Below are 70,273 nucleotides of genomic sequence, written 5' to 3'. Positions count from 1 at the left end.
GCACTGCTTAGGTCAACAAGGAGCAGTACTTAATGTGGGATCCATTATCTTTTAAATCCCACAGTGTGCCATAATACCATACATAATGTGCCAATGCAGCACAAGGGGACACATTCTGTCGACCTATTACATTTGGTTATAAGGCAGATCAAAAGTGCCGCTGGAGTTAGAGCTGTGAGAGAATAATTTAATTTGTGTCTTTGTTAAGGGTGGTGAGAACTAACTAGTAATAGCAGGGAATAAAGCGCTCTTTAATTAATCGCAGAGCAAAATTCGCCCTCGAGCAGTAAACTTGCTCCTGTTTTAGAAAGACCTTGAGAATATTGCCGCAGGCAGAAGTACTTGCTCTCTGCTGCAAGCATTTCAAGTTCCAATTAGATCTATTTAAGCAACAGTATCATTACAATGAAAGTCAGAGTGACTCCTTAGTCACCTGCCTATGGGTTAGTGTTTTTGCAATGTACATGTAAGACTTCAAACCCATTTTATGTCACATGTAGTGTTCTGTTAGGCGTTTCATTTGGGTCAGAAAAGCTTATATTGGCAAGAGACACAGAATATTTGAAGAAAGAAAGAAAAAAAGAAAGATGAATTTTCCAGCCTATTTCTACTGAAATACATGCATTAGGTTCTGAAGATTAATATTCATCTAATAGCTTGTCCTAGATTTACGCAGCTGCAGTGCCCTTATTTTTCACTGTAGTGTATAATCTACCGTCTCGCTTCCACCTAGAGCAACACAAAACAACATCTCCTAGTGTTACTAGTCAGCCAGCTGATCTGTTGAGACCCAACTTCATAACAATGTAAGTAACACAAATGTCATGACATCCATTCAAGGGAAAGGATCATACCAAATAGATAGCAGACACTCACCTCTTGCCTCCAAGCACTCTGCTGATTTATAATGCAATGTATTTCATAATCAAAATGACGTCTTATATTATTCATTATTCATTGAATGTAGTATACCAGAAAGCTCGTTACAGAGCCACTGAATTGTAAAAAGAGCTGCATAAGTAAACTGGAGTGATATATGGTGATTTTGCTTTTGATATATTCCACCAAAACAAATGTGCCAGATTAAAAAAGATAGATAGAAAGATCTGTGAGCTGATTAACAGCCACTTTCATAATGTCACAACCAGCTGTGCAACCTGCATCTGTTGGAATGCAGAATCTCTTGGTCACAGAGTGCCCTCCTCCTGTTTCCTGCCACCAGCTTTGGTGAACATATGGCAGCAATGGAAAAAAGGAGGATTGTTTAATGAGAATTTTATTTTTTATTTTATTTTACGCCGATACTTTCCTTCTTAATCACCAGTTCTTGCCACACTTATGCCAAATAATGTAACTCTTGTATTCTGTACACATAGACTTTACATCCTCTTATGTTGGGGACCCACATGTTTGAAACTAATAATAATAATTGCAAAATCAAATGTTTCCATTCACAGAAAATGTTTTTCCTTGACATCAATATTTCATTTATGTTAGTAAAACATCACATTTATCATCAATACCATTGCTTCATAGTTATGCTGAAGAGAGAATGTATACACACACACAAACACACACACTCTATGAGCATACCAAATGGGCTGCATAGCCACAGGCAGCCAGATCAAGCAGAATTAAACAACATACATCCCAGTGTTGAACAGTGGGGGGTTCACAGGTGATAGTGAAGCACTGTCGGCGTAAATAACACATTTGTTGAACATTGCACGGATCAATAAGGACATTGCTCATTTGATCAACAGCAGTTACACGTACATCTATGTGTCACTGTCTCTGACACACACACACACACACACACACACACACACACACACACACACACACACACACACACACACACACACACACACACACACACACACACACACACACACACACACACAGCAACTAACTCTGATATCATTGCTCTGTCGAGAGACATTGTAAGATTGTGTCATATATGGTCAGCATATTATGTACGATGTATTATTTTAGCTCCCCACAAATGGAACAAACTTCCAGAATACCTGAGGTCTTCACCAACGCTGAGTTCTTTTAAGTCGCGGCTATAAAAACACTTTTTTCATCTGCTTACCCATAAGTATTTTAACTTGTTTTAGCACCTACCGTATTTACAATGTTGTTTTTAAACTATTCTGTATCTCTTTAATGCATGGTTTTTATGAATCTGTTATTCCATTATGTGTATTTATTGTGTTCCTTTCTGTTGTATTCTTGTCAAGTGTTAATGATGATGTACTGTAAAGCACTTTGAATTGCCTGTGTCTGAAAATGTGCTATATAAATAAACGTACCTTACCTTACGAGTTAGATGATAAAAAATAACAGCCTCATTCGGTGAAAATGATCAAGACCGAATGCAAACCTGCAAACATCACACACACACACACACACACACACACGCACGCACGCACGCGCGCACGCGCACACACACACACACACACACACACCATGTCATCTCCAAATGTCTCTTTAAGGTATAAAACATTCAACCCCTGCAGATATGAAAAATAAGTTTGCTTCATCACTGAGGAAAAATAGACTTCAGCCCGGAGATAAGGCTGAATCAGTTTATCTTTATTTCCACAGCTAACCCAGCTTCTATCACAGCTCCTGAGTCCTATTTACATTACCAGCGTGTTTGCCCAATTTATAGTCATACACATGCCTGATGCCCTGAAAATTGATAATGGAGTAATCCTGCAGAGTGAGTGATGGTGTTGCATAGACAAGAAGGCAAATTACAAGGACACTATGTGTTTAGAGACTGGAGCTTTACAATCCTATCCAGGCTCAGTCCCCTGTCTTGATCCATTCTTTATTGATGTACACAGAACAAATATCCTGAGGGTAGATGAGTAGGAAAAGGGATCTTAGTTGTGTTTGAGGTATTGCGCAGCTACTGTATGCCTAACAAGCAGATCATTTTAAAGACATTGCCTCTAAAGACTGCCCTGTGAGAATTGGGCGAAGGCCTTGCCTCCTTACCACTGCCCTGATGTCTCATTTTGTCTCACAACAGTATTGATCTGAGCTTCCTGTTATGGGGTTTAAGAAAAGATTCCACTGAATATCGCTGATAGGACGTTTCTTTGGAAACACCTCTGCTGCGGGAGGTGATCAATGCTAGAGATTATAGCAGTGGGAGAATCCTATGCTTGTTTGACGAATTAGAGCCAGTTGTTTATTCGGGAAGATGTAACCAAATTGCAAAAAGTCATTTCTGTTGTGATTTATTTGATATTTGAACAAAAAATGTGTTTCATCAATCAATATTGATTCCTCTGCAATGAGCTTGAGTTGAAAATCTACTCAAGTTTTTACAGAATTGTCATTGATAACTATTTATTTCTGCAAAGTACACAATATCTGAGAGGTGAAATGTGGCACATCACCACAGTATGTCTCTGCAGGCTCGCAGCCGACTGTAACTACACTTTGTGTGAAAAAATATGTTATGAGCCTGACATATGTGTTAGAGAAGCAGAGAAACACAGACTGCTGTCCTGTCTTCCCCATGGAAGCACATGGTGCGCTGCTGTGACAGTCAGCATTGAACATGTCTTTGGGGACGCTCCATTATTTACACCGTGCCTTCCTGTGGCCCCGATGAGACATGGCAGGAGCCACAGGAAGCTCATGAATTAAACAGAGGGGCCTAAAAGCACACGGGGCGGGTACAGGGTGATGGGGAGGCCTGGGGAGACAGCAGAGCACTGGGGCTGCAGATTGCAACGCACATGTTGCGGCCCGGGGGGGAGAGGGAGGTAAAGCAGGGAGGAGAGGACACGCAGGGACAGATAGAGAAGAGTGAGAGATGAGGAACAATGACTTTGTTGAGGAACAAGTAGAAAGAGACAGAGGAAAGAGTCAAAATCACCAAACGGGAAAATAGGAGGTTGTAATGATTCAGACAGAGAGGTGGGAAAGGGCTAAAGTCAGCTGTCTTCATTTAGCCAGAGAGACATTAATACTGATGCAAATACAATTCCTGAGTGAAGATGATGTCATGCATTCAATGGGCAGTTAGTGAGGTGTGTGATGTCTCAGCTGTTGCTCATTGAGCAGCTTGGTCAGTCTGCATGTCTAGATGGATGCGATGACCTCATTTGGGCTGTGACTCATCACCTGATGCAGCAAACCAATACACTGTGGGCAATAAAAGACTCAGGCAATACCCTTCCTGTTTCAGTAAAGAGATCACATTTGACTAATGGGTATTGAGGTCACAGACATGGATTTTACATTTTTTACTGACAATCTATTTCCCGCATCTATATATACACAGGGTTTGAGTGTTTTATGCACATTGCATGTTCATAATCATACATTTGTCTCAGGATAAACCCATGATGTGTATAAGCACTTGTTTGTGTTATGTCTCAAATTCTATAAATATTTGCTGGATTAGCCTAGGCTTTTATCCCTCCTCTCTAACACACACACACACACACACACACACACACACACACACACACACACACACACACACACACACACACACACACACACACACACACACACACACACACACACACACACCCTGACACTCACTTACGTGTTTTATGAGTATGATATTTGTAAGTAACTTTTTACAGAAAGTGCCACAATAATAACCCATTTTATTGGCCCTCGGGGAGCTGCTGTCCATCTCTCATAGCAACCCTGGACGGGAAAAGGAACCGCCCAGACCAATAGTGCCAGAGTGATATCATCTGATCATCAACCTCAAACATGGGCGCGGAGCCACACAGTGCATTTTCATATTGTGGAAGGTCTTCATCCTTCACTACCCCCTTTTATATGCAGGGCCTTTTTTCCTGCAATCATTAATCCTGCAGAACAAGTCAAATTGGCTTGTCATATTAAATGGGAAGTTGTGAGCTTTATACAACTGAATGGGTGCCAAGTAAATTAAGCTTATTACAACTTGAATCTGTAAAATCGGTTTTATTTATTTTTTAACCTCAAGCTGAATGTAGATCCCCTATTGATGCAGTCCATTAGTTGTAATAGAAGTCTGTCTGTGGAGTATCAGTTGTCATTCTTCTTGAGCTTGAGTGCTCTTAATTCCCTCAAGAGCCCATCTGGACCAGCATATTTTCAAACAATATGACAAGACACTACAATGTAAAATGTAGGGTTAGGCATCACACACATTTCCATTGTGCCTGAATGTATATGTAGAGTCGGAAAAAAATGAAGTATAGTAAAGCAATGGCATAAAAGTGCATAAACAATTTGAATGTAGACCAAGCGTTATGAAATAATCAGGTCTTAATCACAAAATGACACAGATGAGTTGCAATAGCTGTGAGTGTAAGTAAATATGAGATTACAATTACTAAAGTGCAATAGCATCAGTGAATGTTTTCCAGAAATGATGCTGCACCGGAGTTTAGATCATGTTCACGTATACAAACAAGGTGTTTATCACATTGCATATTCAAATTGTACTACTCTTTCTCTTTTGTCAAAGTTGTGCATAGCTGCCCATTTTCTACCACCATCCCTCTCTAAAAGTGTGACTGAGGGGGCCATGTGCTCTCCTTCCCCCCACCCCCACTGCTCTGCCCATATGTGCATTTGAGTGGCAGCTGCAAACTCCCCCGCTTGCCCTCTGAAAAAAAAAAAATGAAAATCAGCCCGCTGCACAACAGTGAAAGTAGGAGAGCTTTTCTGGTCAGAGCGTGTCTGGCTGCCACTGTGAGTGTCAGGAAGAAACAAAAAGAAAATTGTAGGGGCTGCTGGGGTCTATTGTTGTAGGAAACAGTAAACCAGTCATTTGTAAGGTACATTTGTCGTCTGCAGTGTTCATTTATAAAAGAGAAACAGCCTCTCTTTTGTGTACTTTCATACTGTCTTGTGATTAGGTCCATGCATTAATTGTGGACACACACCCCACACACACACATCCTGCGGTCATCCACTAATAAAGCACGACAGTAGCCTCCCCACCTGCCTCCTCCAACTCCCTTTGGGGACCGCAGGAGGTGTAGAACAGCAGACTGTGCCATAGTCTGCTCAACACATTAGTAACTCACTGACACACAGGGGCCAGGCGGGCACATATTGAGGCAACGCCAACGGAAGTCTCACCCAGCACCAATTAGAATATTACAAGACAAGTGTGCAGGCAGAGAAACAAATGCAAGGGTGTGCTGCACATGCAGACACAAATATGGAACAGGCCTTATACTTGTGTCTCTTTAACGTCCTGTTTTACATATACCACAACACTCAATGAAATGTCAACTCACACACACACACACATATCAGATCTGCTGCCGCCTACGGCATAATACCCATCTTGTGCAAAGGAGGAACTGAAGCCATGTGAATAAAAAGTAAACTAAACAGATCAGAAAGTCACATACTCACTGCCACAACCCATCAGAGACTGCACTGACCTCACCACCTTCAAAAAACTTACAAAAACTCACCTCTTCAATCTGGCTTTTAATGTGTGATTGTTTTTGTATTATTTGACTTTAACTTTAACTATATATTTATTTGTTGTTCCTTTATTTTATTTTATCTTCACTATATATGTAAAGCGTCTTTGAGCACCTGTAAAAGCGCTAACAAATTAAATCTATTATTATTATTATAAGAAAAAGTACAAAACTGTAACTACAGAAACTGCCAAAGTATCATGGGGCCTGGGTAACATGAAACTCAAATGCCATGGGCAAAACATATTCCAAAAGACAATTTATTAGATTATTTAAAAAAGATTTAAATGTAAGATATATAGCAAACACCGTTATACATTCTGGCACAATCTGAGGCATATTTTCAGAAACATGCTTGATGGAGTTATATTTTCAGATGGCAACTTATCATGTTCCATCTTGAAATTCACATTGGTAATTCACATGGCATTAAACTTTAAGCACCTGGTTGACATCATGGCATGGGAAGGCTTCAAATCTCCCAAGAAAGTAATGTTGGAAAATATAAGCCCACTACTCCAGAGGACCTTTGCTCACGCTATCCATCCACACATTCCCTTTTTTTAAATGTGATGTTAATCCAGTGATTTATTCACAGGAGTCCTGAAGTGCATCCTCTTGAGTTGAGGAGGCAAGCATGCTTTTGCACTGACCCTGGAACTTGGAACATGTGTGTTAATGTGCGTACTTAACATCAGACACTCAGCACTTCATCACTACAGGAAACTCAGGGTCTTGTTGGGTGGACACAGCAGGACATTTGGATTTAAAAAAAAAAAAGCTGTGTGTGTGTGTTTCAGAAAGACGACTGAGAAGGAAGGAAAGTCTCTGTGCCTGTTTAGCCTTTCACACTCACTGCTGGTGATATCTAATGTATGACTTTACCTTACACACCACACAGGATGAAAGACGATTGACACACACTTGAGCCGTGGTTGCTGTAACAGTCTGCCCACTTCATTCTGTCATAAGCAGCATTGAGAATAGAATATATATATATCATGTGTCTGAAACAAACACACTCAATAACCAATGACCATTTGCTACAGCTATATCATTCACATTAACCAATATAAGCAAGCTTTAAATTAAAAGGCATAATGCTACCGCCTCACATCACAAGCAACATGTCAGTACATGCAAAAACACGTCATTGTCTTCAAAGGCGTAGGAGGGTCGACATCTTCCCATGTGCTGCCTTTGAGGGCAATGAAGCATTATGATAATATGACGGATGAGGGCCCTGTCAGGCTCCTGTGGTACTCAAATCAGTGCCCATGCTCAAACCTGACAACGCATTTATGGTGAAACAGAGCAGAACAGCCAGGCTGGCCTGCCGTTCTCCTTCACACACTCCTTCTACCCTTGGCAGACTGTCAGCGCCGGCCCCCTCCCACAACACAAGAGATACAGTGATGAAGACAAAGACATGAAGGTGTCAGAATACATGTGTTGAAAATCCCGGGGTTAGGTTTTGGACCTGTTTTTTGAAATCTCTACAGATATGAGATATATTTTTTCACACTTATTTACATCACGGTCAGTGATGAAACAAAGTCAAACAAAGTGGAGGACGGATACTCCTACTCTCTGCAGATGGCTGGCCCTTTCAAATAGTCAGTCTGCCAGGGAAAGGCATATCTTTTCTACATTATCATTACTCTGAGTCTGGTAGAATCTACTGCCACACAGAGAGAGATGATGATTCTCTGGAATTACACCTGCATATAAAGCCAAATGAGGACTGGGGACTTCTTGTTTGAGCAGCTATGAACCCTAATGCATGGCCGTAGAGTAGATGCAGCAGGGTCAATGATGAGTTGAGATCAGGCTGTAGTGTCACTTCAAGAGCCCTCTCCCACTGGAGTGCCCTATACGTGCTTAATGAGCATGCTTGAGAGTATGACTACATCTAGAAGTGCATGTTTGATCAAGTGTTTACAACTGAGTATTTGTGCCTTTCAACTGGAGAAGCTTTTATGGATATGTCAAGTCAATGTTAGCCTTTAGTTTCACAGTTCACTGCCCTTCTGTGTCACAGGACTTCAGGGAAGCCTGTGCTGTAGCGGAGAACATAGGCATTAGCTTCCAGAGGGACCCACGGGAATGCAAGGTGGGCTTTGGATTGAGTGGCAGTTTTTGACAACCTGGCCCGTTCACCTCTGTCAGAGCGCATGCAGGAGCCATTCGTCACGAGAGCCTTAAAATCCCCATCCATCCATATATCTTTCTTATAAATGATTGTGGAATCACAGCACAAAAAAGAGAGAGAACAGAATATAGAGACTAAAAACACAGCAAGCGAAGAGAAAGTGGAAGGGATATCCAGATAGATCCATGTTTTATACTTTTACAGTGCCAGTTGCCGTAAAACGGATCAGTGTGGAGGTGAAATGGTGATGGCAGCTGCACCAAGGACATGTTTTGAGATGGCGAATTTAGGTGGCCTACTCATTCAATCTTGTAGCTGAAGGATAATTGATGCCGTCGCTGCTCAGTACTAAGTAAGCTCTACTAAGGCAATTTAACCCCATGTCTGACTTACTGGAGCTCTCAAAAGTGCCTCCCAGCTTGCAAACATCATTTGAATGTTTTAACAGATATGTATTTGATTTACCCAGATCATATTTTACATTAAAAAGCAACCTCACTGTGCACTGTCTCGATAGCTTTAATTGACAAAATAAAATATCTGCGATTTTATTGTTACCCCATATCCCAAACTGGCGCACAAAAAGAGAAAAATGATGCTGAGTCATCATACGTTGAGTAAAGAATTCATAACATTCAAAGATTACACGTTTTATACACCCTAGCCCTAAAGCATGCAATCGACTGCACATGGAACCCTAACAATTACAAATAAATGTTGTACTCACAGGCACATATTTGACAGTCCTGAATATGACGCATCAGTCTGGCATTTGACCACATTGATTGGCCTATTTCCGGCCACCAGACACCTGCCATTTTCTCTTTGATACAGAAGGTCATCAATTATCCTCCAGCTACAACAAGGAAGGCCAAGCTTGAATGAGTAGGCCACCTAAATTGATATGCACAGCAGAAACACATTTGCTGGATTTAGTTTACAGGCTTGAGTTTGACACAGCCATGTCAATTATTGTTTTCTGTTCAAGATATACCCATTGGAAAAGCAAGTAGGCTACTCCAAGTTTTGACAAACATCTGGGATCTCTGCTTTTTACCATAGCTGCTGAAAAGAAAAAACATTATGAATGTATATTTTAAGCAATGGGAACAATATGACGTGTTATCTAATTAGGATACAAGTCCCATTTATCAGAGCCCTGATTGAAGATGTCATGGATTGAGCCGGTGCCGCTCTGTGTTCACTTGGCTGAGTCTGCTCGCTCACTGGAGAGGAGTGGGAGAGGGAGGGGAGAAAAAAGAGTAGCGCAGCAGCGGGCAAGCCACCAGCTCTGAAACCCAGAAATAAAGGCGAACTTAGCTTATATACGCAAGAATTATTCACTTTGGTTAACGACATGATAGTTCGCAGAAAACAACATACTGTTCCGGGGATTTAGGCGGTGCGAACGTGTTGTTTGTGGACTCTACTCGAGACGGCTGGAAACTGAGAAGGAAAGAAAACAACAACACTGGAAAAAGACGGAGGTTACACACAACAGTAACAATAAAACAACACTCCCCGACAAGTGGTCTGCCCGGTGCCGAGGGGGAAGTCCGACCAAAAAAAACTGGATATATTGGTGAATTTATACTCTATTTGTATTATTGTGAATGTTTATTTCAAGATAGCGTTTCTGGGGGAACTTTTTTCTCAGGAAACAATGAAGACATAGCAAGCAGGAACTCATCAAGTGTCTCGAAGCGGCTAGCCTCACAGCTAGCCTTAGCTCGGCTATCTCGCAGCGAGCGAATGCCAGGCGAAGCTAACGCCCGCTAGTGCGGCCAAGTGAGCTAGCTAAGTTAGCTTGTCGGCTAACGTTAGCTGGCTAGCAAAACGCGTTTTTGAGAAACTTTTGGTGGTGTTTCCCCAGAGCCAAAACACTGAAGGAGTGTTGTGAGAACAGAGGGGAAGGGCAGGTTCCCTTTTGGACTTTTTCCCCTCTACATATTGTCCTAATATGATGGCTACGGAGGTCAGCAGTGAGGAGACGGTCACGACAGGGACAGGGGTGGCGGGCGGAGGAGGCCCGGATACGGCCACTTTCCCCTACTATCCCAAGCCGAGCAGAGTGCGAGTCACTGATTTGGGACAAGGACCAGCACCTACCCTCCAGCAACATTCTAACACATATCCGGACTCACTTCCCGACACGAGTATGACCTATCCCATGTCTAGTGGGGATATAACCGCACCAGTGCTTTCCGCAGAAGGGAGTGGCGGAGCAGGAGGTGGACATGCAGTTTTCCAAGGAACAAGCTCAGTGACCGGGGGCAGCCTTTGCAGCTCTCCTACATCGGAGGGTCCAGCTAGTCTGGTTTCACCCACATCAACAGGCCCGGATGGGACCAGTGACTTCCCCCCACTGCCACCACCTCCTCCTCCCCCTCTAGGCAGTGTGGTGCTCGGTGGCACTATGGATGAAAACGACCTGCAGGATGGACCTGAATACGAGGAAGAAGAAGTCGTGTTCCCCCTCTCTGCACCCCCCACGAACCAGTAAGTTACTCCTGCATACAATTTAGTAATCAAACATCCTGTACTTTTGTTTGGTACACTTCCTTCATGCTGTCATACTCTCGAGGTCTGCATTTTACTTAGTTTTACTCCTGCAGGTTCAATAGTGACCTGGGCTATTCACAGTTATGTTATATATTTACATAGCGCAATCATTTCTCACAGTAACCCACCATGGCTTTCTAACTCTACTATGAAGTTATCCTTATCTAACACGACTGGTTACCTTCTGTGTATGTTTCCTCATTTGCAAACGTGTTGTTCTCTTAAGAATACTTTTCTAATTAAATGGGTTGCAGAAGTTGGACTTTGGTGACACTTTAGGTTGTGGTTTAAACAGTTAAACTAAAGTCAAATTGTTGAAGCATCGAATTGTTAGACACCCATTCAAATTAGAGCTAACAACTCAGTATTGCGTACAATCAGTCAACAAGTTATCAATTGAGATCAAGCATGCAAGATTTAAAACATTTGTATTGATTGACTATCTAAACATTATTGGTCTTCAACTGATCACATATAAAGTGTGCCCAAGTGCATCTTGTTCTTTAGGAAAACCGTTTTTTTTTAAACAACCAACATATTCACAACACAGTCCAAGTAAGTACTGGTATGTAAGTATTAAACTTAAATACATTTATCTAAGGAATCGACAATGAATAATGCATAAAGACCATCAAACAACGATTATTTGCCTGGTCTTCTAGTCATTGATTGACTAGTCCCGATTATTACGTTCATAAAAGTAAACTAAAGTTACAAGGCACTTCAAACAAAGCCAAATTCCATCTTGCATCAACCAAAAGTTATAGCATACAAATGCATACCAGCAAGAATTGGATGACAGATTTCCCGTGGATCTTACGAGTATTTGTTCAGCAATACAAGCACATCCATCTGGTAGATGGATTATTCTGTATGCCTTTACCATAACACAATCAGCTGATCTGTTTCCAACAATTAAAACAATCTACACATCAGTTTTACCATATAAGAAAAGTAAAGGAAACCGCAAAAAATGGTTTGATGAAGAGTTGGAGGTGATGAGCGCTTACTGTCTTACAGTCTGTATTGATGTAAAACTGTATCAAATGCCTAATTTAAATAATTGATTAGAAATGACTCTTTTAACTTTGTAATTTCAGGTTAAGTATCTTACCGCTCCATAAACTCCATTAGTTGGTATATTACTGCAATAGTAGCATAATTATTTGCATCTAAGTGTTGTGCTCTTTTATGCTACATGGGAAATAAACACGAGTTTTAGTAAAACATTTTGACTGTGATACATATATTATTTGGTTGGTCATTACAGTGAAACAAGCATACAGGACAGTATATGTTAACCTTTTTGGATTGCATCTTTAAACATGCATTCTATGAATTGTAAATCCAATCATAGGCCTTTTTTAGGAATTTATCAGGCATACACAAAAGCATATTTCCAAATGTGTCTGTGTGTTTGTGCTGGTCTTGTAATAACCTAAATACAGCCCTCCCATTTGTTACAGTCTCATTAGAGAACTGCTGAGCTTTGTCATTTCTGGTCCTCATACTGTAAGATATGGAAGTGACTGGGCCTGAGTGTGGATTCAGCTCTTATTTTAGGAGCCTCCCTATATCTCCCTGTCAGAATACAGAGGAAAGGGAAGGCCAGCTTTTCACCAGTCTTTCCGGTACTGGTAATGAACAACCCTAAATGGAATGAACTGCAGTTGAATTCAATTTCTTCAAAGTTTCACTGTGGAAGTAGTAGTTTTTGTCAAGGAAATACAGACTTCTTCCTGTGTTTGCACTTGGATCCAGTTTATCAACTTGCAGGATTTCCAGTAACGCAGTGGAACAGTTTTAACGTGTGCATGAATGGGATATATTTTGTTTTGTTATTGCTTTAACTTTGAGATTATTGTAATCAAATGTTCATTTCCCACATTCAGTAACACCATATACTGACACACATAAGTGTACATGCTGGTCAGTCATATTGAGTCTACTCACTTACTACTACTCTAAGGGGTGTAACGGTTCACAGAATTCACGGTTCGGTACGTACCTCGGTTTGGCAAGTTTCAGTATACAAATAAGGAACTCTAACATTTTGAATAATTAACTGTATTACAAAGTTAAAAACAAACCACAAACAGTACCACACACACTCAGGTGGCCATATTATCTATAATGGCTGATGTCAAACAAAAAGGTGTCATCAAGCTGTAAAACTAAAAAGAATGTCTTGAAAATATTACATAATAAATGATAAAGTGTTTCAAGAACGCATAGCCATTGAAATATATATGCCAAAAGCTTCCGTTATTTCTTTTGGACTCGGCTTTCATGTCTATTGGCTTCTTAAAAACAGCGTGGATAAGCTGTTGAACTGCAAATCTGGGTGGTGCCTTCTGATATGATTTAGCATGTTTGGCGTGTGTTACCATTAGCATACCGCACTGCTGTCGAGCAACGGCGACACACCGTCCTCGTCCGATGCACCACTCGCACTCCATCGTTGTTGTACTCCACAGGGAACCCGAAATGTTCCCACACAGCTGAGTGTTTGTACGGTTTGTACTCCTCGTGATAACACCAGTGATACAAGCAAGGCCAGACACAAGCCCTCCTAAGGGCTCGTCATATAGCCTTCATTCATACTCTACTTTGGCAGTGAATGCTTTTCAAGAACAGACAAGTTATAAGGTGATTCCATCCCTTTGTAATGATGACCCAGTTAAAGCAAGGGTCTTTCTCTCCTTCAGGATGTGCCACTTATCCACAGCGATAGACAAGGCTGATATGCAGACCCTCTGTGAGGTTACTGTCTCATTCAGTAGTTCTGTCCTGTAGATGATGCCTAATCTAACAAACAGGGTTGAAGGCAAACGCGTAACTATCATGGACATAGTTCAATCTTTAGCCGGGGGGCAATATATTGAAACCAGCGTTTCCGCCAGGGGGGGGGTCTTGAATATTAATAATTCGAGAGAAGATCAAGAGTTTTTATCACTTGAAATTACAAAAAGGACAAGGACATCCCTCTGTTGGAGGGGCAAAGGAGTCTGGTGGGATTATGTATGTGGGAGTATTGAAGATCGTTTCCCCGACATCGGCGGTGCCTGCTACAGGACAACACGGTACGTGCGCAATTTGGACGCGATGAGCGGTGCTAGTTGAGCACGCGAGCACCAGAGCCTCGCAGCAGCGAAACTGGGGCTCCGTGGTAAACTGTGGTAACATGAAGAGCCCTTTGGGAGCCGAAACAGCCGGCGCTTTAAGAGAGCCGAGCCAAATGATCCGGCTCACTAACGGAAAAATACAGTATCTATAAGGGACGGCTCGAGTCCAAATTCAAGTACTGATTGAAACTCATGGTCACATAATACGACATGAAATTGTATGATGTGTCACATTATGTTTGTGAACATCCAATCTATGTGTAATACATGCCATGCGTGCATACATTTGTTTTTTCGCAATGGGCTTTTTTTCATTGTGCCTATAATAGCAAATACCAGTGGCAAATCTACCATTAGTAGTCATGGGTGGTACATTCCCAGCTGACTGCCTTGAATGATTCTGCATTTCACTCTGTCACTTAAGCTGTGTCACTACCTGTGTATGCTTCTGTAATCGGTCTTCAAGATTGATCTGTATGCCTTTGAGTTATGTTAGCAGTCAGCAAAGTGCATGTTATGAGAGTGATGGTGGAACACACCATTGGTCCCACTGCGTGTTGCACAGTGTAAAGGCTAAACTTGGCACATTCGCTGAGTAAAAATGTTCGAGAGTGAGAGAGGCAAACGGCAGTCACATTCATTTACACAACAGTGTGTCATTCATAAATAATTGCAATGAGGTAAGAATGTAACACTGATGATGGCTTAACAAAGACGCGATAGTAAAGATGTCAGGTGGCCCTAACAACGCACTTCCTGCTGCCATTACAAACCTCCGGCACAGTGCATGAGCTTAAACAAACAGCATGTTGAGAAATTAGTCGTTGATTTTGAGTTTCCACGGAGATTATCAAGGATTTGGAATCGTGAAGGGTTTCTTCGAAAAGGTGGTAGTAAGCGGAAGGAGAAAAGGGGGTAAGAAAGGTTGGATTTAAAGATCAGCGATGGTGTGAATGAGTTAAACAGTTGACGGAGAACATCGCTCTATAATAATATAATAATGTGATTGTTTTTGTATTATTTGACTTTAACTTTAACTATATATTTATTTGTTGTTCCTTCCTTTTCTTTTCTCTTCACTATATCTGTAAAGCATCTTTGAGCACCTGTAAAAGCTCTAACAAATTAAATCTATTATTATTATTATTTTAACTGCAGGGTTAATTGAGTACCTACACCACTTAATGGCCCTTTGTGTGGGGAGGGAGAGACAATGGAATATTTCTGAAATGGCACAAGCGTCATGTCGCATATCGTAACACTTTTATTACCTGATAGAGATTGGGTCTATTGGTGTTCAAATGACAACACTTTTATAACAAAGCATGGTGTTGATAATGGGATTGAATCAGTCATTTGACAGTTTTAGTGACTGATGAGCCTCGCAGTTAAACTTCTAATTTCCTTAATCTTAATAAAGTACGTCAATTCCCGCTACTAGGTGGAACGTTTGTAAACTACTGCAGTTTTTATGAAACTTAGTTTTTATCTTGTTGCACAGCTGCTCCCTCAGTAGTTCAACCCTTATAGCAAATGGTGCGCATTTCGTGTTGGTTAACTAGACCCATTGATTAGAATACCAGTCCCACATTCAGCAGGGTAAGTTCCTTTCAGTGCATTGATAAGGCAAAGCATCCCTGCATTTTCAACGTGTTACACAACGTCCTGTCATGCCCTTCTAATACCCACACTGCCCTGCCTTTTCTCTCCTACATCCTGTTTTCAAGACTGAGCCGCTCATTGTGGCCCCAACAGGATCCTCAGAAGCATTTCAGTTGTGTTTGACAATACCCAGGATTTTAGATTTGAATGACTTTCTACATAGTTAGGTGTGCTTAATAATACGTTGGGTACATTGCATAGAAATTGTTACAGTGCAAGGTTAATCTCTACTAACACAACAGACATGAATGCTTTTATTTCAACAGTTTTGTTAATGCATTTGTACCTATACAAAAGAACAGCCACATAACTGAAAGCAAGTTTGTGCTAGTGCTGCACTTTTCATCTTGATTGACATTCATTGTCTCTTTTGTGTAAGTTATAATATTTGAATAAGTTACTGCACATTCAGTTTGACAAAAATCAATGGCGGGACGAGCATCTTAACTGGTGGCCCTCAAAAACGCAGGAGGATTGTAGGGGCAGATGACAGTGTAGATATCACTGATGTAATGATGTTATTTCAGGGAGGCTGATTCACAGCAGAAAAACCGTCAGCTTTGGTCCCTGTGTGTCTGGCGTGGCATTACGATGATGACGGTTTGTTAGCAATCAGACTGAGCTAGCCTGAAGTAGGGCTGCTCGATTATGGCAAAAATCATAATCACAATTATTTTGGTCAATAATTGATATCACGATTATTAAATACGATTATTCATTGACTTTTAAACAAATACAAATAATAATTTGAACAGTATATCTTTAACTGTTGATTACCCTGAACATATAATTCAACTGAAAAACCAATACTAAAATAAATGATACATTTATATCTACATTTAAATAAATAATATCAAAAATAATAAATACCAATAAACAAGATCAACAAATATTCTGGAGCGCACTTCCACAAGCCACTAAAGTGACTAAACATATATAAATATGATAAATAAAAATAAATTAGACTAAAATAAATTAGATCAAATATGTTGCAGTGCACACAACCTAGCAAAGCAAAATAATCGTTTTTCTTTATCGTTGTTTTCGTAATTGTGGCAGGCCAAAATCGTAACTGCGATTAAAATACGATTTAATTGCACAGCCCTAGCCTGAAGATGCATAGATGGGCCTTTCCATTGTCTCCGGTCTCTCAATCTGTTTGGCCTGAATGACGTATCAAGCTGTGGTAATCCAACATGTTTAACGCAAAAGAAAAACAATGCAGCACTACGGTCAGGCTTCCGCAGCTCTCCACCTTTTTCCATTTTGGAAAAAGTCAATGGTTAAGGGATCACAATTTGCATAATAGTGGTTTGGTTGGTTTGTACATAAACCCATTCTGTGTTTACATTAGAAGTTCTGGTGTTTGTTCATTTACTAAAAGATTGCAAGGTGAGTGAGGTTTGTGTCATAGTGTGTTTAGTATTTAAGCGCGGTTTAAGCCATGTGTATATAAAGTAATCTCTAAGGCCAGTTAAGGTTGCAAGGCTGTGTGATTTGTTTCCACGGATGCAGGTCTGTGTATTTGAACGTTTATGAGGAGCACATTCAGATAGCGATATGCCACTCCCTACCCTTTCTGTCCCACTGCTTCAAAAACCAATTGGCTTCATGCTCATGATGCGTGGCTTTATGAGAGAGAAAGAGGGGAGAGAAAGAGAAAGTCAGAGCAGGATGGAGTTAGAGCAAAGAGGACAGGACTAGATTTCCTCCGTTTCTGAAAGACCAACTTAATCAGAACAGCGTCTTAAGGATAACGGAAGCGAGTCCTTCCATTTTCCTTTTAATTAGTCAGCATAACTAAACGCATGTGGGGCTTCAGTCTGCATCTCTGTGTCCCTCTGTTCGTCGCACTTCCATGGATGTTGCTCATTGACATTAGTGACGGGAAATGACTGTATCAGGGCAGCAGCAGGGTCCTATCATCATGCCTTGTATGGATTTAAAGCTGCCTTTGCTCTGCTTTCGGCGTTGGAGCCCACAGTTATTGCCTGGCCAGCAGCAGTATTATCACTTGAGAGAGTGCACCTTGTGAGACCACGGGACACGGGAGGGAGATGCAGCAGAGGGCGAACTCGGCGTAAGTGGGGCATCAAATCGCCCCGCAACTCTAACTTGGAAACAGCTGACAACTCCTATGTGTCAACTGTTTTTATTTTTAGGATTCCTAATTCACGTAGTTGATGAAACAAAAACGTGTTGTTCTAAAGGAATATCTGTGATTATGTCTGTGTGTGTGCAGATGATGTATTAATATTATCATCTGATTTGTCAGTTGTTATATCACAGGAAATCGATCATGTATATGTTTGTGTTCTTATGTGTTTTGCTTGGAAAAGTGGTGTCTGGATAGTCGAACCGTTATAATGGTATAATTTGGCTTTTTGATAATGGCCACATTTGTCCTATCTAATATTTTTGATACATGAAACAAGGGAGTCAGAAAAAGACATGGTGATGTGTGAGATCAAGGCAACGTAATGGAGTGTATGTATAATAAGCTCTATTTAAAAAATGTAGCGCAACGATTAGCCTACTGGGAATTGTAATTTGTTTGAAGAAAACACTTTGTTCTCAGAACGCTCTCATAGAAAGCTGGCAAGCTCCGCTGAGGTGCATTGCTAATGTACAATAATGCAATGTTTCATTCATTTTGATACTCATGAGGGCTGACAGTACGCCTGTGGAGATTTTGGAGTACAGCTGCATCCATCAAGTCAGAAGAAGATGAAGAAGAGAGACATGAGCTAGAGCCAAAGAGCTTAATAAGACACAGACAGAATGTCAAGGTCCAACTCAATCAAATCACAGAAGTCTGTGTCTGTCCTGTCTCATTTCCCCTGGAGACTAGGGTTCTTTTTGGCATCTGGTAACAATAAGCTGTACATTAATAGGATGGCTATGGGACACAGATAGTAGAACAGCTTACCTGAAATCTAACAAGGGATATCATTTTAGAATTTTTACAGCAGTTAAATAAATGAAATGCACAACAGAAAAAAAAAATCATTTACCAAGGCTGCTTGAATGGTTACCCGAGTACAAGTACACAGATATCTAAACACTTGGTGTCTTTAGCCTGCCATTGTACTACTCTGTACTACTTTGAGCAATGATGACGCACTACGCCCCAGAGAACTTGAATATCTTTTTGTTTACTCAGATCAGTCTATTGATGTTATTCTCATTTCCCTTTATGATTTATAGATGATTGCTTAATTCCCAGAGACTGTTTATGGTAATTCGTCTTCTGGGCAGTATACAAAAGGTGTATGAGGTAATTGTGTCTTTTGGCGCATTTCCACTGCAGGGCCTCGCACGGCTTAGTAGTACGGTATAGTTAGGCCTTGGTCGGCCAGGCTCACTTTATGCTGCGTTTCCATTACAGTTTAGGAACTGGGGCAGGAACTATAGTAACGCAGTGTAGGCGTGACGTCATCTTCAATGCGAAACACAAAACCAACATCAGCCGTTAGCTGTTAGCACTCAGAGCTCACAGCTCCTCATATCTGTTCAGAAACTAGACAAAAGTTAACCGTTGTTGTGAGTGTGGACAGTCGGAGCATATACAATGTTAGCTTAGCTGATCTCCATTCAGAAAACATGCATTTTAAAAGGTTTTTCGCCTGCCGTCTTGTCTGCAGACTTGTCAAAGCATTCATTCATGGTTTTTACTAACCAGTATCAGTATGTTGTTACTTTGGCATCATTTTGAAACGTGTATTACAATTAAATCACGGTAAAATATGTTCATTTTGTTGTAGTTGTAGCCCCTTGCCAGCGATTCTCTCACTAGTTTAGCATATTCAGCCCGGTTGTTGCCCGGAAAGAACCTGGATTTTTGGATAGCCAGAAAAACTGAATCAGTACCCGTTAGCCGGAACTACCCCTAGTGGAAACGCAACAAAAAACGGGCCAGGTTTGGCACGGCACGCTTAAACCGTGCTACGCGCTGCAGTTGAAATGCGCTGCAGTTGAAATGTGCCATTTCATTGCCGTCTAAAACTCACATCACATACATCAGGGAAACAAGAATTGCTGTCTAATGCTATTTCTCCTGGAATTTATGTGTAATGCCAAATGTATATTACTCAATGAAACTTGTTTGTTTCTTAATTAACATCAATTGCGTACATGCACGATATGCCTTCCCATGTTATTCTCCTCTGCTGATACAGCACAAACTAGAAGGGGCACACAGAGAGCCTGGAATAAAACAACTTCATTTAAGAGTTGTAGAATTAAAGAAATGTATATTTAATATTGATCTGAGTAAAGTATTTTTATAATGCACAAAACTAAACTGGTCAACCTGTAAAGTTGTCTTTGGCTTCATGGTGCCACAGGTTGTTCTTCCCAAAGCTATAAAACGTAAGATAACCACAGTGAGGGTTTACAGGCTCAACACTACAGGCATAATCTACAAACAGTATGTCACTTCTGTCTCGTCAGAGCTCTTGTGATGCAATATTTGTAAGATGTTCAGCCTTAAAACATAGCCAGAAGGATTGTAAACACAATGAATCATGCTACCATGCTTACTGGAGCCTAAGCCCTATATTCTTGGCATATTGCCTAAACTCACTAGGCTTGGGCATGATCAATTTCAGCAACGCACAGTATATTGTTCCTGACAGCATGACACAATTAGCCGTTCTATGCGTAGAACTTAACCTAGTCACTCATAAACTGGAGCAGCGGAAAGTTTCATGAAGGAATCAACGACCAAATGTGTGTTTGGGTTGAAAGTAAAGTTCAGGATGTGATTGTTGGAGCGGTGAATGATGACATTTTTGAAGACTCCAACTGCTTTCTCTCTTCAGCAGTTTGAAACATATGTTGTTGTGGAATCATTAACAGGTAGTTGTGATTGTGTAATTTGCCATGCTTTGAGCTCCCACAATACCATGCGCAGGATCAGTGAGTGCACACTTAATAGGTATCAAGTCGTATCAGTTGACTCTGAGGTGACTGGGTGCAGAGAGAGATTAACGCTGAGAGGAGAGATCCAGGACTTCGGAGTGCTGCTGGCTGTTCATGTTCTGACATGACGGGGCATTCTTCAAGCTGATTGAATCATTGTGTCTTATCACCACTGTCATGGCTTATGTTCAGAGCCTGTTTATCATAGCACCCTTCCTGACTAACATCCCTCATCATCATGGACAGTGGCATTTCAAAATTGCAAATTATAAACTCATACATACAACTGCAGTTAACTTGATTTAATTTGGATAGATAGATATTAGGGCTGTGCAATTTAATCGATCCTGCGATATATATATCGATATTTAGTTTTCCGAGAAAGTATCGATATTTCAGCCGCGGGTATCGATACATTAAGTCTGATAACTGTGTTCGTTATTCTCGCGTCCAGGAGAGAAGCTTTAAAAAGGAGACTAATTGAGTCTCTGAGAATGTTCAAATGTATACTTTAATTAATAAAAAGTGCGGTAATGTTACAAGCAGAAGATGGTTCAGTCAGAAAAACAGCTGTTCCCTTGCTCTCGAAGGGAAGAGAGCGAGCTCCACCTTTCCAGCTGTTAAATATCCTCTGCTGCTGACCTGTGTGCCGGTTGGCGCTGCTGGGGGCCGGCCCTCCACGTCTCCAATGTTCGTTGTTGCGCATTACAGAGGATTCAGACATTGTACATTACATATATAACTAAACACACCTTTTCTCCTCCTTATCTCTTTCATGACTTTTCATTTAATACATTTTAAACGCTGTAATCAATACTCCAAAAATACCTCACGGCTGGTGTCATTTCCGGATGTTGTCTCATGCTACCCACGTCTGTAAACAAACGTATTCAAATAAACTGTACCTTCATTTAATATTCAGCAATAATAATATCTCGACGTCTATAGTTGTAGTGTTGAAGTCAGTAGGTTTCGGTGTGCAACACTCCGTGTCATATCGCTACTAAATTCACCTCTATAGTAAATGGTATATTAGCCACATGCTAAATGCTAACCGGAGATGAAGGATTTTCAGAATAAAAGCTTAACAACTGGTTGTGTACAAGAACTTCTGGTTTTTCAGTATAAAACGGCATTTAAACTGACGGTATGTTTAAGGTACTTTATGCCATCAAAACATTGATTTTAATTTCTAACAAGTCCCATTCAAATCCCCTGTGTTCCGCCACCTGCTGCACCTTTTCATTCTCCATTGTCCATTGTGATACTGCACTTTATGTACTTACGTTTCAAAGGCTTGTAAGCTACAGTTTGCACTGTTTCAATAAATGAAACACATTTTCTCACCACATCTTTTGATTCATTTTGTCCAGCATTTGCAAGCTGTAGACTCTCTGTCAGAGCCATATATTGTAAAATTGATGCTTTCAGTTTTCAGTTGAATTAATTCAATCCAAGTCAATGGAACACTCACAAGATGTCACCAAAATCACACTGTCCCTTTAAAATCTTTCAGAATATGATATAAGTGTATCGAATTATATCGTATCGAATCGTATCGTTGGCTGAATATCGTGATATATATCGTATTGTGAGCTGAATATCGTGTATCGTATCGTGAGATTAGTGTATCGCTACAGCCCTAATAAATCGGTGATTGGTGTAATGGACAGTGCAAAGCATATACTGTTTCACAAAGTATAAAATATGTTATTATGTGTTGGATTGATGGTGAATGAAATGAACCAGGCTACATAAATAATGCAGATGTCCTCAAGGCGAAATAAAACAACAAATCCACATGGCTGAGGTTTTACTGTTACTAAAGATGGCTGTACAATTGGTGCAATGAAAAGCAACTCAAAACCAAACAACGTCTAGCATGTAAACATATGCAGAATATTGATAATCGATACTGGATTGAAATACACCTGAAAAACAACTGACTTTTTGCAGTTTTTAACATCCGCTTGGTTTACTAACAGCTAAATGAATTGCATAACGGCATTTGCATTTCACTCTCTCTGTATATCCTTAGAGTAGGAGGGGGATTTAGATGCCAACAAGCTTTTAACACTTTGGTCTAAAGCCTTAAGAGCTTTACAAGGGATACATTAAAGGTAACGGACAAATATATAGCAATTCTTATCATCTCATTTGAAAACTCACCTGTTGCTAAGCTCTGCAAAACCCCAACAGGGAAGCTCTCTTGAACCCTGCACTAGAACAAAGCACTGTTTTGTAATGACTCCTGGCTTCAAGGCATTATGCAAAACAATATCATTTTTCATCCACACATAAAGAAGTCGCTCTGAATTCCTATGGTGGCAAAGCAATCAAAATGAAAGACTTCAGCTTGAATAGTCCCTGCATTGCTCAGCAGTCTGCAATATCACATTCTGATAACTAATTACTTTATTACCCCTCAGCCATATATCAAAGGCAACATTCAGGGAAGGGTTACACACAGGGGTGGACTGGCCATTGGGAATACCGGGAGTTTCCCCGGTGGGCCGGTGCTGTGTGTGGGCCGGAGGGCCTAAATCCTACCGGCCCACATTTGTAAGTGTTCCGGCCCAGCCCAGTGGGGTGTGGCCAGGGTTGTAACGGAATCATGTAACGGTGTTACGTAATCAGAATACAAAAATCAAGTAACTGTATTCAGCTCGCGTTACATTTGAAAAAACGAGTAATCTGATTACAGTTACTTTCGTAAACCTGAAGTGAATACATTTTGGATTACTTATTGGAATTATTGGTGGAAAGATTTCCTCACAACATTTAATATTCATTACTAAAGGTACAGCCGAATCATCACAGCGCACAAAACCGCGCAGATGGACCGAAGGAGAGCGTTTGAAAAAAATGTGCAGGTCCGCTCAGTGAAACAATAACAACGTAACATGGGTCTTAATCTGTTTACAGTTCTGTTTTATATGGGTGTTGAAGAAGAAGAAGAATTGGGAGGGATGAAACCCTCTTTAATGGTCACACATGCAGAGCACACAGCACACACAGTGAAATGTGTTCTCTGCTTTTAACCCATCCTAGTACCAGGAGTCTAGTACTAGGAGCAGTGGGCAGCTATTGTACAGCGCCCGCGGACAAAATGGACCAGATTGATTCATTTAACTTGAACATTTAAAAAAAAATCTTCCCGGGGGAGCTTGCCCCCGGATCCCCCTAGAGGAGGTGAGGTCCACCACCTGCCCACACCCCCTGTTAAATTGTCTCACCCACATTGAGGATGCTTCCTACGCCCATGTTTTATTCCATGTGTCAAGTGAGGCAAATTGGGTCAAAATGTTATTGCATCAATGATCTGTTAACATTAAAATCACTAAATATATGCCGTAACTATTTTGCTCTAGGCAACTCAAGGGCTCAGGTAATGTGACTATAATGACTATATGAATAATTGTCCAAAATAACATAAAATGCATAGGGTTTTTTGTTAAGTAACATACTTTCGTCGCCGGCCGGCCGATACATGCCGCGCATTAAGTGGGCCTGTCTGTCAATTAATCCCCGGGCCACTTTTTCCCCCCAGTCCGCCCCTGGTTACACTTTAACATTTCAGATCTTTGAACCATTTAGAGATAAAAGAGAGGTAAACTTAAACAGCACGTTAGCAAAACGGTATTAATGCATTCATAGATGCTGGTTGTAAAACTATACATTGATATATTTTGGTACACCTGGCTTTAGTCCTGCTTAGGGTTGCAACATTCTGGGAATTTTCAAAGATGGAAACTTTCCATGGGAATAAACTGAGAATTTTCAAAATTGAAGGTTGGCCCTTCATAGGCAACTTAATTATAGTTGGGGCAAGTCTATTTGAGCATAATCTTGACTAAAACAAACAGATGCCATTCAAGAACACTTGAATATCCATGCTATAGCACACTGCTTACTGCATGGCTATTGAGACCACACACCCTACAGGCACTGTGCATTCCTCCATCACATGTACAGATGATGTCTTGTGGGGATCTTTGGATGGGGGGGTGCATTTTTGTTCATTTTTGAATGAGTGGGGTTAGGGGGGATGAGTAATATTTAACTCAACATTCATGTTTTTGATCTTCAATGAAACAAATGATTGTTCAATAAAATAATGAAAACTTGTTCTGTTCTACTTACAAATACATCTGTTGAAATGTCATGTTTTTTAATTGTATCATTTTGCATGGATGTCTTATGACAAAACAAAACGTTTATATTTATGCTTGGATATGATACAATTCGATTACATTACCCTCAATTCCCAGTTGGTTCCATTCATTCCCATAATTCCCCAATATGGAATATTTCCAAAATTCCCCAGCTTAACTTCCCATGGAAATGTTCCGCCCCTTTGCAACCATAGTCCTGCTAGGTAACTGCTGCTGTGCTTTGTTTTGTAGAATGACTGTCTATAGTGATTTTCTAATTTCTTTACCCTTTTCACTTATCTTGATGACCGAGCAAAGGCAGATGATCATGACTTATCATTATGCATTTTGGTGGAAATCACATTCACAGCTAAAAATGTAAATGTACAAAGTACTAAAATGTGTTGAAGCAAAAACAATGGTCTAAGATATTTCACACCTCTGCCTTAGCTGTTGTGTTTCTTCCAGTCTTGCACTTTAAACCTTCCTTTACTTAAGTTAACACACTTGGTTTGACTTACAATATGTGTGGTGGATAGCTCTTCCTGTGTGATGGTGAACGGCACACGTTATTGTTTTAATAAGGGTTTTGTCTGCACCTTTACAGCCCAAAATAGGGTAGCTGATGCCGTTGTTGTTGCCGTATGTTCCACAGCAGCAGGCTGTCTGGCAGCAGGCTGCTCCGCCGTAGGGACTTCAACATTTGCTGCATTAGCATAACTTCTATCATAAAGTGCATGACTGAAACAGAAGAAGTTTCAAGTCAGAACAGTAGAATGAGCCTTTTTTTCTGAATTGTGCTCATTTGTGTACAAACCAGTGTATCCCTTACATGTGTTGGTGTTTGTGGTTGGTAATATGTGCCTGTTTGCACAAAGAAAACGTTTGGAAAGTTTTTCTTGCCCTGTCATTTTGGTACATGCACGACAAAGATACCTATTATATTACCCACTATATTGAGTCATTTATGTGCAGCAGCTGTTGTGGTCTGGTTGGTGCAGAGTTCAGATCTGCGTATTTGCCTCGTAGGGCACATGGTGTGTTTTTTATACTGTCATTTATCACAATAATGATATAAACAAATAATAATTGTTTAGTGAAACAATGTATTGCATATAAAGGATACAACACAGCCGACACTAGCAGCTCACTCGGGTTAGTTGTTTCGAATGGCACAAAGCAATGGAAACGGAAACAGTTTTTCACATGTGTTTAATGCTGTGTTGTGGCTAGTTCTGACTGAAAAAGGTTTTTGTAGACATAGTGGTTTGAGCCTTCCTTGGTTTGTGTTTGAGGATTAGAGCCAGTAGGAGTTGTTATCCCAAATATCTAGTTTTTAGTGCTTTAAATGTCACATTACACATGGTTTTATGGGTCATATGTAATTGTGTATTTCCCCCAGCTTCCCAGTTCTTTACAGTGTAAAGAACTGCCGACTCTCCAACTGCCCTCATTCGCCCTCTTCACTTCTCTTATCACCTAAATCCCCCCTAAGCCCCTCATGGACCCTTAACTCTCCCCTCCTCTTTGGCAATCCGTCTCCAGCTCGCTCCATGATAGCAGACTTCACCACATTTTATTACAAGTAGAGACCTCTAGAACCAGATGGGAGAACTTAAGGTCTCCTGTGGTGAGAGCGACTGCAGCGCCTCATTCATCTTCTTTAACGCTGGATGTTTTTTCAGTAGCTGCCTTCCGCTTCGAGAGGCACCAGTGGCCTATATTTGGAAAAAGCGTGTTAATTTTGTACCCCAGCTGGCTGGGTCCAGTCAGGTTAACCCTCACCTGCTAAAATGTTAACCAGTGTTGCTCCTGTGGCTTCTGTTTAATTCAGGAAGTAGAAGGATTTAATGGTGTGCTAGAAACTCAAAAGTAAAAGCTTTTGGATATCAATTTTTTTAGGAATAGGCCTACATGAGAGATTCATGTCTAATATTTATTTTATTTTCCATCTATCAATGTGTTGGATTGATCATTGACTTTTTGACTTACTGCCTTGCAAAACCTTTTCTGAAAATAAAGATTCAAAAATATGCGTATATGATTTAAAGGAGAAATATATTAAGAAGAACAAAAAAACAACTGGTTGAAGATCCATGTTTGTTAATGTATTGTTTTGTGATTGCCCTCTTATACAATTAAATGTTTGGTTATTTCTGAAAACACTTCTGTGGAAAAGAATGACGTGGTTCTATATCTTTAGAAAGATGTTTGATCTATATTGTTTGTCGCCCCTCCTCTAATTCTTTCCTTCTGCTCTGTCTTAGGTGGTACCATGGCAAGCTAGACCGAAACATCGCTGAGGAGCGGCTGCGCCAGGCCCGGAGCCCCGGCAGCTACCTCATCAGGGAGAGCGACCGCCGGCCCGGTTCCTTCGTCCTGTCGTTCCTCAGCGTGACCAACGTGGTCAACCATTTCAGGTAAGGCAGCAAAAAGAACTCGGCCCTGTGTGAATCTGCAGCGAGAGCTTTCTTAAAAGCCTTAGGGAGAAGTGTATTTTTTTCCATTTACACATTCAGGTGGTGGTTGCAAATCATTTAGCATGGTGGAAGTTTTCAACAGATGTAACCTGATCTGACTTCGCCTACACAATGCTTAAAAAGTGTGTTTTTTTAATATCAATTCTTACTTTTATTTACATAACCAAAATTATAACGTCTTTGAGGTGTTTTTTTTTTTTAATACTTTATTTTGAATTACAAATAAAGCAAAGACATACACAATATACAGTAAGTAGGTACCCGAAGCCTTCACATGGCGTACAAGAGAACAAAAGAAAAAACGTTGGGTATTACATTGACAATTCCTGAGAATAGTCTAAAGCTGCCAGTCGACAGCATTGTAGACATAAACAAAAAGGCCAAGGGTAACCCACTACCAAAAAAAAAAAACTACCGAAAGGAGGAAAAGAGAAAACAAAAAATAACTGGGGATGGATTGTCAAACATCAGCAAAATTAAGAATTACGCAGTCTTTACAAAGTAAGTAAAATACAAGCATCTTTTTCCCCATTTACACATTCAGGTGGTGGTTGCAAATAATGATTCCAAACATCTTTGAGGTGTTTTTAACATAATCATTATATAGAAGCTTCATATAGTGAGTTTACCTGTCTAGCATGGTATTGCTAACACCCTGCAACTAAGAGGACTTTTTTGGGTAGAATACTTAACTGTATCTTGAATCTCTTTTCTCTATAGAGCCCTTTGAGTCGGTGACATAGAACACAATAATGCATCTCACAAAAATCAGGCAGTATGCCTCCCTCAAGTAGTGGATAAGAATAGGAGAATTACAGAAGTTGTGTATTACCTGCTAACCTATAGGGCAGAAAGCCTCAGACACTGCAGGGAAAGATCAACCTCAAAGATGAGTCGATACTGAAGTGAGAATGTTGAGGTTTGGAAAGTGGTTTCCTGTGCAATGCCATGCCATTGTTGACCACATCAGCCTATTGTATCACTGTCATTTCATACAGATGTTTTTATATTGCATATCAACTTGGTCTGCGTAAACCCATGACTCTGTTTGCTTGTGTGTGTTATGCGGAAGAATTGTGTGCGTGGGTGGACCTCAAATCAGTTTCATCTGCTGGTGGACTACCGGGGAGATTTACAGCAGGAGCACACGCTTGCTTCAGGGAGGGAGAAAAAGAGCCAGAGCGCTGCCTCTCTCCACCTCTGCTGCTAAATCCACCGCGGAGAATAAACAGAAGGGCAACCATGCATGCTCGGGAAGTCTTCTACGCTGCTTTTGGTGTATTTTGTGGCGGAAGTACAGCGCCACTTACAGGCCCGGCATATGTACTACAGCGTCTCCAGCGGGTCAAGCGGTCTCGTGTGGAAGGACACGTTTCTGGTGCCTATTGCGTGTGGATGGAAGACTTTTTTGATATCGAATTCTGTTCGTTTTCGTTTCCGTGTGGCTAGGGCCTGAATGTGATAAAGTGTACGTTTCAATAAGCAGAGAAACACATTTTGCATTTACAGGTTTCCAATGTGTGTATTTCATACTAACTGTAAGCGCTTAGGGACGTAATGCAGGCGTGTGATAGAAGATGATCTATTGGCCCATATCTGTCCAGGCCATTGTTTCAATTTTGGACATTGAAATATTTTTTTTTCAAACATACCGCCCTTCATTGTGTAAATGCATGTTTATATAGAATATGAAGGTTATTTTATTTCTAAGGCTTGTTTTCTTTATGGTAGCACTCTTTAAAGACTGTTTGTGCTTTTGAGAAATCTCTGACAATTTCTCCAAAAAAAAAAAGCACTTCTCTAATGAACTAACATCAATGACACCATCTCCTTCACTCTCATTGGTTTAGTGTTAACCCATGATGTCATTGAGGATGAGTGAGGGAGCTGTACTACTGTAAGGGGAATCATGAACATAAGGTTAATTGCGTGACATCTACACTGCAAAAGGTCGATGTCTTTAGAAGCAGCAAATGAGTAATCGCACAAGTGCATTTATTATAAACCCTCAATCAGAGATCCACTCAACTGATGAGCAGAGAATTAGGATTAGTGGCTCTGCGACAGGATGTGGTTTAGAGGAGTACTTTCATGAAACCATTGTAATCATTCCAAGTTATTTTCAGTCACAAATGACAAATAGCATTGTTGGATTAAACGGGAAAGCCTCTATCGCTCTCTTTTATCTCACTGTCTGAAATCCTCTTTAGACATATACTATCTATTTCCGGACGTTTAATGATTGTGGTACAGTTGCTGTTATATCTTTGATGTGCTATGTTGTATAGCAGTGCAGGAACAATAATGAAAAACAATTTTGACACGGCAGTCTAGAGAGATTATTTCACCGTCAAATAAATACAAGTTGAACATTTTATATTTCCCTCGCTGCTCGGTGATTAAATAACCGCTGTCTTTTATCTGTGATGTGTTTTCTCTCAACAGGATAATTGCCATGTGTGGGGACTATTACATTGGTGGGCGGCGGTTCTCTTCTCTCTCAGACCTGATTGGTTACTACAGCTATGTGTCTTGCCTGCTAAAAGGAGAGAAACTGCTATCACCAGTGGCGCCCCCAGAGGTGAGACTGACTCCATGGCTGGGCGTATTCAATAATTAAAAATACTACGTTTAATTAATTCTGGCATATTTAAAATGTTCCACCCTTCCCCTACAATATGTATACATATTTTAAATACTTGTTTGACATGACATAACTTGATTTTTGCTCTTTTTCCTCAATCTAGCTGTTTTTTAAATGAAATATTGCAATACACCCTGTTTTAAGTACTTTAAGATTAAAGTGTCTTGTGTATTTTAAATGGCATATGAAATAACTTTTTTAAGAGACAAAACTGAATTGAAATGTAAATGCTAAAAGCTGCAAAAACAGCAAGAAGTACTTTAACTGATAACATATTTCAGAGTTGAAAGACTAGTGGGGAAAAATTACCATTTTAGTTAAAGTAAAATCAACCTCAAGTCCTTTATTCAGCCACTTGCTCAATATGCAAGGGATTATCTTCCCATCTTCCATATCCCCTTCTTCTTTTGCCTTCAGGCAGTACTCGGAAGTGTTTAAAGCAAAGCACAAGCTAATGCTAATTACCTTTTTCAGCGGAGTGTGATATCTCCCTGAGGGAGTTGTAGTAGAATACTTGAATTTGTGGAATAATGATGGGGTTTAACATGGATGTGGTTTCAGAAGGTCATGGTTAGAGTGAGAGTTTTATTCTTTGTGTGCATGTTTCCACAGCCTGTAGAAGACAGGAGGAGAGTCAGGGCCATACTTCCTTACACCAAAGTGCCAGATACTGATGAGATCAGGTAATTATCTTTGTGACTATGTAACTGTACATAAGAGACCTATTGTTAAACCTATAGTAGTACAACGTTTTCTCTTCTTTTACGTAAAAGTACTCTCATAAACACGATCCATGTCTGAGGGGATTTCATGGGCTTAAAAATATATCATTTGATTGTATTATTCTCTGATTTCCTAAATATGATCAACATCTGTCTGAAGTCAACCTCAACCCTCTGTCTGCCAGCGAGGCCACTGGCTTAACCCAGTATTCAGACATGCAATATTTACCTCAAATGTTATAAGTCTGAGGAGACACCTGCTGGTAATGCTCTGGTATTACACTGGAAACTAAATAACTCGACTTGGCTGTTTCTTTCTCTCACATTATACAGATAGCAATGCTTTGAGATGAATTGAGGTTATAGTATAACAACCGATCGATTTACAGTGTGTTTCACTACTCTTTATTTTTCCTTTTTTCCTACAATCTGTCATCATGTTATCCGTTTGTCTTAATGGCCATTTTGATTCAATGATATCTTCAGCTTCCTGAAAGGGGACATGTTTATTGTTCACAATGAACTGGATGATGGCTGGATGTGGGTGACCAATGTTCGCACAGAGGAGCAGGGCCTCATCGTGGAGGATCTGGTGGAAGAGGTGGTAAGTACAGCACGAGGTTTCAAATGTATCGTAAATTAAACTCTGTGCTTCAAAAGAAACATACCAGATCATACCAGAGTGGCATTAGCAGAGCACCCATGGTAGTGCTATGTTATATGATTATACAAAATAACAGTCCATAGTCGTCACAAACAATGAAGTTATTAGTCCTTTTGATTTTGTTTCATGACAAATGTCTGTTTCTGATATTCTTCTAGGGCCGGGAGGAGGATCCACATGAGGGAAAAGCGTAAGTTATTATACTCTGATTTCACTTTTCTCAGTGCTCAATATCTGATGGTAGAACAGCAACGTGTTTTGCTATATTTATACTTTTAAATAACATATCATTACAGGATAATATCCACCATGTGAGATCAGCCTTGTTGTTTGCCTGTATTCTCCCAACATATTTTAGTTTTGTCATTAAGAATAGCATGACAGCACATTATTCACTGCGCGTTTTTATGGTTTCCTAACCAACCATGTCCTTCAGCTTTAGCAAGTCTTAAAGTTTGACAGAGTTATTGATTCAACCCTGAGAGAGGAAGGAGCTCTAGATTAAAGTCCGGCCACATCTAAGCGTTTCCTTCTTTTAACCCTTTGGACAATAGATGGGACATGAATGGGAACGCGTATGTGTGTAGAGCCTAATTCATTATGTCATTCAGATTAATGAAGTGAACATCAGATGGTCGTTTTACTTGGATGAAATCCCCCAACAGTGATGTCAGTATTTTAAGATGTGTGTTTAGAGATGGTGTTTGTGGTGCTGGAGGCTCTACTGGAAGTCTGCATTTTGTTGACTAAACTACATTTTGAATGTTATTGTATCTCTGAAACAGATGGTATCACGGAAAGATCACCAAGCAAGAGGCCTACAACCTGCTGATGACAGGTATCATTCCTCTGTCTTTCATTAGCAAACATTGTTAATCACTTGTGACAATATTGTGTTTTCTAATTGTCAGAAATGAGTTGTGAACGTCAAAGTCCACTTATCTAAATATTTAGCTGAGCAGCGGTGAAACCTTTCTCCCTCGCTCTGATCCCCCCCCCCCCTCTCATTTCATAGTTGGCCAGGTGTGCAGTTTTCTGGTCCGACCGTCAGACAACACACCTGGGGACTACTCGCTCTTTTTTCGCACCAATGAAAACATCCAAAGGTTTAAGATCTCCCCCACCCCCAACAATCAGTACATGATGGGGGGGAGGTACTACAACAGGTACGTCGAGCATTGTGCCTGCCTCCAGCGGCCTTTACAACAGAATAATATGATATGCTGACGGCTGCATTTTGACTTGTGACTGAGGGGCTGCATCATGTGTTCTGTCGCTCTCCCATTGGCAGTGTTGGTGACATTATCGAGCATTACAAGAAAGAGCAGATTGTCGAGAGCTACAACCTGAAAGAGCCCGTTTCAGTGCAGGTACGTTCAAAGATTGACATTATATGTATTCTTAATGGGGATACATTTGACAATTTAGGGATGTTATGTGCTCTTAAATGCTCCTACCTTTTCTGCCATCCAAAGTATCCAAATATTGATCTCAGCAGAGACCAGTGTGGGCAAAGAGTAAAAGTTGATCGCCACTCAACTGTAAATGTGTATTCTGAAGAACATATTGCATCAAACATGTTCATGTTCATTTTATAGCACTTAAAGAAGTTAAAGCAAGGTAAGAGTGGAAGGGAATTGATATGATGGTTGTGTGATGGCTTGATTTGTTTTGACTGTAGAACCAAGAACAAGTTCTTTCTGACACAGTGGATGGGAGAGAGATTTATAACACTATCAGACGGAAAACAAAAGATGCTTTCTACAAAAACATTGTCAAGAAAGGCTACCTCCAGTTCAACAAAGGTATTTGTAACATCTGTTTGTGTATAGCCCATCAGTAGCTGCTTGTCATATCATCAACAACATTACCCTGTCTCTCGTGGTCATGTCATTCAGGATCTACCATTATAATACACGTATCTTTGGTTCCTCTCACCTTCAGGCAAAGGCAAACGATGGAAGAACCTTTACTTCATCTTGGAGGGGAACGATGCTCAGCTCATCTACTTTGAGAGCGAGAAGAGAGCGACCAAACCAAAAGGGCTGATCGACCTGAGCGTGTGCTCCGTGTACGGTGTGCATGACAGTCTGTTTGGCAGGTGAGGTGTCAGAATACTGTGCTTGGTCTAATTCAGTGACTTTGGCAAGCTCCTTCTTAAAAATGAAACAACATACAGTACAAAGTAATTAAATATATTCTCCTCCATTCCACCTGCAGGCCACACTGTTTCCAGATTGTTGTCCAGCACTTTAGTGAAGAACAGTACATATTCTACTTTGCGGGAGATGTTCCAGAGCAGGCACAGGTAAGGAGCACTGCGCTAACATAGATAACTGTCTCCACTAACGGGGTATTTCTGTCCAAATGGTGGGTTAAAAAAGACACAAAAGAAATGTTCTGCACAAACTGCTGCTTTCTCAGATACAGGAGATGTTCAGTTGTGATCTACATGTGTGAAAGAGAACCTGTTGTTTTATTTCTCATCAAACAAACGGTGTCAACAGTTTATAAGGTTGTGAGTTCTGAAGGAGACGGAGCTTATGATCACTTTGTTTTCAAATGTTCTGACGGTGTTCTGTGTTTGCAGGATTGGATGAAATGCCTTCAAACTTTCTGCAGTAACTTGAGGAAAACCACTCAGCCGACCACCAACAAGAGGCTTAGACAGGTACACATTACATCAATGTGTTCTCATATGCATAAAGCTAAGAGGTAGATGATCAAATACAACAAGCCAGTCGGAAGGTATTCTAAATGAAGTATAAGTATGACAGAGCGTCTCTCAGGGGTGTCAAACTCAAGGCCCGGGGGCCAAATCCGGCCCGCGACTTCATTTTATGTGGCCCCGCAAGAGCTTGCAAAGATTATAATACGTTTATTATACGGTTACATGCCACTTTTCAGAAGCAGGTTGCCCATAAACTACATGTCCCACAATGCATCTCGTTTTGTGACATGCCACTGAAGACACTTGCAATTATTTGCCCTGGACTTCTGCTTTCAGACGTAGCTAATTAGGAAGTTATTACCCTATCCAATAATAATCCAATTCAGAGGCAATAATGTAATATAATACATTATTTTATATATATTATACATTTATATCTGTATATTTATATAGTTACAACCGGCCCTTTGAGTGCAACCATAATGCTAATGTGGCCCGCGATGAAGTTTGAGTTTGACACCCCTGGTCTACATGATCAGAAATACCGTAAAATTGAAAAGGCCCAGATTTGAATATCTGAAACAACTTATTGCATTTATTAAAAAGTAACTGGTTGACCATATGTGGCTTGTAACACATTGAGCAAGTTATTATAAGGAAAGTCAGTTGTGATACTGGTTAATTTCCACACTTGGCTCGACTCATTTCACTCGCATTTGCATGTTTTGTGTGCTAAATGTGGTTTCCCTCTCAGGTGAGCAGCCTGGTGCTGTACGTGGAGGAGGCCCACAAGCTGCCAGTGAAGTATTTCAACAGCCCGTACTGTAACATCTACCTGAACAGCGTCCAAGTGGCTAAAACACACCCGAGGGAGGGGCAGAACCCCGTCTTCACCGAGGAGTTCATCTTTGAGTGAGTCTGTCGAACTTGCTCGGAAGGAATCATATCTTCTCTACTAGAGATTTCTAAAATATGTGTCTTCTTGTTTCAGTGACTTGTCGAGTGAAATCAACAGATTTGAAATCAGCCTGAGCAACAAAACAAAAAAGAGCAAAGAAAGTGACATCTGTAAGGACATTTAAAAACCAATGTGATCTCTCGTAGTCTCCTCATGTTTTACATCACAACTGACATCACCCCCTCCTCTTCACGCCTCCCCCCCCCTCTCTCTCTCCCACTCAGTGTTCATGCGCTGCCAGCTGAACCGCCTGCAGAAGGGCCAGATGATCGATGAGTGGTTCCCGCTCAGCTCCCACGTGCCTCTGAAGGGCATCGAGCCTGGCTCTCTGCGGGTGCGCGCCCGCTACTCCATGGAGAAGATCATGCCTGAAGAGGAGTATGCAGAGTTTAAAGAGGTCGGTAAACGGTTCTAATTGTCTGCTGCTCTGTTAATCACTCCAAATGACAACCAAATCATTGTCCTCTGCAGATGATCTTGCAGAAAGAGTTCCACGTCATCTACGCTCTGGCCCATGTGTGTGGTCAGGACCGCACCTTATTAGCAAGCCTCCTTCTGCGGATCTTCAGACATGAGAAGGCTGAAGCCCCTCTACTCAGGACGCTCAATGACAGGGAGATCAGCATGGAGGGTAAGACAAAAACACATGTTGCATACTGTATCCAATCAGTACTTGAATATGCAATACTTCTGTTTGAAAAGGCCTCATGTTTCCCAGGGTTCGTCTTCATTGTTTTGCTTCATATGTACGTACATGTACATGAAACATGTTTTAAAGCGCTTCACAGTACTGAGTCTGCCCTTCTAAGAGTGTTCAATGACCTCCTGGTCACTACAGACTCTGCCGACTCTGCCATCCTTATGCTCTTAGACCTCACAGCTGCTTTTGATACGATTGACCACTCCATCATTATCTCTCGTCTAGAGCACTGTGTGGGTATCAGGGGCGCTGCCTTAGAGTGGTTCAGGTCCTATCTGTCCAAGAGATCTTTCTCTGTTACGCTTGGTGACTTTACATCCTCTTCTGCCCCCTTATCCTGTGGAGTTCCCCAAGGTTCTATTTTGGGGCCTATTTTATTTTCCTTATACCTTCTCCCCCTTGGACTGATTTTTAGAAAATATGGCGTCTCCTACCACCTTTATGCGGACGACTCCCAATTATATCTACCCCTAAGAAAAAACACTAGCTCTCTGATGCCCCTGGTTGACTGTCTTAATGACATAAAGGCCTGGATGGCGCTAAACTTTTTAAATATAAATGAGAGCAAAACTGAGGTAATTGTGTTTGGACCAAATGGTGATGTCCCTTCCATTGACCTGGGTTCCCTGCAACAGTATGCAAAACCCATGGTCACAAATCTGGGTGTCAAAATCGACAGTGCTTTTAAATTAGATAAACAGATAAACTCTGTGGTTAAATCCAGTTTTTATCACTTGAGGCTCTTGTCCAAAATCAAACCGGTTTTATCCTTTTTAAACTTTGAGCGTGTAATTCATGCCTTTGTTTCAACTCGTTTCGATTATTGTAATGCACTTTATGCCGGCCTAAATAAGACTTCGCTGGCCCGCCTGCAGCTTGTACAAAACGCTGCGGCGCGGCTGCTCACAGGAACCCGCAAGTTTGACCACATCACACCAGTTCTGGCTTCGCTCCACTGGCTTCCTGTCCATTTTAGAGTCCATTTTAAGATTTTATTGTTTGTTTTTAAATCTCTTAATGGGCTGGCCCCAGAGTACATCTCCGACCTCTTACAGGTGTACACCCCCTCAAGGGCTTTGAGGTCGGCTGATCAGCTGCTGCTTGTAGTCCCAAAAACAAAGAAAAAGACCAGGGGAGACCGAGCGTTCTCATCGGTAGCCCCCAGGCTCTGGAACGACCTGCCCCCTCATGTTAAATTGTCGCCCACTCTTGAAGCTTTTAAGTCCCGCCTAAAAACCCACCTATTTTCCCTCGCTTACCAGTCAGTCTGAGCTGAGCTATGTCATACCTATTTGTATGCTTTCACTGTTTGTCCATAGCCTTTATGTGCCTTGTATTTATTCTTATGTGTGCTTTTTTTTATCTATTCGTGTAATATTATATTTTATTATAATGTTATGTTCATTGTGAAGCACTTTGGCAAACCCTCCGTTTTTAAACTGTGCTATATAAATAAAGTGGATTGGATTGGATGTATTCATACACTGGTATGACCGTGTGCACTTCTTCCAGATGAAGCCACAACACTGTTCAGAGCGACCACCCTTGCCAGCACGCTGATGGAGCAGTACATGAAGGCCACAGCCACACCATTTGTTCACCACGCTCTCAAAGACACCATCCTCAAGATTATGGAGAGCAAGCAGTCCTGCGAGGTACAGACCTGATGGGGGGTTTCTTTCCTCAACACGGCAACACAAGCTGTAGGCTATTTCCCCTGCTCTTATCTGTGGCATTGGGTTCATGACATTGTGTTTATATCATATCAGTGTAGTGGCTCTGCAAGAATGCGATGTACAGTAGATATGAACAAAACAGTGACACAACATCAACATGGCTGAGGTCTCAAGGCTAGTATGCGAGTTCACATTGAAACAAAAGTCTAGTCAGTGCATGAACCATTTTTGTTCTCTTGTATTAAACAAATAAGAAATATGTGACCCGCTCTATCGGAATCAGTCGGAAGTCGCAACGGCTCATTTCAAAATAAACGTGGATTTTGCGTAAAAAAATATTTGTTCTGGGTTTGGGTGTTTTGTTTGATTTTAAATAAACAAAGTCTTGGCTTTCAGAATATGAAACTTTTATTTCCAAAATCACACGATAAATACATGTTTGAAGCTTGTAAAGGGACGAAGACGGCTCTCACGCAGTGCCGCCCCCCCCTCCCTCCAGCTGACATTATGAATGTAAGGCGTATAGTAATCAGACAACACGGCAGGGTCTGTTACAGTTTGTTTTCATCTGATTTCAAATAAACAAAGTCTTGGCTTTCAGAATATTAAACTTGTTTCGGCAAATTCAGATGATAAATACAACTTTGAAGCTTCGGAATAATTACAAGCCGAGAACGGAGTAACTTGACGTCACAGCAGGCATAACAACAGCCGGTGTTTCTCGTGAGGCTTTTCCCCGGGAAACAAACACAATACACACAAACGCAAAATTACACACACTCGCAAGCTTCCCCCAGACCAGCAATCCAAACGAAAATATCTTCCCTCCGTAGTATTTTGATCATTTGCTAATAATGAATCAGATCGATGGATTCCAGAGAAGAGAAAACTTTGAAGGCCTTTTTCTCAAAACGAGGACTCGGTGACAGTCATTATATAATGTGACATATTTTGCTTAATATTTGGAGTACAACAACAATCCTGATATCATTAGAAAGCTAGGAATCTCCTCTTTCCAACAGTGTATACAACTCAAAATGTGTCTTCGGGTCAATGCGACTGATCTCGATAGAGCAGGTCACATTTCACAAATGTATTTACTCGTGGCTGACAACATTTTTGTAATCAACATTGAATAACATGAATTGTATCTTATCTCATGGTTTACAATCATGCATTGTGAATTTGAATGTATTTATCCTAATGATCCCGTTTCTGTCTCCCTGTCTTTGCTTTTTAGCTGAACCCCTCCAAACTGGAAAAGAACGAGGACGTGAACCTGAACCTGTCTCATCTGCTGAACATCCTGTCGGAGCTGGTGGAGAAGATCTTCATGGCTGCTGAGATCTTACCACCGTAAGAACAAACCGTCATATACTCACACAGTGGTGTTGTGGCGGTGTTCAAACAGAAATACAAGGTCAAAGGTCTAATGAACACACATAATAATAAGTAATTGTCTCTCTGTGATGACCCGTCCAGGACTTTGAGGTTCATCTACGGCTGTCTGCAGAAGTCTGTGCAGCAGAAATGGCCCGCAAATACCACCATGCGGACGAGAGTTGTAAGGTGAAGAAACACGAATGCTCAATGTTGGACCCACTTCGTTTGAGAGTTAAAAGCTGTGAATGTATCTTTCATCAGTGTTTGCTGACGACTTTAAATGTATGTATGTTATTTAGTGCTTAATCTTATTCAGTCTATTTTATTTCCTCCATTCTCCTTCCAGTGGCTTTGTCTTTCTAAGACTGATCTGTCCGGCCATCCTCAACCCCAGACTGTTTAACATCATTTCTGGTGAGCATCTGCCTAAAAGCACATGGAACCCTCTGCTTGTTGTACCACATGTTACATTGTGTGTTATATACTACCCTCTCTTCTTGCAGACCCTCCATCCTCAGCAGCAGGCAGGACCCTCACACTGATAGCTAAGTCTGTTCAGAACCTGGCCAACCTGGTTGAATTTGGTGCCAAGGTGTGGATTATGTACTTAAAACAGCATGCATAAATCTATATTTAAGGCAGTAGCTATACGTCTAACAGTTATATGAAATGGTGTTTTTTATGTCTGTAAGTTATAATTGACTCGTTCTGATTCTCCTCAAACAGGAACCCTATATGGAGGGTGTGAACCCTTTCATCAAAAACAACAAGCACAGGATGATCATGTTTCTGGATGAGTTGGGGGTGAGCTTTGGGATTTAAATAATCCGAAATCTGATATTCTTCTTGAGAGCCCTGACTCACAACTTTACTTCACAAGCCTAGAACTTTGTCCATTGTATTTGTAGAACGTCCCCGACCTCCCTGAAGCCACAGAGCACTTTAAGACGGAGCTGTCCAGGGACCTGTCCCGGGACCTGGCTGCGCTGCATGAGTTGTGCGTCACACACTCAGACGAGCTGCGGACACTGAGCAACGAGAGGGGAGCGCAGCAGGTCAGATTGATGAGAGCCACACAGGATAACTCGGCAGCCATGTTTCAGAAAGATGTATCTAACTCCTGCTTCTTCTCTCCGCAGCATGTGTTGAAAAAGCTGCTGGCCATCACAGAGCTCCTCCAGCAGAAGCAGGCTCAGTATGCCATGTCCAACAGCAACAGGTAGTACAGCACTCCTCTCTCCTCCATCTCCCCATCAAGTCTCCTCCACCGGACTGCAGCGCAGAGACCTAGCATGCTCTACCCTCATCACCATGGCAACCCCTCCATCATGTCCTCCTCCAATAGTCCCGCCATCTTGTCCCGTTCACCACAAGAGAGCTATGCAACAGCAGCGGAGTACAAAGCCGATGCAGTACTTTTAAAAACAAAAACTCGCACCAGTGACCGACAGCTACATCCACAGGAATCAAACTTTTAAACGGTGTTCAAAATTCTGACTTGGGTACATTTCATTCCCTTCATCACGAGGCCCAAATAGAGATGTCCAGAGTTTCGTTGTTGCCAAAGTGTGTCCCTCTTCCTGCTCGATATGAGCTAACTGACATGAAGAAGCTAGTTCTCTCAGTCCCCCTTTCTTGTAACTGGATTATGAGCGATTATGCTTTTTATACTGTAATTGACTGATTTATTTTAAGGTTGTGACAATATCCGCTAAGTGCTGAAACTAGCATTTCTGTTTATTTTGTTCTTTTTTCTTTCTTTATTTTCTAGATTGGAAAAAAGTCTTTCAGAAAGTATTGTTATTTTATATTAAGAATAAATTCTCTTGCTGGAATCATGAGTATATAAGACAGATGAACTGAATTTTTTTTCTTCCGATTGCATCAGCTACTTTTTGGTAAGTCTTTATTGACACTTCTCAATGCCAGACAGGACACATAATCAGAGATGCCAAGTAAAATAAAAGTGTTTACAGCAGTAATTTTTTTTTGAATAGTACAGACTGTATCAGACATGCATGCACTTATTAAACAGTTTTTGTAAAGTAGATAATGGAGTCTTTCATTGTCCCCTGACCAAGGTGGAGAAACATTTGCACGCAGTATCATGTGGATTGGTTACGAACAAAGACACACAATGTTGAAAAATATCTTTATTCTTACTGCAGAACAAAGGCAAACCCAAGTTTCTACACTGTAGAAAAGTAAATATAAGATGTACACCAATGCAAACTTCATTGTGTTTTCGCTTGTTCTTCCAACCTTGACAGTTAAATACTGGAACTACTATAACAACTTTAAATCAAAAGCCATGTCGGGGTAAATGCTCATGACATGTCTTCGTCACTCATAATCTGCAATGAAAAAAAAAAAGCAATTTTAGAAGATTTACAATGAACTGTCAGAATTCTCCCTTCAATGCAGAACAGTCTCACCTCTTCCGTTAAACGTGGCTCTTTTGTTACATGGCCATCTTCTTCATATCCTCTCTTCCGTTTGCTGCAATACAAAGGTAGTTTTAATAAGAGCAGTTCAATAAGGCAGCATTTAACAGAAAGCAGGGTTACGGTTTTAAATGTCAAATCAGAAGTTATCTTTGCAAGCTGTAATTGTCGGTGAACTGTTTCTTACATTTGTGACCAACCCCTTCAAATCCATGTTCAACACCCATTTAGGTGAATAATGTAGCATGTAGTTTCCCCTTTAGCTTCATGATCATCATAAGTAGTTTCCAATGTCTCTTCATTTTCAATTCAACTTCATTTAGACTAGTAGTAGACACGCCTGGTAGCATTTCAGTACACAAGTGATTCTCCAAGCGTGTGCCTTTCACAAACGTGTCCACTTTATCTTACAGGACAGAGTGCACCATCATGTCACTGGCTGCTGCCATCCAGGTAATGTGAGTTTTACAGATTTCCACCAGAGAATCAAAGTGTGGTAGTCAGACCACACCGCCAGCCAAAGCCAGGCCTCGTCCCATGAGGTGCCCGACCGAAGACTTAAGTCAGTTTGTATTTATAAAGCATGTGGCCTAGATCCCTAGCAGTTCTAACGCAATATGGCTGTTCTCCATGGGAAGACACTTGCTGCATATCTGAATACTGTCCTTCCAAAGCCCTTCCCAAATGCTTCAGACACCGACAGTGTGTTGAACTGATTTACATTTTGACAAGAAGCCTTGTCGCATGAGACCTTTCGAAAAAGATGATTTCTGTGAAGATGGACCTGAGATACAGTCAACTGCAAAATGTGTGAACTTCTTTACTCCTGGCATGCCTGCCACTCCCTCCGTTTGACTGGTTAACATGATTGGTGATTGACATGGACACCAGACAAATGTGGCACCCTGCTCTGCCACTCCTTTTTTTTTTTTTGGAGGGAAGCTTCGAGGAAAACGGGGGAGGCAATCCAAAGCATTGAACTAGCGTTTTCTGCCGTCATCAGGGAATTCAAACACAGCACCTCTCTCCAAGACGACACACGCCTTAACTCCCTTTCTACTCACCATCTTCCCACCGTGTCACGTGATTTTATGACGAGCTCTTCCTTTATAAACGTCCAACATCTTTGTGTGAGCTACCACGCAGCACTGGAACCACTTGTTACATTTTTTTATATGCTGCTTTGTTTGTTATTGTATCCTTAGGCTTGTATAGAAGTAAATGGTGTTTGTGTATGATCTAGCTGAACAATAGTCTAGGAGATCTGTGTCCTGTCCTGTGCATGTGTTAACCCTGATGGGATCCTGCTTTAGTGTATGGGCCTACATATATGCTGCTCTAACAAACATCACCTGAATTCCCGCTAAGCCTTGGGGTGTGAACAAAAGCTTTCATGCATTTGCAGTCTTTCTCTCTCGCCATCCCCGGTGGCGTTTCAGTACACCTCTGTCTGCACCGATAGATTCATCCTGAGAAGTCATGCCATGCACAGATTTATCAAAGTCATGGAGGGTTGGCCTTGTGTGCCTCCTGATGATTCACGCAGCTGCAGAGTCTGAATCTGTGCCTGTCATAGCTAAAGAGTTTACCAAACTGTTTACTGTAGTTGCACTTAATGATACCACGGACCTCACCAAGTGTTAACAGACAGATAACTGAGCCTAAAAGTCTCCTCATCAGCGATACCAATATCAAATGTGCTACATGGTAAAGATGATGTAGTTAGGAATGTGGCGTGCTGTTGTACTTCCTTTCTGTATTTCATACAGCTGATGATGTGTTCCTTTTTATTTTTCTACCTGATACTGAACCTTGAACCTTTTGCATCTTAGATACGACAACCTGGCTAAAATAAAACTGTTACTATGTATGACAATGAGAAACTTGAGTTGTTTACTTTGGTGTGGCGGAATACAAATTACGTTGGTGTTTACAAAACAGTCCTATTTAGTACCCCTAAACTAAAAAAGGTGCCCAAATTACACTAATGTTAATATTAGGACCATATACAAAGACATTGTTTTTGAAACTCCACAATAAAATCACCTTTTCTGACTTTTAAAATGTAGCAGGGTATCGTGTGATATTAGCTAATTCTCTCTGTATTAGCAATCTCTCTAAACACGAGCAGTTGACTTCATCTACTTACTTGCTTGAAGTGGCAAATTCAGCATGAATCCTCTCCAACTTCTTTTTGCAAGTATTCACCTCCTCTGGTTTGGGAAGTTCATACTTCTTTAGGATGGTTTTCATCCCTGGATGAACACAGATTCACATTAATCTCCGCTAAAACGTGCCAGTGGCTCAACATCACCATCCTGTGGTGTCACATTGAAGGTGCGGCACACTCACGTCTCATGGATTCATACATCTTTGAGAGAGTCTCCTTGTCCTCTTTCATCCCCAAACACTCATTGAGGTAGCTGTGCATTTGGGACAACAAACAAAACAATGTTTTACCATTTAATCATTATCATTCTCGCAGAACATTTGCCTTTAATTGCTAAACAAACCTCATTATGCATTGTTCCATTGTTATGAAATGAACAAGTCCAACAACCCACCTCTCCATGCTGAGACCGGCTCTGGAGGCGCTGTTCAGAATGGCTGTTAGAGCGATCTGAGAGGGGGGGAACAGCAGTCCTGCATCTGTAATGGTCGCCTGTGTCAGAAAGTCATCCGCACTCTTCCTCAGTGACTCTGGGTTCTCTAGCGCTGGGTATCTTGTCTGGTGATGGATGAAATACATTACAACATATATTGATACAGGACACATACTCGGCTAGATTAGCACAACAAGTGTATTAGAATAACATATGATGATCTCCAAGGATCTATCTACCTTGAGGTCGATGAGCAGACCCTCCATGGGTCTGTAGGGGTTGTGGACCACCAGGTGAAACTTGAGTTGTTGGATCAGCAGAAGCTCGAACTCCAGGATCTGCTCCAGAACCCTTTCCTGCCCGGCTGGGGTCTCCTGCAGAAGGTTGCCCACAAACTGGGTGCTGGACACGTTGAACTCATCCACTTTACAGGACAGGTATGCACACGTCAGCCTGAAACAGGGAGGTGAGTTTTTAACAGGTTGTACACTGGTAATACAAAAGGCTTATTAGCAGTTTTGGTGAACTTAAACAATAGTTGGATTGCAAGTCACAAGTTATAATTTGTATACAAAACTCTTAAGAATTCCTAAACGTATAGCTAAATAAAGGAAGATGTTATACACTTGATACAACATTGATAGGAACCTAGATTGATACGTAATAATTAACTCAATAAGTAGTGTTCTGTTAAGTTCCATCTAACATTCACTCGACACATCTTAAGCAAATTATTTTCCTACTTAATTTAGACTCAAACCTCAGAAGCTATATCTTAAAAAAATGTTTTTAAATGTTGCATCAATACATACGTACTTTCCTCTCAATATTATCCAGGCCAGTTAGCCAGTCAATATGAAGACTGCACTATTGTGTTTTTAAACCAAATTTCAGATGTGGAATGGATAAACCACAGGGAACTGGCACACCAAATATACACACCCACTTAAAATGACTAATCACAACTAAAAGCACAGATACTAGGTTGCTAACATGAGATATGTTCCCAATTACATTACTTCCATAATTTAAAACACAACTGGAAGCCATGTTGTGTTGTATCCTATGCTTAACTGACAAGTAGAGGAACTAATTGGTCATGGACGATTTGGAAAGGCTTGCTTGTATAATTTTAAACATGTACTCACATTATTATCCGAGGATGGTACTCCATGATGGAGTTGAACAGGAAGAATCTCCTGAAGTACATGATGGCTGTACCCTGCACAGGTGAGAGACACACGGGTCAGATATTTACAGGTAGTATGGATATTTAAACCACAAAGATAATAAGAAAGCACACACATACCACAACAGACTTGGGCATTGCAGGCTTGAAAGCGTTGCAGAAGTCCATCATCCTCCTCTCATAGTGTCGGAATAAAACGTCCTCCTCGTGCCGCTCCATGAACGAGGACTCACTCAGACCAGGCTGATTCACAGAGGCGCGAGGAGGTTAAGTAAACTGTCACACATTGTCTTAATTTATTTTATGTATTATTTGGTGTTATGTACTTCTTACCTTCCCACTTTCCAGTATCTTGTTACGGAACTTCAGGTTGGCCTTGCATCTCTTCTGCTCAATCTCGTCTTCATTTTTCCATATCCAGTATTTTCCCTGTGAACTGTTGTGGAACATGGCTGTTTCTGCAAGAAAATTGGAAAGCAAAAATGTTCAAATAAAGGCGAAGGAAACAACAGTGATAGACATTAAAAGTTAACGTAGCTGCTCACCGTGTTACAGGTTTTCACTAACATCAATTAACTTACTTTATTTGTGTCTAGTCCATTCAAAACGGGGTAGCGTTGACGAAGACAATTATGCAGTGAGGTAGCTGTGTACAAACAGCCTCTTTAATTCTTCGTAAAACTTGAAATTCACTGTATAAAAACCACTAGCAATAATAAAACTTCTGCACGTCGCCACTCTCTTACGTCAGCGTTGTCCCTTTTTGATGACGTGCTGCTACCGTAATTTAGGATAAAAGTGCGCATATAAAATGTATTTATCAGTAGCTCGCTCTCCCTCCCTCTCTCTATTTCTCTCTCTCTCTCTCTCTCTCTCTCTCTCTCTCACACACACCCACACACACCTTAACAGTCACACATTTGTTTTCTTATTAGGCTTAAAAAGGTAGCCTTTCTCATACATCAGCTGTTTACCTATGCGTTTATAGCAGGTTTATAGTTGTGGCTAGTGTTTAGTTGGAAAACCATATTAATATAGCCTGAAAATTACTATGTATTTAAAACTTATATAACTCCCAATCTATCTTTTATCAAAAACACGATTTCTTCCATCCGGGATCAAAGGTTGAGAACGAAAGATAGACCTAAATAAATGAAAATTATCGACGGATGCAGGCCTACATTACGTTGCAGGGCTAAGTGTTATCCAACATTTCAGTTTTTCTCCAATTTGATTAAGCATTGTTGAACTTGCCTCCACTTCCTTTGTTTTCCCACCCTCATCTCACTGACTAACTAGATGAATGGAAACTGGGTGTTTCATGACCATGTTGGTCAAATTCCTGGATTTGGATCATTTTAGATGGAAGACCATAACAGAAATTGAATCAGTGTGTTTAGAAGGAGCGACTCAACCCCCACCACTGTTTCTGTATACCGTAATTTGCATAAACATGAGTAATTTATGAATAATAAATGCCCTTGCATTCAGCGGGAACCACTCATTTGCATATCACCGCAGCTACAGTTTTATTTCCTTAGTGCGGTGTTATCATGAAGCCCTTCAAGCCTGCTTAAACCAGAATCAAAGAAATAATGCTTTACAGGTATGTGCTGATGACTGTTTTATTATCTTAATCTCTTTCTCTACAGGCGGAAAATATTTTTAACGTTAATGTCTTGGCTCTGTCTATAGGCTTGTAAAACGCGGTCAATGTGTGCAGGCTTGCATCTACAGCACCCATCGCTCGGGCTTGCCCTGTACATTGCATAAACATGAAGTGCCGATGCATTATTGATGAGACCATTGCAACGTTTACTGTATGTGCGCGCACTGATAGGGCGTATAATGCTTGATTGCGTGCGTGACTGCGTGCATGTAGACTATAGGCTATACGTCTGACTTGTCAGTAACACCTTTCCTTCTGCTATTTCGCATAATCTCCCAGTGTGTCTTTTTGTTTTGTTTTAGAATATTTCAAAACATATGTATTTTTCTTCCACAAGGTGTGACATTTACTATTTATATTTCCGGCAGTAATGAGACTCAATGCCTCTTGCAGTCTATTTATTTAAGGCAAGAAATGCATTGATGTTGTTGACTCAGATGCAGCAAGTACAATTCTTTGTAAATAAGTGTGTGTGTGAGAGAGCGGTGGTTTGTTAAATAGAAACACAGTGTTAGGCGAGGTTGTGTGTCCCTGTGACTGAACGTTGTGGCTATACAACCTGACAGGCAGTGTTCAGACTTTTGTGCCATCACCAGATCAGCTGAATGATCTCTGTGCCTCCCTGATCAAGTTAGTCTCATCCAGCCAGAGTCAAGTCTGCACTCCTGTCTGTTATTTCTGAGCTGCATATGAAAAATCTTTCCAGGCTTGTTGAAATTATTACATTTCATAGACACAATGTCAGCTGCTGACCGACTAACTGATGCCGTGTGGCTTTACACACATATTTGTAAACTAAAATGTTTTGGAGGAGGAGGAGGAGGAGGAGGAGGAGGAGGAGGAGGAGGAGGAGGAGGAGGAGGAGGAGGAGGAGGAGGTTAATCCTCATCCCCGTTGCCCATGCACCTCCTCACTGTCTTGTCACTGAAGTAACTTTCCTAAATGAAAGGAAATAATTTGGGAATAACCTTGACAATAATGCAAATGATTTCTCTGACCACTGAGCTTTCTTAATCTCTTTTACGGCTTCTCTGATATTCCCCCGTTTATGCCGTAGCGTTCAATCCATGCTTCACACACCAACAAATGCAATTAAAGCCTGATTCAAACTCCCTATATGCGCTCATTAATTATTCTGCCCTCCATCCTGCACAAACGCCCTATCCCCCCCCCCCCCCCCCCCCACTGTGCTGTCGTTGCCATGGCAACCAGGGGTGGCAGTTGCTGATGTCAGAGACTCCTCCAAGGACACTCACTCATGCAGGCGCTGGGTCAGGTGATATGTACTGCTGGGCAACACACCCAAGGACAAAATGGTCGCCATGCCACTTTTCTCCGCATTGGAGAGTCTCTACACAGACGAGGAGGTGCACCTGTGCTTGCCTGATACCTTTTTTGTTTTGATGATATGTGTGATATGGCTGATGTGGGATATTGTCAGTGTGGTTGGTGTGACCGAAACGCATCACAGAGCTGAGCTGTCTGTGCCTTCAGAGATCAGCTGCCTGTCTGAAGAATTTAGAAATCTGCCTGGCTATTTAAGTGCATTCACATCTGTGGGTGCCTTTGTGTTTGGATGTGTCCGCACATTGGTTTCCTCAGGTTGGCATTAAGCAGCCAAGGTTCCCCCCCCCTCCCCCTCCTCCTCCCCCTCCCCTTCACACACTCAAAGCTCCCCCACCATCTCTCTCTCCCTCTCTGTCTCTAATTGAGCTTTGTGTCTACCTCCATCTCCATTCAAATCCAGAGTCATTTGCATACTGCCTCCGCACGGCGGACGGCTCCCCAGCTGTACAGTACAGAACTAAATGAGGAACACAGACCCACTTTACGTGATGTGAATACTAAGCAGCGAGTCATTTCCCTGTTTCCTAAAAACAGATACCTGAGAGAGGAAGGAGGATGGCTGTATCAAATCAGTGCATTCAGTGCCAGACTGCATTACCAGCCTCAAAGGACATGCTGGAGTTTATTATTTGTAATAAAAAGAGACATTGCAGAAGGCATCATATACTATCATTTGACATAAAAGGAGCCAGATCTTTTTATATAAATAGGAATATTTCTGCAAGAATGTTTTCCCATTCATAAACAGTCTGCAGGAAAATGGATTATCCAGCTGATAATTGCTCCCATTTCCCTCATATATTGGCAGGTTAAATTGTGAGCCAGCTACCCCTGGGCTTCTCTCTCGTTTCAGTCCTGCGGAGGCCTGATCCCGAGCACTCTTGCACTTCACCAGAAAGGCTTCCTCGGCGGTGAGGAATTTTAGGGACATTTTGCTTGAGTGCGCAGACACGTAATGATTTTGTATTTTCGATGCACTCCAACCACACTTAACAGAATATGCTAAGCACACCCTTAATGGGACCCTTAACACCCCAAGGCCAATTTTCATTTCCCAGCATATTGGTAAGGATTTGTGACATTTCAACTCATTTCAGGATTCAATCAAAGCCATAGCTCCAGGGACAGCAAAAATGCCATGCTCTTTGTGGCAAATCTAACTGTCCTTGGTTTGCTATATGCATACAACTTCTTCCTCCACAGTAAGACCAGTGAGAATCGAGTGCAATTAAATGATCCATTTAACTTTACCTTGAAGAAAAATGCAAACAGTGCAAAAATGCTTGAGACTCGCTCTCAGTGAGTGTAGATAGAAATGTTTTATTTAAAAACAAAGTAACTTCGAGTTCATTTGTGAATATTTGCCAGGATTTAATCACAGGGGAGTGGAAAACACACATTGTGCTCCATCATTCTGAGCACCTTAGCTTTGAGTGAAATGCAGAGAAGGGCAGATAGAAGTGATGTTAAAGTGCAGCCATTCTGGTGAAGATCCAATCCTTCACAGTATGAAGCTCCAACAAGTCCTCCAAACGACCCTTTATATCAACGCGCAATGTCCTCACCTTTCCAAATAGCCGTGCCATTTGGGTGAAATGGGTGCATGTGTACCGTAATGTAGGCACTGTCTGTGGGCACGCTTCTCTTTCTCATACCGAAGAGCTGGAACTTATTAGGGAGCATAAATGTGTGCTGTATATTTTGTGTGATAGTCTGGCAGATTTATTTTTCCTTTAGAAATATTAAATTGTATTTGCTATCATACGTGTTTAATTTGCATCAAAAGGTAAAAGAGTACAATCTAAAATCCCTGATGCCCAAAATTAAATGTCTCTTTAATGAAAAATAAAAAAGATGCTTAATACGCTTAGCAAATATTTATCGATTGTTAGAAACATTAGACATAAAATATCCTCTCAAAAATATGACCATTTTCCAGAGGAGCTACATTTTAAAATGGGTTTGTGTGTACATCATTAAAGCAAAGCTATATGTTGAGTTTGTGTGTAATTCATACATCAGTGTGGATTTGTTCGCAGTGGGGGTTTTTGCATCTTAATCTAATTAAGAACTGGATGCCTGAATATAAACGAAGAATTATGAGCTTCAAAACGGGGGAGGGGAGCCGTGTTTGATCTAGTCAGGTTGCCAAGCAACCCAAACCACTTATTTTAGACAAAAAAAAGCCTCTAAGATTTAATAATCAGCTTGTCTGCATTAAAATGCAAAGGAGGCTGTCGGGCTGCACCTGAAGGACAGCAGGAATTAGGCAGGGTCATTGCTCGACTTACAGGTGGATTGCTGACCTCCTGCAGGGAGTGCCTGTCACAATCTGCACTCAAACACTGCAAACCAGCCTAAATAAGCGTTTAAATGTAGCTTGTAAAGACTGAAGTGTAAAAAATTGAACCGGCATGTGCATACAGCATATTTTTGCCGTGTACAACTTTGTTAATTCAGCCCGCCCGAGTGAGTCTCAACGCAGTCATTATGAATTAAACGCAATGTTCATTTTTAATGTTATCCTCAGACACGTTCACAAATTGCGTGCCTCATTTAATTCAGGTATATATAATGAGAGAGAGGTATAATAACAAAGGAACAAATGCCAAAATATGTCTTTCTCACTTTTCTTTTACAACAATAACATCAATTCTGGTCAAATAATTATACACAAATACATTATTTCAATGAATAACATTTCTATTCATATTATTTTGACCATCATATTACCAGCTATAATTACAGAGTTTTTATATAAAACATTAATAACCAGAAGGTATGTTTATTTTATTTCCGTTCTCTTCCTTGTGAGTTGACAGTGTGAATGCTGGGTGTTAGCTGCTGAAGTGTTCCTACTATAATCAATGGCACCCTCCTCTCCTTTGTTTTCCTAATTGCCGCCATGCCTTTTGTTAGAGAGTATTCTTATAAGTGCATCAATCCCTGCTGCAGAGCACTGAAGGCTTCCTGTGGACTTCAACAACAAGCTTTGTCAGGTGGATGAGCCATTAGTCACCGGTCTACATTGTCTCAGACAAATCTGACGTTTAAAGTCCACGCATAATTCCAAAGCACCCTCCGTGCTCTACAAATTGCACGTGTTTTATCCTGGAAATGTCATAAACGTGGGGTTGAACTTTTTATTGAAAACAAGTTGATACAAAATGTTGATGTAAGTCTTTGCTCAGTTAGTACCATTTCATAAAATGTTTAGACAGAAAATAATCATCTAAATACATATATTAAAATGCTGATTATGATTGCTGAGTTTCTGAAATGCTACGGTTGGTAATTTATTTATTGATGTCATTTTCATTAAAAAAAAGAAACTGTCAAAATTAATATTGAACCTATATTTTTTTTAAACAGCATTTGTAGTTATTTGGAAATGTGTAATATTAACAATCAGTATAATAATTAGAGCCAATTGTTTTAATGTCTTTTGAAATGCTCCAGTTTAGTCTTTATCTGAATGAAAGCGGTATGTACTTTTAAAGATCAGTGAAATCTGTAATATATTTGACTACAAAGCACTGATTAAATAATGCCCTCTTGTGGTCTTTGTAAGAGGAATATCCAGCGGCAGCAAATATATAATTAATGAAATTACAATACGGATACATTTTTAAACATTTCTTAATTTTCCTTTATCTCCAAAATATACACCTACTCTAACATCACATTCTACATTCTGGTAAACACCTTTTCTCCGACTTTCAATTCTTTTTTGTGAGGGTCTTGATGTTTTAATTTAAGAGAAACTCCAACACACACTTGTGTGCGTGGTAGGAATGACTCTCTCTTATCACTAGATGGGGTAAGCGCATCATTTGAAAGGCTGCTCAACAGAAAGATGTTGCCCCGCTGCACATTTTTAAAAAGCAATTTATTAATGAAAATTCATCATTTGTTTTCAATATTTCTAGATGACCAGTGTCTTGGTGAGGTTTACACTCACGTCACCTTAGCAAGTTCAGTATGTGTTCAATATCTGAAGGAGGTGTATTATTGTTATGTTTAGTAGCACACTGTATGTGTATGGCTTAGATGTAAGCAGGAGCAGAAGTGCCCAAATAGAAAAAACAAATATCCACAGCAAGTGTGTGTGTGTGTGTGTGTGTGTGTGTGTGTGTGTGTGTGTGTGTGTGTGTGTGTGTGTGTGTGTGTGTGTGTGTGTGTGTGTGTGTGTGTGTGTGTGTGTGTGTGTGTGTGTGTGTGTGTGTGTGTGTGTGTGTGTGTGTGTGTGTGTGTGTGTGTGTGTGTGTGTGTGTGTGTGTGTGTGTGTGTGTTGCATTGGTATTTTTTGAAAGCAGAGCCTCCTCTGCAGTTTGAGTAGGCCTAGTGTGGGTGTTTGTATGTCACCAGTGTTTGTATATTAAACAAAAATAACCTCCAGAAAATCACATTTTCTGGCAGTACAATATTTTTGAATTGATTTAAGTTTTCATATCATTCTTTCATGCATATATTCAGACTCTCAAAATTGTGTTTGTCTGTGATTCATAAAGTTGTTCTCCTCCGTCCTCCTGGTCCTCCTACAGTACTCCCCCCCCCCCCCCCCCACCCCCCACCCCTGCTTCATACATTGATTTCCGAGTAGCATATCATTAGCTCATGGTTGTGTTATGGCCCACCGTTGTTCGTCTTGTCCCAGCTCCTCAGCGTCTGAATTAGCATGGGAAAGAGAAGAGGAAAGCTTAACGGCCAGAACTGTGAGGCTCTGTGGAGATGACAAGTAGCTCCTTGATTAACCCATAGGCTGGTTGAGCGGACACACTGTGTTCTTTATTCATCTCCCTTGTCCTTTTCTTTCAGAAAGAGACCCAATAGGGCCCAGCAGGTGAATGTAAAGAAACGCGAGAGGACTCCCCTTCGATCAACCTTTTCAGACCCAGACAATGGGTCAGCCCACCTCTTGTACAGCTGCATTACAACCCTGATTAAAGTTCTTCCTGTTAGCGATTGATTGAGGATGCTGAGCTAAAACCAACAAAAACCCCACACTGCTGAGGCCTGATAATGACCGGGCCCCACCTACAAAGCACAGGCTTCAAATGATTAGTGGGGTTTTGTTTTCTTAGTCGGCGTGTGTGTGTGTGTGTGTGTGTGTGTGTGTGTGTGTGTGTGTGTGTGTGTGTGTGTGTGTGTGTGTGTGTGTGTGTGTGTGTGTGTGTGTGTGTGTGTGTGTGTGTGTGTGTGTGTGTGTGTGTGTGTGTGTGTGTGTGTGTGTGTGTGTGTGTGTGTGTGTGTGTGTGTGTGTGTGTGTGTGTGTGTGTGTGTGTGTGTGTGTGTGTGAGGTCCTTCTAAACACAGAGGTCTTCAGACAGATCTCTAATTAAACAAGCACCTTAGAAAAACGAAATGTTTGTTTCTGCCTTTCTTTCTTTCTCTTTTCCTTAAATATAATTTGTTAAATACTAATATTTAAAATGTAAAACCATATATGTTACATTAAATCAGTGTCATATGTTTACACTATATACGATGAGGCTCTGATGATAATAATACAAATAGGAGAGGAAAAATATGAACAATAATCAAGGAAATATTGACATGCATGCGAATGAAAAAACAAACCATTATTTGTTCTGTAGTCTGAAAATCAAACACACAATGATGGGGATAGTATATCAAAATGGTCTTCCACATTACTAAGGCTCTATTAAATTGTTCACATGCTTATCATAATCATGATTTGAAGTGCGGATTTTTAAACACTATTGTTATGTAAACAGCCTTTTTTGCATGTTAATCCTTTTATTGGAGAATGTCAGAAAGGCGCATGACGACATGGGAAATGATTTGTAGAGAAGACGCTGGGAAGACTTTAACTGTGTGTGTGTGTGTGTGTGTGTGTGTGTGTGTGTGTGTGTGTGTGTGTGTGTGTGTGTGTGTGTGTGTGTGTGTGTGTGTGTGTGTGTGTGTGTGTGTGTGTGTGTGTGTGTGTGTGTGAGAGAGCGTCTTCAAGACCCCATAAATATTGCATTTCTTTGTTTGACGGATGTGTGACACATTTGCATGTTTCCTCAACAAATTCCACTGTCATGTTTTTCCTTTTGTCAGTCATCTTCCAAACACAGATCCTGACAATTATCCCAGAGAAATTCCTGATCAAAACCACCGTATTCTGTCTGCTGCTCAGCCCCATCACACACACATGGTTCTGAATATCTCCCGTCTTCCTCTCGCACCATCTTTATTCCATTCCCTCTCATGATGCACAACTCATCAGTTCAAATCCCAAAAATCACATTTACAAAGTGTTTGTGTCATCTATATTTCACACAGTTTGTAATGTCTATTGTTGCACAGTTATTGCAGTGTTGCTGCAGAGGGATTGTTGTGAGGCGTCTCTCTAATTCACAGTTTCAACAGAGGAGGGCATTGTGCGTGTTGCATTCATGTGTGCCGCTCTTAATGATCCACACGTCAGCAGATCAAGGGTAATAGTGGTTTGAAGAAGCCTTATTACAAATGTTGAGTGGAAGGAGTGTACGTTTAGTGTGAAATTGACTTAATACATTACATCGAGTCAACAAAATATCAATCATGTATTTGTTGTTTAATATCGTGAGCAATTATTAAGTAGTTGTTTTTTAGTTATTTCCTACAAAAAGAAAATACAAAATTCCCAGAATATAATCTAAAACCTTTTTATTCAGTCAATCCTGGAGTGTTTGAATAATAGCAGAGTGGAACATAGAGACAGGCAGGTAGAGGAAGGCACTGAGGAGGCCCTCAGGCTACAGTGAGGGTCTTGTGCAGATTGGCTCTGGGGCTCCACAACGATCCTCACATCCCACACATTTATCAGAATGGGGTTAGCGTTCCACACTGTGCCTACACTTACACTGTGCCCTCACGCAAACACACACACACACACACACACACACACACACACACACACACACACACACACACACACACACACACACACACACACACACACACACACACACACACACCCAGACGTCCGCCTACACCCAGTGAAAGCCTCATAGCCTTTTTAACTTCTCCTCTGTGCACCTCTTCCTCCCACTCTACTGTTAGCCTCAGACTACCTGACTCCACCTCGCGGCGTATATATGAGTCAGGACGACCTGCAGCCTCAGTTATCTTCTAGAGCATAATTGTTCCATGTGTATAATGTGTATCATAGCAGAGTCTGATAAATGGTGCGGTAGAAAGCACAGTAGTGAGAAGTTAACAAATGGTCTAAGAAATCATTAGAGATTCTTTAGGAATCATGAACAAATATCTTCAATATGGTGAATTTTTTATCTTGCAATTTAAATCATTTGCAGCTCAGCCTATTCCTTCTGATTTTTCAGTTGCATACTTTCAGGGAGTCTTATTTATTCTTACATGGTGCAAGTGTGGCCTCAGGCACATAACAAGAGGAAATTCTACTTTTGACAGAGGGTCTACCTTTCCTTCATTTGCTCGTTGTACAAATCTTTGATTCCTGGAGTCTTTGTGCTTATAGGAATGGACATTATGTATACCTGGCAGGCAGCAAGTGGGTTAAGAGCAGGGGTCTGCTGATAAATCCCGCTTGGTTCGTAGTTGGACTATAACAATGTCCAAGCCAAGCCCTCAGAGTGTACATCTGTGTAGCACTGTTCCTGTGTAGCACTCCTGCTGATTTATTATAGATAGGAAACAGCATTACAGCTGCCTGCAACTCTGCTTTTCATGTGGATTCCTAGTGGATCAGAAATTAATGACCACCAGAATCACGTGTACATGATGAGTGACATGTGGACAAGAAATGTCAATTGTGATAAGAACCTATTTAAGTTGTCTGCATTTGTAATGTGATGTTTCACATGTTTACAAATATGGATAAATGACAGCACTGTTGGGTGTTCTGAGATAAATCTACAAATACATCAAGATGGTGGAAAAACACTTTTTATGCCCTACATTAACCACGAAGACTGGCAGTCTCGACACAACCCCTGTCCTTAGCTCCAACCCCCAACCTCGTCCTTGCCCCCACCCACCCACCCTCAACAAACTGCGGTCCTCGGCTGCACACACAGCCGCACGTTGTCACACACTCAACCCTCTATGTCAGCAGCGGGTCAGGGAGGCCGACGACGGGCTGTGTGTACCATCAAACACACATGTCAATGTGAGGGACTGCCAGATTGTCAGTAACTCTTCTCACCCAACCCTAAAATATCTCAGAGTCCAACACACACACACACACACACACACACACACACACACACACACACACACACACACACACACACACACACACACACACACACACACACACACACACACACACACACACACACACACACACACACACACACACACACACACACACACACACACACACAGAGACATATCCTGATCCGCCTGACCCCGCTGGATGTGGATCAGTGAAGAAGCACCGACAACTCAGACTCTGGCATGCCAACAAGTCTGGTGTCGATGAAGTGATGCTTTGAATTAAAAGTGCGTTTGATGCTTAAGAGGAGCTAACCTGATTTGAGTGGGCTCAGACGTAGATAGAGTGCTACTGTGTGGAGAGAAATGGATCTCTGCCAGCTGGATCTGCTTATTCGCTGGATAATGGCAGAAAAGCAGCCAAATGAACCTCGAGGTTCAGCATGAAGCTAATCTGAAATGTTAACATTTGCCCTTGCTTCGTTGCTATTCAGTTTTCAATTCTATCACCATGGTTGTCTAATAGTGTGGTGATCATTGATACGCCTTATGATTATTCATTCAGTAAAAGAAAGATCTCTTGTGTAAGCACTGGATATTAACCCTCAAAATAGTCTGTATTTTCTATACTGTGGTTCATTTTGTTGTGAAAAAGCTTTTGATGAGAGAGGCTGGGCTACAGGGGTGTTTCCGGAGGAGAGAGGGTGTCAGACATGGTGCATTACAAAGTGCAGATGTGTTGATTGGACAGAGGTTGGTGGAGGAAAATATTTGAGTATTAGGGCTGCCATTTCTATTTTGTTCTATGAAATCCAGGCAGCTGGGTGTTTCTCTGACCAAACTCTTTTATTCTGTGCCATAACCGTTATGGTTTGTGTAGGAAAATGAGGAGTCTTTTGCTTAGTATGTAAAGAAAGTGTGGTGCAGTCAGAGCCGCCCCCCTGCCACCCCATCCTCAAAGAGCATTAATCATTGGTTCTCCAACACACAGTCTCTCTGAGGAGCAGTCACTCACATCAAAATGACGAGACACACATGAAAGCCAGCAAGGGGGGGTTTAAGATAAGGTATAGCACACTATCCTGTGGGGAGAGGGGAGAGGATTTCCCCTCTCATTAAAGATCAACTGCTTGGTTTTCACCCAACGACAACCCCTTCTTGGAAGCAAACACACAAACAAGCTCTCACTTTGAGGGAACCATAAAACCGAGAAGAGGCTTTCCACAATAGACGATATTGCATTTTGTCAACTCTGTACCTCCAATAAACCCTCCGGCGTCACGCTTGTCAACATCATTTGTGGATGTGCGCTGTCAATGTGGGGTCATAGGTCACAGGTGGTCTCAGGAGGGAAGCAGACCAAAGCTGGGCCGTCTTCTGCTCTTCTATGAAATGCCTTCATGATCTCCAAGCGTCATGCCTCGCCCCTGAAGACCATCCCCTGCTGGGTCTCTAATCCTGTCTAAAAGAACCAGAAAGATGGCTTCTCTGCTTCTTCTCTGGCCTATGGGTCCTCCAACAGCTCCCAGTAAATGAGGGGATTAGCAAAGCAGACCTCAAACACCCCCACTGTCTCAGTGTGGAGCTGACCCTTCAACCCATTGGCCAGGTGGAGCTCCCACGACTGAATTAGCTTCTCTCTTCCTCTCTAAATGAGGTGTCCTGAAGGGCGCCAGGTAAGACAGGTCAGGAGGGGTCAACAAACCCCTGTGGTCCGACACAAAAAGAGGCGCAGGATCACCTGCCGCTTGCCAGATCAAATAAAGGCTTAAATAGGGGGCTCCTCTCTTGTCAAATCTCTCTCCATGAATACTCAGGAGGGCCTAGACGACTGTAAAGCCTCCCCCAGTCTTGGCCTCCTGTAGACCTGAGACCCTGTTGACTGCTAACACCCCTGTACTTCAGCCCAGGTCCCCTCGCAGTAGCCATCAAGCTCTTAATTCCTACTCTCAGCCCATCACTAAGTACTGTGTGCATAATGGGCCTATAATCAACCCCTGGCCAATGGAGCCTTTTCTCTCAGCGTGTCTGCACTCATGTTGAGCTTGCATGTCGAGTTGCAATGAGATGCTAATTAGACTTCATATCTACAGGGCTAATCTGTGTGTTCACATTCAGGTGCTTTTAATCCACTCCATAGCCGAACAGTTTGCTAATTTGCAGGTAGTACCATAGTGGTCAAGGGAAAACGCTAAAATGATCTTGTAAAAAATGATGATGTAGACATGTTTGAAGGGAGCTGTTCTGATACAACACGACGCAGTAATTACCTAAGCGTCCGTACGGTGTGTGTTCTGTCGCTGTAAGGTTAATGGTCAGATCCTGTTCTCTCTACCAAATAACCTCATCAAACTGCACCGCATGACAGGCTAAGTGAGGGGTGTGGCGATCTAGGTGCCCAACACAATGCCCCTTGTCAGTCAGCCTCATTCCTGGGGGTGAAGAGGGGCGAGGGAGGGTGCGACTGAGGCAGCCACAGGCCATTGGGTCTCTGCGATTGGCCTTAATCCGCCAGCTAATAAGTTCAGAGAGGGGCCATATGCTGCAGTGCAATGTGTGGGGAGGGGAGTGTTGCCTCATGTTACTTACACCAGGCCGGCGCTTTCTCAGGTACCGCCCTCCCACGGTCTGTTCCTTTGTACTGGGGGATCAGCCCTCTCCACGCTGTGAATGGTCCGAATTGATTAAACCCCACCGTATAATTGTCAGCAAATCCCAGCGAATCATTTCCCATCCATTTGAAAAGTACAATGTGCGTTTCTATTTTTCTCCTCGCCTCCTTTCTGTTTCACCATCCCCACCCCTCAATGTCCTTCCCCTCCATGTTTTTCTCCTTTAAAAAAAAAAAAAGTCTCAGGTTTGTCCCTGCATGCCACTCCCGGTCCCCTGCATGTGAGAGAAAGCAGAGGCAGGAGGAGGAAGAGGATAAGCAGAGGCAGGGGTGAGGAGGCATAGGGTATGCTTGGCTGGACAGTTGGCCGTAGATGAAAGTGGGCAAAGGGAGACGTGTTTTAATCTGTGGCCCAGGCCAGAGCGTGGGGCGCGGATCTGAGCTGGCACCTGCCTGGGCACAGCCAGCCTGAGTCAGGTCTCAGCATTAGGTTAACTCCAGGCATTCAAGGTTCTGAGTTGAACACATATCTATGTAATACATTTTAGGTTATTTGTATGTTTAATTAAAATTCCAGTCTGTCCAACATTGAGAAAGTCAAGATCAAATGGTGCCCTAAACTACATTTCTTCCTTTTTTTTCAAACCACAACTCACACCTCTGAAACATAGCGATGCAACCCAAAGCAGGACCTTTGTTTGATTTTAATTAAGATCTTGATTAACCCAAGCCGTGGTCTTTACATAATAGTAACCAAGTGGTTTTTGTGTGTAAATCAAACCACATTTTTACCATATTGTTCTCACATCAACAAATAGTGTTGACACACTAATATGTCAATCTAGAGTGCAGCTATTGGGTGCGAATGGTGACTTTTGGACCTTTTTATTGACAAAGTATTTCAGCATTTAAACCAAAATATCCCATGCATGCTTTTATAATAAAAGATACACATTTACACTTTTCTTTGGATCAAGATAGGATGTAGAATTATTTTTAGTTGCACTGACCACACATGAAACAACCACTCTGACACTTACTTCCTCTAATCAATCCCCCATTATGAGTACACGTGTTCAACACCCTTTCATTGATCTGAGAGGTCCCTAGACAGAGGTTCAAGTCTCTCTGACCTCAGTCATTTAACCCTTGACCTCAGCTACCGGCTGAAAGCATGTTCCAGTCTAAAAATTCAGTATATTTTGGTTGGCATTCGCCTTCACAAAATAGTATCACTGTCAAATTCTGGACACACATGTTGCTCTAGATTCGTATATTTAAGACATCTTAAAGGTATTTTCTAAACAAAATAATAATAATCTCTTTGATTGACAAAATAAACTTGAGGTAGATTTACTTCTGGCATCTCAAACTACATCCCGGGTCTTCGTCTGTGAAATGTATTTGTTTGTTCAGTTGTCTGGAAAAAGCTACAATTTTGTCGTATCAAGGTCAAGTATGAACTTTATTTTAATCCACTTGATCAAAGGATCTGTTGAAAAATAATACACCAAAAGGGGCTTATACGATAAGATAAGATAAGATAAGATGAACCTTTATTAATCCCCGAGGGGAAATTCAGTTGTACAAAGCAGCAACAGGGTAAGCGTGAAAAAAAACAGTACAGCAAAGATTCACACAGATCAATAAAATCTAAAATAAATAATAAATAACATAAAATCAAGGAAATAATGATGATAATAATAATAAAAGACCATTATTTGAATGTCACATAGAGCATTATGGATTCCTTTTTGTCTGATATTGTTTGCCATCAACATCCCTTAGAGATCCTCTTTACATTTGGGGTCATATACATACAAGCAGTCCCTGTCACGCATCTCGTAGTCTGACATTGATCTTCAACTTTGACGCTTGGCTTTCATTACTGGCTGAAGGGCGTTGTTTGTGAGAGTGATCTTCATGTAAAGTGCTCATAAACGATCACAGGCCATGCGGGCAGATTTATGATCATGGAGACGTCTGACAATCTCATCTATACTCATATAAAGCACAGTCCTGTGAGTTTGGGGTTTGCATGCGGTCGTAGTAGTGATGGCGGCGATGATGATGATGATGATGATGATGAGGAGGAGATGGAGAAATATGAGGAGGCTTGGATACGGCGGTGAAGGGCAGCGAGTAAGCTGTTAAGTTGTGGTTGTGATGCCTTTGGACGGATAATAAAGCCCAACCAAGTCGGAGATAATTCATATGAAAACTACCATGCAAATTCTCATATGGATACAAAACACATATTAACATGCTAATTCTGGATGTAGCTCGTGGTCAGGAAATGCCTCACCTCTGGCCCCTTATTTCCATGCTGAATAGTTAACCCTGAGATCAACGCTCAAAAATGCAATCCTCCAAGAATGTCCCTCCAAAGACCCCATCTGGAGAGTTAATTATTATTTCCCGCCCACACTTCTGCATTGTTAATGACTTTATGTGAATATTTGTCTCCCCTTTTCGAAATCTAAAGCTTTCTATCATGAGGTTTTATCGAGGCAGGTGTTAGACTGGGAATCGAATGACTGTGTGGTATTGTTCTTCGTCTGCATTGAGACTCAATTGGTTTGCCCGATCTTTTGGTTATAATTCTGACTGCAAGGTTAGCAGCTCATCATGTCAAGGGTCATTAATCCCCCACTTGTCCGGCCTTAGTCCTTAATGATGTCCACTAACTAGCACAGGAATCCTTCAGCCAGTCTCCTGGGAATGAGGTCTTGGTGTTTGGTTCGTGAACTCTGACCTCTAGTGACCACAGTGGTTTGGCCCACACATATGCTCTCGTACCAATGAGGTCATCAATGGGACCTTGTCAAGGGCCTTGTGCAAACAGATTAAGCCCATTGTTTGGAGATAAGATGACCAGCCGCCTTAATGCTTGTCACTACAATTATATGACCCGTGAAGAAGAAAACTGACACAAGACCCGGTTTATTGGGAGCTTTAGTGGTTTTAAGTCATAAGAAGGCATCACTTGGTAAGATATGTGTATTTTTTTCTGCTATAACACCATTATTTACCAAATAATGACATGACAGCCCGTTGATAAGAAAAAAGGAGGAGATTACCGATAAGAGTTCTCTATTTTTAAAGGCCATACATAATCAGATCTTTATGATAGTTTACTGCAATTAAAACTAAATGTAATATTAACAGAAACTAGAAAAAATAGTAGCTCAAAATATTTCTTGAACTTAAAACATAGATATCACCAATCACACATTAATCCAGAAAAAAAGAGTCATGGTCAAGGAGTCCTGGAGGTTAAGTGAAAGGCTGCTTCGTGCCTATCATCAACTTGTTAACCCCCCACTCCATAACAAATTGCCCCTCCTTCCATTGCTGTGTCCACCCTAGTCCCGCAACCTCCTGGGAGGGCGCGGCGTGGCTGACCATATCCTCATTTGACCTGCATCTCCCATATGGAGAGGATTGAGAGGAGACACTGCCCCAAGGTCAGAGGTTAAATGACCAGGACTGTTTACAAGGCGATGGGGAGCTCAAACAGCAGACGCTTGGCCAGTCTTTGTCACCCCCTGTTAATGACTCCATTAAACACAGTCCGGGTAGGCAGGCACAGTATGTAAGGGCGTGTTATTCAACTGTATGAAAGTAAACTTATTTCAAGAATAGTAAAGAATAACTGATCAAAATAGTAGTTAAATATTCAGCTATCTATTTCTCTCAACTAAACAGTTTAGACATATGCAAGAGGAAAACAAAAATATATCAATCATTTCTTTAATCTAGTGGATAAGCAGCAGGCAGTCCAAACCTTAAGCTTCCACACCTTAGCTTCTATACATCTCCTCACATGGGTTATGAATCTGATTAACACAGGGTTTGCTTTTGTTTGGACACCCTGTGTTTACATAAAGAGGCCCAGTGGGACCAGCCCTGGAGGTCAGGGGGTCGAACCTTGGTTGTCAGAGAGCCTTGTGACATTTCTTTCCCACGTTTCCCTGCTCCTATTGTCCACGGTGAGGAGCCCCCGTTAACGTTTGGCCCTGGGAGGTAGTGTGGCGTGAGAGGGAGGCCTAGGGGCATTGGACCCTCAGCGGGTCCCTGGGAAACGGGCGTAACCAGGCGGGGCTGAGGCGAGCGGGGACAGCATGGGGTCATTTTCCGGCTTGCTGCCCCTCTAAAGGGCTTTGGAGCACAGTATTGGCCCCTGGAGGAGTGCTGGTGTGGGAGACAGTACAAAAGGCTTTGTGTGTGTGTGTGTGTGTGTGTGTGTGTGTGTGTGTGTGTGTGTGTGTGTGTGTGTGTGTGTGTGTGTGTGTGTGTGTGTGTGTGTGTGTGTGTGTGTGTGTGTGTGTGTGTGTGTGTGTGTGTGTGTGTGTGTGTGTGTGTGTGTGTGTGTGTGTGTGTGTGTGTGTGTGTGTGTGTGTGTGTGTGTGTGTGTGTGTGTGTGTGTGTGTGTGTCCTCACAGGTTTGAGTTCCGATGTTTACATGCTTACTATAAATCCTGGTCTGTGGTTTTATTGCTAAATAATTGTGATTGTTGTTTAATGCAAAATAAAGTCCTATCTACTTTAGCAGGGTAATAGCAGCAACCGGTGTTAAAAAATCCGCCATGGTGTGTGATCACATAATATGGGATGGTATTTATATAATGATGGCAGCTTCCATTGACGAGTATGGGGGATTACGGTTGTGACAGAAAAACCTATAGATTTCAAAAAAGTGTTTAAGTTAAATATCTTAAATAATATATTAGTTTAGTATACTATTGGTGAGAACTATTTTTAGAGGTCAAAGGATGAAATACTCACATTGTGAAAAGAATGGCAGTATTATAAATTGTATTTTTTTAAATAATCGCTCTGTGTTTCTGATTTCGATAAGAAAATGGAAACATTTTTACTGTAAATTGCTGACCCTAACCCTAGCAAAGACCAAAACCTTTTCAAATATTTTTCAATATTCTGATAGAATTTATTGGCAATGCTACTTAGTTTGTTTTCCTTACATTAAAGTGAATATTCCATATTTGTATTCATATCACAGCATGATCTTGCAATATCAACATACACATTCCTTCCTACCAACACTAAGTAGATGTGCATTTACATGTTGCCCCTTGTAGTCCTATGCCATTTGAAGCATACACTGAGCTATTGAATTATAAATAGACATCAGCAAAGTGAATAAATAAAACATATCATCCTGCCATTATCACCTTTTCTCTGTAGGCTACATGCCAGAAAAAAACAAAAACACGTTCCTACTTATAAGGTCATCCTTTTTTAATGTTAGCCTGCTTGCATCTTCAGGTTTCTGACAGCTTTTCAGGAGTGTGGTTTTGCAGAGGAATCATCGTGTACAGTAACGTGTGACTGGGGCTTTGTTGATCTGAGAGGAGTGCGTGCTTCCTAGCTTTGAGTGATGATGGTTGAGAAAGACCCCGTCAACCCCAACACACACACACACACACACACACACACACACACACACACACACACACACACACACACACACACACACACACACACACACACACACACACACACACACACACACACACACACACACATACCATGTATACATCACTTCAGGGGACATTACATTGACTTACATGCATTCCTTGGAGACTTATCCTAACCTTAACCATAACCAACACATGCCTAACCCTAACCCTAATCCTAACCAAGTCTTCACCCTAAAATTAATTATCCCCCTCATGGGGACCTCCAATTTGTCCCCATAAGGGAGGCGAGTCCCCACACGTGACTATGTAAACAGATTTAGGTCCCCACAAGTATAGTAATGCTCGACCACACATACACACACACGCACACGCACACGCACACGCGCACACACACACACACACACACACACACACACACACACACACACACACACACACACACACACACACACACACACACACACACAGATTGATAGAAGCAGCAGAGGATCTTGAGGGAGAAACGCTCTCTGGAGTACAGTGCACACTGAGAGGATCTGTGCCGTTTCTCTCCTCTTGCTGCATGTGTCGTGACGCATGGTAGCCATTTTGTTTTATGCATTAAAGATTCACTGTTTCCTCTTTCACTTCTCTAAATGTTTTGAAGTCATCTCTGGGGAATAAGACTGCATATAAACAAAAGCCACACACCTTAACTTAGATTTTTTTCTCTTTCTTTAAGACATTTTTGATACATGCCATGAAATGCCCATGTCTAGTTCATTTTAAATGATTTTGAATGCGTTATAATCTGCAAAGATTATTACACAGTATGAAGGATGTTACAATCCATACAGTCTATGGTTACAATGCCTTATAAGGTTAAGTATCATAATACGTGAGGCGTGTGGCACAGTGGGTTAGTGCGCTGATCTTCGAATCAGAGGATAGCAAGTTTGAGTCCCACTGCAGCATGTCGTTGTGTCCCTGGGCAAGACACTTCACCCCTAAATGCTCCTGTGGGGATTGCCCACAGTAGCCTATTGAGTATGTAAGTCGCTTTGGATAAAAGCGTCTAACAAGTAATGTAATAATACGTAAGACTTTGTTGCAAGGATCATAGTGTATTTTATTTTGCATACTTATTTTTTCATATCTTTTTAGAAGAACTCAACATTGTTATAAAACATTATATTGTAAATTAAACCTTATAAGGGATGATTTACAAAATCACCAGTCTTTCAGTTTTCTAAAGTATAATTCACAAATAAGTATATTGTACTTGTTTAGAGTGAGGTTTGAGTGCGATTTGGGGAAACATTAAATGAGTAACATTTCTTTTATAACCTGAAAAATAAATAAATTGATTGAACACTATTTTTAAGGATACTACAATGATGTATACTATGCTCTTGTTATAATGCCTTATGTGTGATTGCTTGTAACTGAAGAGAAATCAGACTACAGTCATTACAACTGTGTTTATAATGCTTATAGATATGCATAAGAAGTGTTGTCTCACACATCAAGTGAATGTAAACAACTGTCTTTCACCTGACCACAAAGTAATAACATCTGCTCATGTTGAGGGGAGAACAACATTGGCAGAGATGGGAATTTTTGTTCAGGAATATTGCAAAAGCATGGTTTGTTTGTCTCCAATAGACCATGCCAGCGCTTGAGTGCTATGTATGAAAGTTTAAATAAAATGTCTATTCATCCCATTGTAGGTTTACCTGGGCTGAACGTATTAGAGTATAGCATATCAGCCACGAGAACTAGCCTGATAGAATCTCTCTACTCTTCCAAATCACAGACAAAACATTGCAATCTAGTGGTTGATTGGAGCTGTTTTCTTGCTTCTCTCCAGCAAAAGAAAATAGTAGTATTAGAATTGTTTCCTGGCCCTTACGGATTAAGTTTATCAGGTTTTGAACAATGGAAAAGGGCTGGTTTATCAGGTGTTAACATCAGAATAGAATATTGTCGAAAAGGTCACAACTTTTTGCAGAACTCCTAACCAAACTTTTTTCAATTTCATTGCGAGAAGAGGGCACAAAACCTTCAGATCTGAAAAAAACCCAGAAGTGCTAGGTGCTTTGAATGCACAGCATTCCCGCACATCTCTTGTCAAATAGCCCTGATGCGTGGGAGGGTGCCGTTTTATTTTCAAATGTATTTATTCATGGATCTGACATTTTAAACAACCTCTGCTTGCCTGCAGAGTTACAAAGCAAGCTAATTTTCTTTCATATTCCATAGGTTTAGGGCTCCGTCACGTTCCATAGGGTGTAAGATCTGAGTGCTATTCACTGTCTCTTTCTTCGCCTCCTTCACTCCCAAAGCCTGAACCTGAACTTGGGATTTCAGGGATGGATTTATATGCATGCCCCTCCTTTGATAACAGGGTAAATATTCACACAGGCAGCCAAGGTGCCCCCGTCATTACCCATGTGCCGTGTGTTTGCCCACCAGTTAAATTCTTAGGGGGATTGTTTGGTGAGATGAATGGGGCCAAACTGCTGAAGGACGTATCGGAGTTCAGCAAACAACACCTCCACTGATTGGCTCAGCAACAGCTCGGTCCAGTGGGCAAAGTTAGCAGCGAGAGGAGGTGAGAAGAGGGGAAGGGGGGGGGAAGCCGTTGTAGGGTTTTGGCTGTCAATTAAGGCTGCTGTGAATTCCTTGGAGGGGGGAGCAGTCGGCTGGGCCATCTCTCTGGTCCTGTTGGATCTGTGTAGATAGAGGTGTCGTTCACCTCGGATAGGAAATACCCTGTCAATATTCAACTATTTAATAACCCTGAATGTGCAGCTCACGGCGCCTTTTGAAGACTGTGGGGTCTGCATTTCCCTTTGATGTACTTTCATTGTCTGACTCTATCTGAAATCTTCGAAGGTGGAATTGGTGACATTTTCTCTTTTTTCATTCATTCAATCCAACCTCAAAGGTTTACCCCAGTATTGCTCTAGTCCAAGATGCTTTGTTGTATGGAGAGGGGGGGGGGGGTTACTGTAGTTACCCACTAGGATTTCTATCACTGGGTAATGGAACACCAGGAGATTTAGGCAAGGATGTTACTGACAACATTTGTATGTGCCTTGCCTACTAAAATATAGATCTCAGCATCTAGATTGCTCCAATTTAGTTCCTTTTTCCAGAGACAGAAACACGAAGATACATTGAAACACACACACACACACACACACACACACACACACACACACACACACACACACACACACACACACACACACACACACACACACACACACACACACACACACACACACACACACACACACACACACACACACACACACACACACACACACACACATACCATGTATACATCACTTCAGGGGACATTACATTGACTTACATGCATTTCCTGGAGACTTATCCTAACCTTAACCATAACCAACACATGCCTAACCCTTACCCTAATCCTAACCCTAACCCTAATCCTAAACCTAACCAAGTCTTCACCCTAAAATTAATGATTCCCCTTATGGGGACCGCCAATTTGTCCCCATAAGGGAGGCGAGTCCCCCACACGTGACTGTGTAGACATATTTAGGTCCCCACAAGTATAGTAATGCTAGTCCACACACACACACACACACACACACACACACACACACACACACACACACACACACACACACACACACACACACACACACACACACACACACACACACACACACACACACACACACACGTCTCAAGATTGAAAGCTGAATTGGCCTTTCTCAGAATTATAGCATGAAGCCGATAACATATAGTTTACATTCCTTACATGATGCATGATGCAAGGAAATCCACAGGTCAGTCATTACATTCCAAAAAACAGTTTATTACAATTATTTTGTAGCAGATCTTATTGGATCATAAACGCCAGCAACAATATAAAAGGTAAACTCAATCTGGATCCTATAATTAAGCTGAAGGTTGTCCCATTTTCCTGTACGTTATTTCACCCTGGATTTGCTCTTTTTTTTTATATAAAAACTTTTCTTGGGTCGTTTAATTTTTTTTAATTATTATTATGTTTCTGTTTAGGTTAATACAGCAATACATTGTGTTGTTTAATACAAGTTCATTTTAAGCATACTACAGAGCAGGTGTACATTTTTTATGAACATATAAATTGTAATGCTTTTAGCTGGTTAGTCTGTTTTAGTATTAGAGTTGAGGCATCTATAAAAGCCTTTTTAATTTGTTTGCTTTGAATTTTACTTCACGTGAACATATCCAATAATTACAACACCTATAAAAACAAAAGTCCACAGACAAGCCAATTATCGGTCTATGCAGCTCTACAGTGTGAGCAGAGTCTTTGTGAAATGAATAGTGTGGACTTTCCCAAGCTGAAAAGTATCTTTCAAGGTCTGTCTTGAGGAGGACGTAACTATAGAGCCAACACTCCAGAGCTCGCAGTGTAATGTCTAACAACTTCCTCCATTTCTCCTTCTCATATTCAGCTAATTTGAGATCTCCCATCTCTCTGTGGTGCTGTGTGCTCTATACATCTTCACCCACCGTTCCCTCACATTCTCACTCTGTGCACTCTCACTCTGGAGGACCCATACACTGGCAGATAAGAGGAAATGAAGTCTCGTCTGCACAATTTGAAGCGCTGCTTTGAAGCTGAATGTGAAATAGCGGCTCTGCTCATCTCTGGCTGGTAAAATAAGGGCTCTCTCGTTAAAAGCACTTTACCTCTGCTCCTATGGATCATTGCTCTCATTAAACAGATTTGGGGTTACTTTCAAATCACAATTACTCCTAGCACTAACTGTAATGCGCACAAGGGTTGAAAGAGTAAGAGAAATGTTTCTGACATTTATTTTTCTATCTCTCTTTGAGCTGGGAGGAGAATAAATCCAAAGGTGTAAGGTGAAGCATAAACTAACTCACCCCTGAATAGGGATTGATTTCAAAGATGAGCAAAACTCAACTGTACCTCAAATCTGAGCATGAAAAAATGTACTTTACGCTATTTTAATCTGGTCTATTTGTTCAAACATATATAGTTACTTACATTAAAACTACAACTGAATTGTTCTCCGGACAGTAGCAGATTATTGCCGTCATGTGACCTTTCAGTACTTACAGAGTTGGGGGGGAGTGTTGGGGGGGAGTGTTGTATACTTAGCAGATACTTTTGAGAACACCCCTGGGTCCTACTGCACAAGAAGAGTGCAGGCAAAATACTTTCATCTGCTCACCACAGAGACCCTGCTGTGTGTGTGTGTGTGTGTGTGTGTGTGTGTGTGTGTGTGTGTGTGTGTGTGTGTGTGTGTGTGTGTGTGTGTGTGTGTGTGTGTGTGTGTGTGTGTGTGTGTGTGTGTGTGTGTGTGTGTGTGTGTGTGTGTGTGTGTGTGTGTGTGCGCGCGTGTGTGTGTGTGTGTATGCGTGTGCGTGTGCGTGTGCGTGTGTGTGTGTGTGTGGAGGCATATGTGCTTGTTTGTGTGCATGTTTGTAGTTGTTGTCTGAATGGTAAACAAGGGAGAGACTTTACCTTGGGCTCTGCAATACAGAGGGCACATTTTGCATAGCAGATGCACTTGATCAATTTAGTTTTAACAATATTTAAATGTTTGTTTGCACTTTTCATCAAATGTTCCTCAGATAGGGATAAACCTCTTTAAACTCAAAGCTAGCTCTGAGAGTAACCTGCTGACTGCCTCAGGAAAAGAGAGCAATACTGAGTTTTTCACAAATTACCACCGAAAAAAAGCATTTACTCTGCACAATTTAGCACAATTTAATATTATGTGTATCTGTGTGAGCATGCATGTGGCTGCACCTCAATGCTATGTTGCATATCTCTGTGTGTGCA

At 41.3% G+C, this 70,273-nt stretch overlaps 2 protein-coding genes across 3 annotated transcripts; one reads left to right on the top strand and one right to left on the bottom strand.

Moving 5' to 3' along the window:
* The first annotated feature begins 9,847 nt into the window (after positions 1-9,847).
* Positions 9,848-41,005, top strand: LOC117452043 (ras GTPase-activating protein 1). 2 transcript variants are annotated; one of them, XM_034090463.2, is made up of 25 exons: positions 9,848-11,127; positions 27,322-27,474; positions 29,980-30,115; positions 30,791-30,861; positions 31,387-31,504; positions 31,723-31,754; positions 32,350-32,402; positions 32,580-32,730; positions 32,856-32,934; positions 33,246-33,369; positions 33,509-33,665; positions 33,785-33,872; positions 34,155-34,235; positions 34,990-35,147; positions 35,227-35,303; positions 35,418-35,590; positions 35,665-35,824; positions 37,406-37,548; positions 38,810-38,925; positions 39,052-39,138; positions 39,299-39,366; positions 39,456-39,544; positions 39,679-39,756; positions 39,861-40,007; positions 40,092-41,005. In XM_034090463.2, the coding sequence occupies exons 1-25, from the start codon at positions 10,589-10,591 to the stop codon at positions 40,173-40,175; spliced, it is 3,162 nt and encodes a 1,053-aa protein (XP_033946354.1). In that variant the 5' UTR covers positions 9,848-10,588; the 3' UTR covers positions 40,176-41,005. The 2 variants fall into 2 exon arrangements, with proteins under 2 accessions (XP_033946354.1, XP_033946355.1); XM_034090464.2 differs by lacking the exon at positions 9,848-11,127 and adding an exon at positions 17,946-18,057.
* An 85-nt stretch (positions 41,006-41,090) lies between these two features.
* ccnh (cyclin H) lies at positions 41,091-45,955 on the bottom strand. Its single transcript, XM_034090466.1, has 10 exons — positions 45,770-45,955; positions 45,522-45,646; positions 45,309-45,431; positions 45,148-45,221; positions 44,239-44,452; positions 43,961-44,124; positions 43,749-43,819; positions 43,546-43,651; positions 41,388-41,451; positions 41,091-41,306 (listed from the first exon to the last, which is right to left on the bottom strand). The coding sequence occupies exons 2-10, from the start codon at positions 45,636-45,638 to the stop codon at positions 41,280-41,282; spliced, it is 960 nt and encodes a 319-aa protein (XP_033946357.1). The 5' UTR covers positions 45,639-45,646; positions 45,770-45,955; the 3' UTR covers positions 41,091-41,279.
* Positions 45,956-70,273: the final 24,318 nt, after the last annotated feature.

Source organism: Pseudochaenichthys georgianus, chromosome 9, assembly GCF_902827115.2.
Source record: "Pseudochaenichthys georgianus chromosome 9, fPseGeo1.2, whole genome shotgun sequence".
Classification (NCBI taxonomy): Eukaryota; Metazoa; Chordata; class Actinopteri; order Perciformes; family Channichthyidae; genus Pseudochaenichthys; species Pseudochaenichthys georgianus.
The sequence above is the reverse complement of the archived record's forward strand: the minus strand, read 5'-3'. Positions and strand labels throughout refer to the sequence as shown.

Bases quoted from the DNA above. Each gene is read 5' to 3' on its own strand.
- ccnh (XM_034090466.1), bottom strand. From the start codon at position 45,638: ATGTTCCACAACAGTTCACAGGGAAAATACTGGATATGGAAAAATGAA. The intron at 43,652-43,748 runs GTGAGTGTGCCG...GTGTTCATCCAG, and splicing joins GATGTATGAATCCATGAGAC to GGATGAAAACCATCCTAAAG. The intron at 41,307-41,387 runs GTGAGACTGTTC...TTTTCATTGCAG, and splicing joins AGCCACGTTTAACGGAAGAG to ATTATGAGTGACGAAGACAT.
- LOC117452043 (XM_034090463.2), top strand. From the start codon at position 10,589: ATGATGGCTACGGAGGTCAGCAGTGAGGAGACGGTCACGACAGGGACA. The intron at 35,148-35,226 runs GTGAGTCTGTCG...TTCTTGTTTCAG, and splicing joins ACCGAGGAGTTCATCTTTGA to TGACTTGTCGAGTGAAATCA. The intron at 37,549-38,809 runs GTACAGACCTGA...TTTGCTTTTTAG, and splicing joins AGAGCAAGCAGTCCTGCGAG to CTGAACCCCTCCAAACTGGA.